General features: G+C 42.4%; 4 protein-coding genes across 4 annotated transcripts in view; 2 read left to right on the forward strand and 2 right to left on the reverse strand.

Moving 5' to 3' along the window:
• Positions 1–4,945: 4,945 nt before the first annotated feature.
• LOC133131566 (adhesion G protein-coupled receptor G3-like) lies at positions 4,946–25,057 on the forward strand (the record flags this gene model as incomplete). Its single annotated transcript, XM_061246941.1, has 10 exons — positions 4,946–5,011; positions 5,942–6,061; positions 7,070–7,109; positions 8,169–8,269; positions 10,639–10,772; positions 13,341–13,609; positions 13,999–14,089; positions 16,712–16,992; positions 19,087–19,212; positions 24,957–25,057. Coding segments are annotated over 10 exons (1,329 nt in total), but the record flags the coding sequence as incomplete, so codon positions are not given.
• On the reverse strand, positions 22,285–33,688 carry LOC133130072 (docking protein 4-like). Its single transcript, XM_061244317.1, has 5 exons — positions 33,585–33,688; positions 32,534–32,653; positions 30,149–30,287; positions 28,996–29,113; positions 22,285–25,745 (listed from the first exon to the last, which is right to left on the reverse strand). Exons 3-5 carry the CDS (start codon positions 30,284–30,286, stop codon positions 25,633–25,635), a joined length of 369 nt encoding a protein of 122 aa, XP_061100301.1. The 5' UTR covers position 30,287; positions 32,534–32,653; positions 33,585–33,688; the 3' UTR covers positions 22,285–25,632.
• Positions 33,689–57,697: 24,009 nt separating this feature from the next.
• On the forward strand, positions 57,698–68,045 carry LOC133131567 (adhesion G protein-coupled receptor G3-like). The gene is made up of 5 exons (XM_061246942.1): positions 57,698–57,858; positions 59,122–59,390; positions 60,196–60,286; positions 62,868–63,148; positions 66,756–68,045. The coding sequence occupies exons 1-5, from the start codon at positions 57,698–57,700 to the stop codon at positions 66,902–66,904; spliced, it is 951 nt and encodes a 316-aa protein (XP_061102926.1). The 3' UTR covers positions 66,905–68,045.
• Positions 68,046–70,147: 2,102 nt separating this feature from the next.
• LOC133130071 (docking protein 4-like) overlaps positions 70,148–72,089 on the reverse strand; it is a 13,422-nt gene continuing 11,480 nt past the window's right edge. The window contains exon 4 of the mRNA XM_061244315.1: positions 70,148–72,089. This exon is cut by the window's right edge and continues 1,517 nt beyond it. The gene's annotated coding sequence lies outside the window, so the exon portion shown is untranslated.

Raw genomic sequence — 72,089 nt, forward strand, 5'->3', positions numbered from 1 at the left:
AAAATGGGGACGGCCATGGGGAAGACAACAGGGACGAAAATGGGGACGATAACAGGGACGACCATGGGGACGACAACAGGGACGGCGGTGGGGACGATAACAGGGATGGCAGTGGGGACGGGGAAGAGGACGGGGACGACAATACGGACAATGATGAAAACTGAAGAATCAAGTGAGTTTATTTTTATTTTCATTTTGACCTACCATGAGCTGTGTTGTGCAAAATGTGTTCAATTACTTGTTAACTATCCAGCTGTACAGTATAATGAGTGCAAAGAAAAACAGGAACTTAATGTAACATAAAAACATAACATTTTATATTCAGAGCATTTAAATGTCCCAATTTGCTCAATTTACCATACAGACTAATACAATATTTTTGTTGTGAAGCTGATCAATGTATCTTCTCTGTGTTTACTTACATTGTAAGTCGCTAAATGATGCAATGTAACATTTAGTTTCCCCACTGTTCTAGCATCCCCTTCAGCCTTCTGTAAGACTTTTGATCAACCTTTGAAAACTTGCAGTGAAGAAAGGATAAATGAGTTATTTTATTGCTATGAAAATGGAAAAAGTAACTCTGAAAAAATATATTTAGACAATGTTGAGAGGTGAGTTTACGTACAAGCTAATTTTTTTCCTTACTATAGCTCTGACTGAGTCTGACTGCTGATTATTACTGTTGAAAATCTTTCTCAATTCTAGGTACTATTGAATTTAGGATCAGAATCACAGCGTCTAGTTTATATGCAATTTTGAGATGTAATCCTTTCAGTTTACTGAAATCCTATCCAAAAAAGTTTTTAAACACTGGGCTCTGATGATTGTATTAGTTTGGATACTGGCTTACGATCTCACATTAGCTTTTTATGTCTCCTTGTGACAGTGTAATTGGCTGCATAGTCAAAGGGAAGACTCCGATGTCAAACATCCAGCATTTCAGAGGTTCAGTGGCAAAACACCAGCGAAAGAATTTTACTGATCATCAGCGTGGTATCCCCTCAATGCAAGTGAGTACAGGGCTTTATCCTCTTTGCTCTTGCCATCACTCTGATTCAAGTCATTATTGGCCTCATCTTTCCAGAACTCTGCTGGCCCTTTTAGGTACTTCTTAGCAAACTGTTTGAATCGTGCTACGTAGCCTCTGTAAATCTGTTAAATCAGGGGTGTCAAACTGAATCCCTAAGGGGCCGCAGTATCTACTGGTTTTTGAGGTTTCCTTTCAAGTAACTGTCAATTAAGGCCTCCAGAACAAGGAGTGTCAATTCTATAGCCAATCAATGACTTAAATGCACCACAGGTTCTGCGAACAACCCGAAAACCAGCAGACACTGCCGGTGTTAAATGAAGTCTTCTGCAGAGAGTAGTCACCGACATATCCACGCCTGTCTTCTGAAGAGTGTTTCTGATCTATCAGACAGGTGTTTGTTTTTATTAATTATACTGAGAATTCTTCAGTCATCAACTGTAGAGGTCTTCCATGGCCAACCAGCTCCTTTGAAATTACTGAGCTCACCAGTGCTCTCTTTCTTCTTAATGATGTTCCAAACTGTTTATTTGCTGGAAGAAGGTTGCTCCAAACATAACCGAGAACTTGCCACAGTTCTTATGCAGACTTTGGCTCTCTCACTTTCTTTTAGCCATCCAGATAATCCCAGACTGCCATGATACATTTTTTCACTGAAAAGTGGTCTATTGCTTAACATGTTACTTTTCTTTATTTAATGAAATACAAATGCAATCTCTGTAACATTCAATTAAATTCAACTTTATTTACATCGCACATTTTGCAATGCATTGATAATTCCCTACAAATTACTCCCTGTTAATTCACATGGGCCTGTTTCACAGGCTCAGGCTATTAATTAAGTTTATTGCGACTTTGGAAAGTTGATTCCCAATGAATTGCCAAATCTAAATGAGCATTATGTGCAAGCTAGTTTACTTTTGTAAACTAAGAACACTAGTCCCCAGAGTATTAACTAACAAAACAGATTTACAAAGAGCTCAGGCTCAATCAAATCAAAGACCTGTGGGCTGAACTCAAGAAGACAGTTGAATTGTCAATTCTTTATTAAATGTGGGGGGATCTAGGCCAGGCTCTGTCCGGCCTCCTCTTAGCTCCGGTCCAGGCTCCGTCTCCAGCCCTTCCGCCACTGTCCTTTAGACAGGACAGTCCATGATTACTCAGGGTTTTTCGCTCACTGTTTCATCCAGAGGTTGTAGCGAGCCACTTATCCTCCTGTGTCTCTCCCTCCTTCTCTAGTTTTCCTCTGTTTAAGAGCACTCCACTTTGGGCATTCTTAATTAACAGAATGCAGCTCACCTGTTGCTGCTTGCTCAGGCTGTTAACAGGTAATTAGGGAAATACCTGCCCTCAATTAGCTTCCCCAGTAGCCTGCGTTAGGGGAACGGTCTCTGACCGTGCTGCTGAAGGTGGCTCTGCTGCCTATCCCACTCTGCCAAAGGCACCGGGGTGCCACAATATGAATTTACATTTAATTTAAATTCACAAATGAATTTTTCTGTCAAAAAGTGAAACTTTAATATATTCTAGATTCATTACACATAAAGTCAAATATTTCAAGCCTTTTTTTGTTTTATTCTTGAATCTCAGTAACTCAAAATATTTCAATATTACATAAGACCAATCAAAAAAAGGGAAAGGGCTGGCTGTATCAAAGCATATTCATGGAAAGTTGACTGGAAGGGAAAAGTGTGGTAGGAAAAGGTGCACAAGCAACAGGGATGACCGCAGCCTTGAGAGGATTTTCAAGCAAAACTGATTGAAGAACTTGGGGGAACTTCACAAGGAGTGGACTGAGGCTGGAGTCAATGCATCAAGAGCCACTATGGCACAGGCCTGTCCAGGAAATGGGCTACAAGTGTCGCATTTCTAGTGTCAAGCCACTCCAGAACCAGAGACAACTTCAGAAGCATCTTAAAATCCTTTTTTGATCTTATGTAATATTCTAATATTTTGAGAGACTGGATTTTCACGAGCTGTAAACATAATCCATCCATCCATCCATCCATTATCTTAACCTGCTCATCCTGAACAGGGTCGCAGGGAGGCTGGAGCCTATCCCAGCATACATTGGGCGAAAGGCAGGAATACACTCTGGACAGGTCACCAGTCCATCACAGGGCACACACACCATTCACTCATACACTCATACACTCATACCTATGGGCAATTTAGACTCTCCAATCAGCCTAACCTGCATGTCTTTGGACTGTGGGAGGAAACCGGAGTACCCGGAGGAAACCCACGCAAACACGGGGAGAACATGCAAACTCCGCACAGAGAGGCCCCGGCCGACCGGGATTCGAACCCAGAACCTCCTTGCTGTAAGGCGGCAGTGCTACCCACTGCGCCATCCATGCCGCCTAAGCCATGATCATCAAGATTAATTTAAAGAACGGCTTGAAATATTTCACTTTATGTGTAATGAATCTAGAATAGTTTCACTTTTGGAATTAAATTACGGAAAGAAATGAACTTTTCCACGATATTCAAATTTTTTGAGATGCATCTGTATATTTTTTTAATGTATATTTTGTGCATTGCCATTCAGGGGTGCCAGTACTTCTGGAGGCCATTCCAGTGCAGTCTGTGCTTATTTGGACAGTGATACATTTGTTGTTGTTTTCTCTCTACACTCCAGCAAACAAACAGCTGAAATAAAACAATCACTATGTGGTTAAAGTTGGACACATTAATACAAACTGAAATAAAGTCATCATATGCAATATTTTGCAATCAATGATTTCTTGAAGTCTGCCACTCATAGACATCACCAGATACACGGTAACTTCCCTGGTGATCTGCTGCCAGGCCTGTATTGCAGCCATTTTCAGCTCCTGCATGTTTTGGGGACTATTTGCCTTCAGTCTGGTCTTCAGCAAGTGAAATGCATGTGAGGTCAGGTGATTGACTTGGCCAGTCAAGAACATTCAAAGGATTCTTCTGTCATCCACTACATTGTTGTCTAGCAGGTCATTTGCCATTGCTGAGCTCACCAGTGCGTTATTGCTTCTTAACATTGTACCAAACTTATGATTTTTCAGCCTAATGATGTTTCTCATGTAGAGACAACAACAACAGACCCCAAATGCAGATGGCACTCCTCGAATCAACTCCATACCTTTTCTTGGCTCTTTTATCCTTGAACTAATGATGAAACTTAACACCTGTCCAAGAAACATTTGAGCAGTCCCCTATTACTTTTCGTCCCCTAAAATTGGGGGGACTATGTATAACAATAGCAGCAATTTGTACACAGTATGGATGTAAAAAACCCTAAGTAAAGTTTTAACAGGTCAACTGTTTATTTGACTACACAGCAAAAACAACAAAAATGTGTCACTGTCCAAATACTTATGGACTGCACTGTATAGGGAGCAGACAAAATGGCAGACAGGTGAGCGTCATGTGACAGTCAGAAATGCTCGATTTTTAAATGGGAGGCAAATTTGTGCGCATAACTGGTGCTGTATGTTTGCTTCCGTGTGCTGGAGAGCGAGAGAGAGAGAGAAGGCCAAGTGAGCTGTCGTTTGTGTTCACATACAATCAGTGAGCACTTTATTAGGTATTTATTAGACTTATTTTTTAGATTTCTACTACTGTAGCCTATGCACTTAGAGTTATGATCCCTTGTGTGGTCAGAGATTCTCTTCTGTATATCACTGTTGTAATGTGTGATGTTTTTGTGTTACTCTCACCTTCCTGTCAGCTATGACCAGAGTGTATGTCAGTGAGTGTATGACTTGTTAAGCTCAGGGTATTAAAATGAAAATGCAAATACGTGACGATCATGAATATGATATGGCTAATAAATATTATAAAGGAGAATGCAAAGTTGCTACGGCATGCGCTCTATTTCAGGGGAATAATAAGGAAACAGATGATGTTCATGTGCAAATTCCTCAAGAAGCCCTCCGTGCAGCCATTGGGAGCGATGATGAAGTTAACTCTGCCATTATCTGGTTTAAAAGAGGCCTGTTCCCGGTAAAGTACAAAATACCTCCCCCATGTGCCTGAAAATATGTATTGATTTACAGGTGCAACTGCAGCAAAAATACTTACATTGCTCACCCATCATTATTTTACTCATTAGATTTGTATACTTGCCTTACTTTGAAAATGCATGGAGTAATTTGTTTTTTATTAAACATATTCATTTTCGTTATTTATTAAACATAAAATAGCCTAAGATTGCTTGCTATAACTGGCTAGTCGATTGCTAGCCACACACAAACTTTATTTAAATTGTCCGACCATAAACCAAGTGAACGCGTACCAGTCGGTAACTGCAGTAAAACTTTGTTCCAAGTTGCAGATTTGGGGTTTTACTCGGTGCAGTTATTCAGCTAACTCAGTAATCCTGCTTTATGATACAGGCCCCAGGAATGTCTATGGCTGATGTTGGACAGATTCCATCTATATACAAACCACAGTCGTAGAGCACTAGCAGCTGTGGATATTTATGTAGCCATCTAAACCAGGGTTTCAGTCAATCCATAATTTTTCAATATTAAAAAAATGACATATTTTACACTTTGTCATGATGGCATTTTGGAGCAATATTGATTCAACATGTTTGCGTTCTCAAATTGCACTAGATTTCCAATGGAACTCACCACAGATGTTCCACAAAAACTGAACAAAATGAAGAATAGACACTTTAAATGTGTGAGGTCATTCTGATATAGGCATTACTCTTGGTTATTAGGTCACGCGATCAACATAAAACTGCTAATTTACCATTTAAATCTCCAGGTGGATTGCATGAGTGAATCTCTTCAGGAAATGTGCAGCCATGATAATGTGTACAAATGAAAGCCACCCTAGTTAGAAAAGTAGGCAAATGTCATGTCATGTTGTTGTTGTTGATGTGTTTCCTCTGTGTAATTGTAATCTGACTGCTCCCGGTGTCAGGTACACGAGGCGAACAGCTCGCTCCTGAATGATCGCGTTTTAGCCATTGAATTGGGCAAGGCGGTTTCCGGCCTCACAAGAAAAGTCAACATCACTTTTTTCCACCAAAATTCATCATTGGTAAGTAGCAACATTGTAAGCATGTTGCTTTTGCAGGAACCCTTGATTATTTGTTTCTTTTACAAGCAAAACTCATTGTTATTCTGTCAGAATCCAGAACAATAGACGACCAGCAAACAGATATGTCAGGGATAATCCAATACATGGTTGATTTAGCAAGCTAAGGGTTGATAACACACGGGCAGTCCAGACAAAAGGAGAATCCAAAATCTCAAACCAATGAGCCAAACAGAGTCCAAACACAATGGGTCAAATCAGAACAAAAGAGAAATAACACTGAAGAATATGGTCGGGACACATAACAATCTGCCAACAAAAGACAGAAACAAAGGTTAAATAAACAAGCACAAAAACGAGAAACAGGTGGAATCAATGACAGGAGACAGGAAGTACATATAAGGAGTGAAAAGGCAGAGACATGAAACGAGACACAGGTGAAATTAATGAATGAAAAGAACAACCGGGAAACAGACTATGGTGTGCACAGAGGGTAACAATACACAGAGACGCTAAGAACTAAGACAAAACTTAGGCAATGAAGAACCTGACATATTCGTGGTACTGAATATCAGACCTTACGAGTATACAGTATAATGAGATCATATGTAATTGTTATGTATTCAAATACTTTTATGTGCTCGGTTGATCTTGCTTGGTGCATTGAACCAACCAAGAGGACCAGAAGGTAAAGTTTGCACTTTTTGAGAGTATTTTGTTGGTTCCAGTACACCAGGCAAGCCCAGTAAAACGTAGAAAATCTAAAACAATTTTATACGTATTTGAACCCAGGTCTGCAAAGAATTTTAAGCATTTTATTACCTCTGATCATGTCCATTTCTAGAACCTATTGAACACATATTCCTCTGGTCAAGATACCATCTTGAGTAAACTTTCAAATATCTATATTCAATTCAGTTTCAGCTGCTTTGAACATAGATTGCTCATAAAAACAAACAAAACAGAGCAAAAACTACAACAATAAAATTCATGAAATTATCTCCATTCCAGGAAAATGCTTCATGTACTTTCTTGGATAGGGGGAAAGATGGTAAGTCTGTTCTTTTCATCGATATGAATTACTGTGGTGAACAGTGTGAGAGAATAAACTGCATTTAGTGACAGCAAGATGTTTTATTTAAGATTTTATGAGGCTTTGCAGAGGGTTGCAGGGCCCATAGAGTCAGATCTTACGGTTTGTGTGGTGGGTTCTGCACCTCAGCATTGTGGTGGAGGTGTTGAAGCATGGGACCCAAGATTTTACTAAATGTGATGACTCCCTGTTAATTAATTAAGAGCACTGTCATAGGGAAAATGCCCTTTTTAACATTGCACAGGTGAGCATCGTCTGATGAAACAGTAAAATAACGATAGCTATACTTGAGTTTAATTTTCGTATTTATTTGCAAAGAATTAACAGAAAGTGAGCGAGCTTACCGGTTCTCTGATTTGAATCAGATATAGTATATATCTGATATAGAAGAGTGTATAGTATAGTGTGTCTTATACACACTTTTCCACAAGGGCGGAGACAAAAACAAGGAAGCCATGATGCTGACAACCTAGGATTATTATTATTTAGTCTCCAGATAAACTCCAACCTTGCCCTTGCTGTAAGACCGGAATGTGCTAGCTACCCCATTCTAGGAAAAGCAGACATTAAAGTCAAATGCTGTCTATGAGAGACAGAGAAAGACTCATAGTTAGCACTTAATTCAGAAAGTGGTATAATAGTAATAAGCATTAAAAATAAAAGGTTATTTTTAATCATCTGATTGTCTTTGTTAACACACATTGTCAATTAAGAATCAATTACCCTTACAACTGGATGGCTGTCTATTTCACAGGCTCAGGCTATGACTTAAGTTAATTATTATATTAAAGTTGCAATTAGTATTTACTCATTATTAGTAATAACTAGGTTGACAGTTGGTCAACAGAAATAACTAGTTGTAACTGTATTCATGTTCATGAACATGAAATTTGTATACAAGTAGCACCACAAAATGGCTGCTTTGAAAATTCCAATTCTCTTGTTTAAAGGACTAATTGAAGTAGTCACTCTCTACACAATGTGGGCCTTGCTGATGGATAACTGTCTGTTTCACAGGCTCAAACCCAATCTGGAACTCATCTGGATGTAGCACTGAGCTAGTGGAAGGGGGGATTGTGTGCTCCTGCGATCACCTGTCCTTTTTCGCTGTTCTACTGGTGAGAGAGCAGCCTTCACCTGTTTAGAGAGAGCTTCTCTAGGTGGGGCCAGCTGGGCAGGGGGAGCTGGCACCTCCAAAGCCAGACCTGGTGGTATAGACGTGTCCAGCCTATCTGTGGGTCAGAGCGATTCTGCTCCTGCATACTCCAACCTGCAGTTAAACTCTCCCTCTGCTTCTGCACCACTGCAATGACAAGACTGGCCTGGTTTATGGCTAAGGGGGAGTATGTATGTCCCATTTGTCACCTCCCTTGTCAACTCCTCCCTGTCTTCCGGCTGTTTTCCGGCATCCTCCAAGAGGGCCCACATCACTCCGCTGCTAAAAAAGCCTACTCTGGATCCCTCCATCATCCAGAACTACCGCCCGGTATCTCTTCTTCCTTTCCTTTCTAAAACTATAGAACGAGCCGCTTCTACTCAACTTTCTTCTTTCTTTTCTAACAACAACCTGCTAGACCCCCATCAGTCTGGCTTCAGATCGGGCCACTCGACAGAGACTGCGCTCCTCTCCGTCAGTGAGTCACTCCATGCCGCACGAGCAGCCTCCCTCTCCTCTGTCCTCATTCTTCTAGATCTCTCTGCTGCCTTCGAAACTGTGGATCACTCCATCCTCCTGTCCGCCCTGTCAGCAACGGGCATCTGTGGCACAGCCCTGGACTGGATTGAGTCCTACCTCTCTGGTCGCTCCTTCCAGGTTGCCTGGACTGGTTCGGTATCGACACCTCGGCCCCTCGCCACAGGAGTTCCCCAGGGCTCAGTCCAAGGCCCGCTTCTTTTTTCTCTTTACACTCGCTCCCTTGGCCCTGTGATCACTGCACATGGGCTATCCTACCACTGCTACGCGGACGATACCCAACTCTTCGTCTCGTTCCCGCCGTCTGATACGCAGGTTTCAGCCCGTATCTCTGCCTGCCTGAGGGACATCCAGAGCTGGATGGACAACCACCATCAAAAGCTCAACCCAGGCAAGAATGAAATGATATTCATCCCTGCTAAAATCTCTCCTCATCTGGATCTCTCCATTTCCCTCGGGGATACCACACTCACGCCGTCACCCAGTGCAAGGAACCTCGGCGTGGTGATGGACAGCAGACTGTCCCTCTCCAAGAACATTGTGGCGGTGACCCGGTCATGCAGGTTCTTCCTATACAACATACGGAGAATCCGCCCCTTTCTCACCCCCTACTCGACCCAGCTCCTGGTCCAAGCGATGGTTCTGTCCCGCTTGGACTACTGCAATTCCCTCTTGGCTGGCCTCCCAGCGTCTGCCATCAGACCCCTCCAACTCATCCAGAATGCAGCAGCTCGTCTGGCCTTCAACCTTCCCAAATACTCACACGTCACCCCCCTGCTTACTGGCTGCCTGTCATGGCTCGCATCAAATTCAAAACATTGGTGCTAGCCTTCCAAGCAGTTAAAGGGTCTTCCCCAGCTTATCTACAAAAAATCATCAGACCCTACACCCCTGCCAGACCTCTTCGTTCAGCCTCCACAGGCCGCTTGGCACCTCCCCCTCTCCGAACCTCCACATCACGCTCACGACTACTGTCTGTTCTGGCTCCACAGTGGTGGAACGAACTCTCCATTGAGGTCAGAACTGTAGAATCTCTCCCCACCTTCAAGCGCAAGCTGAAGACACACCTCTTCAAGTAGCACCTCTCCCCATCCCTCCCTACCTCCCTGTGAACCTTAATTGTTGTCTCTGTGACTTGCTTTGTGTATCGGTATTTTTAGTTGGCTAGGTAAGCAGTGTTTGGATAGTTAACTTTGGTCACTTTTGCTCTGTTTGTTTGTTTCTTTGTTCTCAAAAAAAAAAAAAAAAAAAAAAAAGGCCCTCGTCCTTATCTTTGTTGTACAGGTAGCAGTTGAAATTGTACTTCCCTCTAGGGTCTTTCAGCGAACTTATCCCTGGTTATGGGTATGCACTTTGTTGTACGTCACTCTGGATAAGAGCGTCTGCCAAATGCCAATAATGTAATGTAATGTAATGTATGGCAGAAACTATATGGGTTCACCCATGCCCAAAACATCTCTCTCTAGTGAAACCCATTAGAAGCAATGTTAAATATAACTCCCATTTATATGTTTATATTTGTTCAGCCTTAAGCATTTAACTGCACTAAATCAGAGACTATATTATTTATGTTATTTAGACAACACAAATTACACATTTCACTTCATATACATTATGTGCAAACCTACAGTCCTAATTCCGCAAATAATTGAACTAAACATATACTGAATCTGAGGCTGGAATAAAAGCCAGCATATACACGGTTTGAGACCACTGCTCCAGCGACTCTGATTCTGAGTGTGTGTGTGTGTGTGTGTGCATGCATGCATGCAGAGTCCAGTCTATGAAAACGAGGCAGGTAATGGTACCCAGGTGTCCGGACTGCTGAGCTCCTACTCCATCTGGCTCCTCACCCTGCTGTCCCGGATCGGGTGTGGGGTGTCTGTGTGCTGTCTCGCTTTGGTCATCGCCTTCCATGCAATATACAGGTGGGCATGGTTGAAAGAAAGACCAAATATGACTATAGGTGTGTTCTCATTTGAATGCTTTATGGTTTTCAATGAGCCCTTTCCGTCTCAAGATTGCTATATGGTACTCAAATGTGTCAAGTTGACCTTATACGTACCATTTCAACCAATCAAAATTACTGCTATACTATTGTTTTGAGCCCCTATTAAAACCCTACTAAATATTCTCAACCAAAGCCAACATCCCGTTGGATTTGGGTGGAGCCACTTTATGTTGGGCTTGAGACTGAATGGGTTCACCTTTATTTAGCCGCCCAAGTCAAAAGCAGTACAATGGGAATTTAGTTCAGGACGAGTGCCATCTCTGCTGTAAAATCCAGCTATGCCAGCTAGACCAACTTGGCAACTAAGCTTGTCTAGCTGGGTATGAACTGGTCAACCAGCATGGCCAGGCTGGTCATAAAGGTGGTCTAGCTGGGTATGAGCTGGTCAGGCAGCTAGTGCTGGTAGTATGTCTGAGCTGGTAGCCGGTCAACCAGCTAAAAACTGTTTCAGAACATAGCTTGAGCTGGTCAAACCATGTCATGGTGGGAGTTGCTCTTAACTGATGAACCAGCTAAACCATGTCAAGCTGGGAGCTTGTCTGAACAGGTCAACCAGCTACCAGCTGTTGTTTTGACTCCTGCCTTTGCTGGCTGTTTTCACATGACTAGAAGTGTGTCATGTCTGGGGGGGACAGAGGAACCAGAAGCAGACACAGGGGTGTGGAAAAATGGCAGGTATAATGGCAGATGAAGGGGCAGACAGAGCGTAATCAAAAACAGGCAAAGTTCCAAAACCGGGAGGTCAGTCCAAATCAGGCAGGGGTCCAAAAGTGTGATCCAATGAGAAGAGTCAAAAGGGCAGGCAGGGGTCAAACAAGAAATCCAGAAACAAAACAAAAGAAACAGAATGCCACTAGGGCAAGGACTCGGGAACAAGGGGACCAGAACTGGGGGGAAGAAATCAAGGGCTCCGGACTCGAAAACAGGACAAACTAGCAAGGTGCGAGTGAGAAGGACAGGTATAAATACACAGGGGCATGGGAGTGAGGGCGGTCTAACAAATAAACATCAGGTGAGACACATGAAAGGGTAATAGCACAATAATGAGGGGGAAATGAAAATGCAGACTGGATTCACAAGGACACACATGTAATACAAATGGCTCCGGACTAGGGAGTAGACAACTGCACAGAATCAGGAGATGTAGACATACGGAGAGACAGGTGCGAACACTTTGCTGAAACTAACCAAGTAATCAGTGATAGAATAGGGAGGCGGAGTTACAGAACAGAATTGAAACTGGAGATGTGTTAGTAAGTTAGTTACATGATTTAAATTACAAATACCCAAAACTAGTGAATGTTAGTTTGTTAGTTTGATGAACAAATTAGTGTGTTAGTATAATTAGTACTGTTCAAATTCTATGTCAGTTGGGATTAGTATATTTGTGCCATCTACAAACATGAAATGGTGAGAAAGCAGGAAGTAAGGAATGCAAGATTAGAAGGAAGGTTGAAGCCCGGAACTACCGTAAACACCCAAATAGTGGAAAACGCAGACAGGGGAGTGACTCGGGCTCGTAAATATTCAGACTCAGACATCACAGGGGAAGACGAGTGCAAAGACTAATGAATATAAACAGAACACCAGACATGAATAGGAAAAATAATAAATACAAAAATAACAATAATAAACAATGATAAACTAACAGACAGAACTCAGGAACATAACAATGTGATTGTTCATATTTGCTCTTGGGTTTGATCCAAAATACTAATGTAACCATGGTCTACTGTCTAGTCTTGTCTACTATCTGGAAAATGCTCATAACAATGTAATGAGCACCCCACTCCTCATTTGTCTCCACTGGCTGCCTTTTGCCGCACGCATCCACTGTTGTTGTACATCGCTCTGGATAAGAGCGTCTGTCAAATGGTTCCCTCATTACAAACACCAGGTGGTTGAGCTGCATGTCTTCCGTCCTCGTTCCTGGTGGAATGACTTGCCTACCACTGTCTGGACAGCAGAATCCCTCCCCATATTTTGACAGACTAAAAACACACCTTTTCAGACTATACCGTAATCCTCCCTCCTGATTTCTTCCCCTGCGTTCCGATATCCCTCTTCTCTAACCCTAACCCTGAAAAAAAAAAATTGCACTGATGATGACTATTGTCTTTTTGTTTAGAACAGCTCTTTCGCTATTTATGGGTTTGGTGCTTTTAACTTGTGTAGTAACTTTAACTTTATGCAATGGTAAGTCACTTTGGACTAAAAGTGTCTGCCAAATGACAAAAATGTAAATGTAAATAAATGAAGCATGCATTTTTCAGTTCCTCCTTAAGCTCTTTGTTCAAATGCAGATGAAGCTTCTGTTCCTGCACTTCTTCTTCTTATTGGAAGGTGCAGTTGGTTCCATTCCCTGATGTCACTGTTTGGTACACCACTTCATAACGTGTTCTCTCTCGCTCTCTCTCTCCCTTGCCCTCTCTTTCTTTTTCCTCCCATGTCTCTCTCGTTCTCTCTCCCTCCCTCTCTCCCTTAGGTGGCATAATTCTGAGCATTCTCTCAGTATCCACATCCACCTTTGTGTGGCACTGCTGAGCCTGAATCTTTCCTTCCTCGCCAACGACAGCATGACCTCCCTAAACAACCACGGAGTCTGTATCTTCATCGCCGCGGCGACGCACTACTCCCTCCTCTGCACCATCACCTGGTTCGCCATAGAGGGCTTTCACCTCTACTGGCTCGTAATCCGTGTCTTCAATGTCTACATCAAGAGATACCTGCTCAAACTGGCTCTGGTGGGCTGGGGTGAGTACCTACATCAAGAGATACCTGCTCAAGCTGGCTCTGGTGGGCTGGGGTGAGTACCTACATCAAGAGATACCTGCTCAAGCTGGCTCTAGTGGGCTGGGGTGAGTACCTACATCAGGAGATACCTGCTCAGGGTGGCTTTGGTGGGCTGGGGTGAGCCTGGGGCTTCCGGAAAGTCTCTGTCAGTCCGACACTGCTGAGGGTTTGATCAAATCGAGTTTAACCCTTTGAGGTGTGAGATGACAAATATGTCGTTAAAATGTTTGACTGAATGTTCTAATGCTGAGGTAACAGTCACTGCTGGTAATTGAGCGCCATTGAAAATATGTGTGTGGGCCTTTAATGCATTAATAACTGACTCCACATCTCTCTCCCCCTTCCCTAAGGGTTACCTGCAGTGGCTGTCATATCGATCCTAAGCTGCGGAAAGTATGGGAAGTACAACATTTACCAGCTTGAGGGTGGCGCAGTAACAATGTGAGTGATCAGTCTCCAGTGGGCTGGAGCACTTTTGGCTTGGTTGTTATAATTTATTATAAAGTATTATTATTTATTATAATTTATTTTACCTCTTATTCTACTGTAAATGCATGTTACAAATAAATGCAAATCTAAGTAAGGAAAAACATTGTCAAGTAAAAAAATTAACATTGAGACGGGTGCGTGGGGGTTGGACCCAAAATGCACGACTCAGAAACAATGGTTAGATAAAGTCCCGTCAGGGCTTTATTCGGGACGAATCCCAGGAGCGTAGTCAAAACAAGCAAAGTCCATACACGTAGATCCAGCCAAACAAACACTAAACAAACGGTGCCGAGGGAAGAGGCAAACTCGTAGTCGGTAGACGTGCAGGAAGGTCCTGTAGCAGGAGAGCCGTCAGCGGGGCAGAAGTACAGGCAGAGTCGTAGTCGAGGGCGATGCGGAAGTCGAAACCATGAAACAATCAGCGAGGCAAAGGTACAAAAACGGTAGGCGAAGACGTGGTCAAAAAACAAACGATTGTCAACGAAACAGAAATCAATAAACAATAGTCGGTAAAACAGGCTTGGATCTTAACGTGAATCAATCAGTAATAATGCTCAAGTAGTAGTAGTTGCGTAGTAAACTAGAGGCAGACAATTTCGCAGTGAACAGTAGCGCGACTGGGATATAAATGCAGGTGTAGACAGGTGTAGACAATTAGTTAGAGCGTAGCAAGGAAATGGAAAACAGGTGCGATGGATGACAAGTTTAACAAGGTAATTAGTAATCGTTAGTAATAAACCTATCCTGCCCTAGCATTAGTAAATTAGTAAATGACATGCACAAGAAACGTAAGGTGACATGAACACATGATTAGTGTGTTAGTTTCTACCCAATCCTGATCTAGCGTTAGTAGTTTTAGTAAATAGACAAATGGAAACAATTAGGGAGTGAATGACAGAAAGAGAGAGAGAAAAGGCGGAACGCAAGGTTTGCGGAAAGTAAAAGTGTATGTTTAAACAGTAACCAGTCTCCGTAACAATAAACCTAAATCAAAACATAACACAAAACGAAACTAAGACGATAACCACTCAACATAACAAGGTAATATAATCGTAACGAAACATAACTAGACATGACGAGAAAATAAATCGTAACAAGAAATAAACTAAACAACATGACGAACCTAGACTAACATAATACATGAAAAGGCAATACGTGACTAAGACAAAATGAATAAACATAAAACATAGCAAGACAGACCTGAAACATGACAAACATTTTATAATGTCCAAGTTGTCAGGTTCTGTGTTTTTCATTGTCTAGTCCTTTGTCTATGTGCTTAGTGTTTCCATGTTTTGGTACCCTCTGTGCACACCGCAGTCACCCTGTCAGTTCATTAACTCAATGTTATTTGTTTCACCTGCATTTCCTTCCTGATTGTTTCCCACATCTGATTGCCATTCCCTCTTGTTACCTGTCTTATAAAAACCCTTCTGTTTGTATGTCTCATCGCCAGATTGTTATGTGTTCATTCCATACTCTCCACAGGTTATCCCTGATTGATACCCGGTTTGACCTGTTTTGTTTTCGACTTCCACATTCTGCTTATTTCGTCTGTCTAGTTTTGAACCGCTATGTATCGACCTGTTTTTGTTTTTCGATTTTGTTCTTTGGATTCTGTTTCTGTCTGATTTGTCCGCTTGTTATCCCAACCTGTGACCACAACCCCATTTTGGATTATCCTTGTTGTTCCTGTTTGCCGGAGCATTGACCCTTTTTCTTGACACTTTATAACAAACTGCCTATTCCCTGCAATTCCCATTTTCTGACTATTGAACCCTGCCTGTCTGAACTGCCTTTATTTAAATAAAGACTTTTAAAAAGATCTACTCCCTAGTCTCGCTTCTGGGTCTGGTGTTCTACAAACCTGATACAAGTTGCCAAATACACAAGGGAGATGTAGCATTTACAACGCAGTAGATGACAGAAATGTGCCTCTAGGACAAATTCTCAAAAGTCCAAAATAAATAAAGGGTGAAGCTAGGAAATCACTTAAAATGGATAGGTAATTTCATAAATATTGAAAAAAGAAACAGAATTTTAACAAAGCACAGAATAGTCTTAGCTTGAGCCTGCCATGGTTAGCTATATATAAACTTTAAGTTACTGCTTTTCTGTCTCTCCAGGTGTTACCTGACTAACACTGTTCTATATCTCTACAGGTGTTACCTGACTAACACCGTTCTATGTCTCTCCAGGTGTTACCTGTTCTATGTCTCTCCAGGTGTTACCTGACTAACACTGTTCTATGTCTCTACAGGTGTTACCTGACTAACACTGTTCTATGTCTCTCCAGGTGTTACCTGACTAACACTGTTCTATGTCTCTCCAGGTGTTACCTGACTAACACTGTTCTATGTTTCTCCAGGTGTTACCTGACTAACACTGTGCTATGTCTCTCCAGGTGTTACCTGTTCGATGTCTCTCCAGGTGTTACCTGATGAACACTGGTCTATGTCTCTACAGGTGTCACCTGAATAACACTGTTCTATGTCTCTCCAGGTGTTACCTGAATAACACTGCTCTATGTCTCTCCAGGTGTTACCTGACTAACACTGTTCTATGTCTCTCCAGGTGTTACCTGCCTGAATCGGTACTGCTCAGCATCACCTTCAGCTTCTTCGCCCTGGTGGTCCTGCTGAACCTGCTGGTGTTTGTGGCAGTGACTGTGCATGTTGTGCGTGCGCGGAGGCTAAGCCCCGCCCAGCAGGAGCGGCACATCACCCGGAAGGACATATTCAGCCTGATGGGGGTCTCCTGGCTTCTGGGGCTGTCCTGGGGGGTGCTGCTCTTCCCGGTCAGCCCTCTGAAGGAAGTCATCTTCTACATATTCTGCATCCTTAACTCCCTCCATGGTAAATACAGGCCGTCCCACACAGGCCCAGGGTTGCCTGTTCCACAAAGCAGGATTACCGAGTTAGCTGCATAACTGCACAAAGTAAAAACCTGGAACAGCTGTTTTTGACTTCAGTCCATGTTCCGGATTTGGAACGGGTTTTGCTCAGTGCCATTATCCAGCAGACTGGATATTCTTGCTTTGATGAACAGTGAACAGGCCCCGGGACAAACCAAAAATTCACCACAAGAGCCTAGGCTTAAATCTAGACAACTGCATAGGTATGGAAGGGTTGAGCCTAGCCTGTGTCATTAGCTTGTTTTGACTTGTCTACTGTGGAAGGAAACAGATGGTTTCTTCCAGTGGGTGGGTTTAACCTGGCCGGGCTATCTATGGTTACCTTCAAACTGGCTCCTCCCAGTGACATGACAGGTACTTATAGGTTGTAAGTTACCAGTAAAAGGTCATCCAATTAAACGCTAGCTCTTCCATGGTACTGCATGATCTGAAGCAGGGGTACCCAACTAGAGCAGGGCAGCCCAGCCCTGCTCCTGGAGATCTACGGTTCAAAAGGTTTCACTCCAAACCTAACAAAGCACACCTCATTCAACAGCTAGTGCAAAGCTGCCCAACCCTGTTCCTGGATATCTACCATCCTGTAGGTTTTCACTCCAAAACTAACAAAGCACACCTCATTCAACAGCTAGAACAGGGGTGCCCAACCCTGTTCCTGGAGATCTACCGTCCTATAGGTTTTCACTCCAACCCCAACCCTGTGCTTTGTTAGTGGGTTGGTTTGTTACCACTAGCCTGGATTATGGGAAAAATGTGCTATCACTCAAGAAGCACATTTCATGCTTTCACACTTAAAAAATGATAAAAATCTTGCTGGAGGTCCCTTTTGAAGACAGTATTTGATGTCAGTGCAGGTGAGAAGTCGTTTCTGATTCTTAGCTGTTCGGCTGACGACAGTGATTTATTCAGCCGAACTCGCAGCATAACTTTGCCTGAAAAGGCTATTTCTTCCAATTAAAATCCGATCGAATCTTCAGGGGTAAGTTCAGTTAGCAGAACGAGAGGGCACAAATGGAAATTGGCAAAGGATAAATTCCACACTGATATTAGTAAGTATTTTCTTCACACAGCGATTGGTCTCTGTGTGGAATAGCTTGCCAGGACGTTTAGTGGAGGCAGAAACACTGGGGGTTTTCAAGACCAGGCTTGATATGGTGCTAGATACTATTTAGCTTTAAGGCAAACTAAGCAGAAGGTACACTTAGTAGGAAAAGGCAAGCATTGCTGGGCTGAATGGCCTGTTATGTTAAACTGCAAATCTAGGAGCACAATTCCAACATAGCAATCAGTCCTAACGTTCAATTCTGTATTGCACTTTTTAGAGAAGACGCTTAACAGAGTAACGAATAGAAGAGGAACAGACAAAATGGCAGACACGTGAGCTTTGTGTGATGGTCAGAGATGCTCGGACACTCAATTTTTAAACGGGAGGCAAATTTGTGCGCTTAACCGGTGCTGTATGTCCGTGTTTTTGAGAGCACTTTATTCGGTATTTATTAGACTTTATTAGACTTCTACTGCTGTAGCCTATCCACTTAGAATTATGATGCCTTGTATGTTCAGAGATGCTCTTCTGCATACCGCTGTTGTAATGTGTGGTTATTTGTGTTACTGTCACCTTCCTGTCAGCTTTGACCTGGCCATTCTCCTCTGATGTCTCTCATTAAGATGTTTCTTCAGAACTGCTGGTCACTGGATTTTTGTTTTGTTTTTTGCACCATTCTTTGCAAACTCTACAGACTGGTGTGTGTGAAAGTCCCAGGAGATCAGCAGCTTCTGAGATACTCAAACCACCCTGTCTGCCACCAACAATCATTCCACAGTCACTTAGATCACATTTTTTCCCAATTTCCCAATTGGATTATGTGAACATTAACTGAAGCTTCTGAACCGTATCTACATGAATGTATGCACTGCACTGCTGCCACACAATTGGCCCATTAGATAATCACATGAATAAGTAGGTGTAATAAAGTAAAAATGTTCCTAATAAAGTGCTGGGTGAGTGTATGCTCCCTTTGTCTCCCTCCCCTCACAGGTGTCTTTGTGTGCGTGCGCTATTTCACTCTCCACCACCGGCCGAAGGAATCCCCCGGGACCATGCTGTCAACAGTAACCACCACCACAGACAGCGTCGCAAGTGCCTCCGTCAACAATAGGGAACGTACCGAAAATATATACAACTGAAATATAACTATCCAGACTTAAAAGTTACTCAAATGATAGACTTACTAAGCAAATTTCAACTGGAATTTTTCAGTTATCCTTGGGTTTGGGAGCTCTCGGCAACATTAGTCTGTACTCCCTCATATTCCAAGATTGAAATTGGTCCCGTTTCACAGACACAGATTAGGCATAGAGTCTCAATACAAAATATACTTCAGTCCAGGACAATCTGTGTCTGTCAAACCGACTCATTTTCCTGCAGCGGTAATAAGCTTAAAACAATAGTTTCAGAACGATAGAAATACATTGGCAGAAATTTAAATTAAGAGCATTAGGGGTCAGTTTCACAAACACACATTAAGCCAAGTCCTAGACTAAATTCAGATTTTAGATACTAAGATTAATCTGTGTCTGTCTGTTGAAGGAAGTGTTTGTTGTGTGATTTAGAAGAGGTTGAGATCCAATTCATATTTTATGACCATGATTTAAGGGTTAATCATTTTGTGTACTAAATATCAGTAAGCTTCAATATAATATGTTCACTAACAAACCTTTCTAGGCAGCCCAGTTTCCAAATATCTATGTCAATGTATATTTCAATGTCTATTGTATTCACTTTGCATAAAAACATCATATGTCAAATTTCCTAACTGGAATTTTGGTCTTTTGTTATAATTAAGATGATTTATGTTCTTTTTGTTTCCTTTTTCTTACAGTTATTTTGTTTTAGATTTTTCCGTTGAATAAAAAACAGAATATTTAACAGTTTTCCCCTTAAAGGTACAATAGGTAAGATTTTTGTGTTAAAACATTGTTACAAGACCATTGTAAATCCCTTCCTATCATTGAAAAGTCTCACCGACATGTTGACTCACCCTCTGCCAGTGGTTATAGTCCTTAAGTTTGGATTTAAAATATGCAGTTGATGGGCCAGCACTCTGTCCCAAAACATTGTATAGCTGTACAATAATTCAAGATCAGTGCTACAAATTGGTTCTAATTGGCAAAGCCAATGGCGTTTCAACGTCGGCGCATTACACAGAGAAGGGGTGGGATAAACAGTGTTGTGGTTTGAGTGTTTGTTGCTGAATGAATGGTAATTCCAAATGCTGCCTAGGTTCACACAATGAGATGAAACCAGACCACTGATATAAAATTCATTGTTTTTATTTTTATTTTTTCTTGAATTTGTAAAACTGCAAAATGTTGTACCACAAACATTACAGGACACACATGGCGTTTCAGAACAGAATTCATGCAAGGTGGTCTCCAGGGCAACATGCTCAGAGCAGAACTAGGGTCAGATCGTCAGTGCTATTGGCCAGTTGTGTTTCTGCCTCTACTGGGTTCAGTTCTCATGCCATTCGGTGCCTCTCACCCTATAACAGCTGGAAAAATAAAACAAAATCAAACATTTTCCTTCTCCTTGTTCTCCTATTTTTCTTGGACAAGGTTTCTTTTATGTCACGGGCAGTATAAGTGGTGGAGGGGGCTGATTCCATAAATAGCAGTAGCACTGGCACCTTGAAAATGAATGTGATTCGTTGAGGGGAAATACCATGAACAATTAAACAGTTAAACAAATAAACTGTGAGAATGGACTTCATTTTTTCTATTATTTTTATGCTCATATGGGATTCTCAAACCATTTAACATTTCAGCTTTTTTGAGCGGTGCTTTCATTGTTCTCATTTGTAAAACTGCTTAGAAATTACCAAGACAGATCCTGTAGGTCAGAGGTCATACTAATGACTTGCATATGGTATTCTTAAGATAACAGTTACATGTGGAGTCTATCACTGTATGCCTTTGGTGATCAAGTAAGCCTACTGAAATCAAAATGTACATTTCAAGCAGTTCTAACACTTAATAAAGCATTTACCCTCTTTTCACTAATGTTGAGCGTTTGTTCTATTTCGCAAAATGGATACCCCATTTTGCTTTAAAATTCAGAGAAACGAACCCCTATTTCAAATCATGTATGTGACAATAATGTAATGGGATATAGAGTGCACATAACCCCATCTGTATGACAAGAGCACTGGTTTGGACAGACCTGTTCAGTGCCAAACAAACCTCTCGATGCTGCAGCAACATTTTAATGTGATAATTGTATTCTAATATTATTACGATGTGTTGTGTAACAGGCTCATCTACGGAGAGTGCTCAAATGGCGATATAGTGCAGAGATGCTAAAAACGGTGACACTAAAAAACAGGTCGTAGATACACAAAGACAGCAAATGCTGAAAATGTCCTTTGTCCAAACCATCAAAGATTAACATGGACGGTAAGCTCCCCCCATGAAATCCTTGTTTCAGACCTGCATACCAAACTGAACTGGAGAACGTGCATAGAGAAACAAACATAAGTCCAATGTTTTTATTTCAACCGAAGGTCAATTTTACAATCAAGTTTAAAGACAAATGGACAAAAGTTCACGTGAAAATGTTACTGTACTTCAACACCGCGTCGACAAAACCACAGTGCTTAGATAAAAGCTGTGATGTCACTTCCTGGTGTTACACGTTCAGACTTCCCACCAGAAACAAAGCTTATTGGTCCCTTTATTGGAGTAAAACAGACCCACGCAGTCACATTCATGTACCTCATCTCTGAACCAATCTCTAAAAACTCTTCCCCACCCAGAAATGTCAAAAGGAGTATCAAACCTCAAAGTGAATGGGTCACCGTCTGCTCTTTCTGCTCTAGCTGCACTGAGATACGACGAGAGGTTGTGAGCAACAACACAAAAACTATTGTCTTAAGGCAGAAATTCAAGTTTGAGGCGAGAGAGAAAAGATAACCCATCGATGAGTCACCAGCAGTGAGGTCAGGGGAGATCACCAGCGTGCCCGTGGGGGGATGTCAATGAAATATCCACTACGGAACCTTCCGGGCCTTCTGCCAGAACATGCAGAACAACTCTCCTTCAGAAAAACACACCAGTAGCCCCGTTCCTGAACACGACCACATTCAATGTAGCTGCGTCTTTTTTCAGAACAGCTTCAGACCGCATCTACTCAACCGAAATAAGTCCCCCCCCCCACACACACCCCCACACCCCCAAAGGCCTGCTTCACACGCTCAGCAACAGACACTTCTGGATAAACAATATAACATCTGGCATCGTTTCCCCACCATTACACAACGTGTGCAGCTTTTCATGGCATACATAAAGGACAGAAATCTAATCTTCCCTTCCCAAAAGTCTCTCTCTCTCACACACACACCGTGTGAAATAAATATTTGGGCCCGATGGGAACCAACAATATAACAATATAACAGATTATATAGCTGTACATGACACTAAAGGAAGAGATATGTTCAACAAAAGCTTAGCCCTTCTTAAAGTTAACATGGAATAAATTATACATACACGTGTGGTCTTTATTAGATTCCAGCATTGTATAACTAGCCTTAGACATAAAGGTGTTCCACTCTAGCAGACCTTGCTGAACACAAGCCAAACCTATCCACAGCTGCAGTAATCCAGGACAAACCAACAGTCCCACTTTAGCAATGTAACCCCGCATGTGCTCATGGACTTATGTGCCCAAAACGGTCCCTTCATCCCTTTTACTCTATGTGCAATCACATAAAACGTTAATATGTCAGCAGGAACTGTCCCTCAAAAAAAAGAGATCAGCCCTGTCCATCAATCAGAAATAACTTCCCACTAGTCATTCAGTAATACCCTCCCAGTAACCATTCAGTAATACCCTTACCAGTCATTCAGTAACACCTTCCCACTAGTCATTCAGTAACACCCTCCCACTAGTCATTCAGTAATACCCTCCCACTAGTCATTCAGTAATAACCTCTCAATAGTCATTTAGTAATACCCCTACCGGTCATTCAGTAATACCCTCCCACCACTCATTCAGTGATACCCCCCCACTAGTATTTCAGTAATAACCTCTCAATAGTCATTCAGAAATACCCCTACCAGTAATTCAGTAACACCCTTCCAATCGTCATTCAGTGATACCCCCCGATAGTCATTCAGTAATAACCTCTCAATAGTCATTTAGTAATACCCCTACCAGTAATTCAGTAACACCCTTCCAATAGTCATTCAGTAACACCCTTCTCAATAGTCATTCAGTAATACCCTTACCAGTCATTCAGTCTTATGCAGGGTGCAAGTAATTCGGGAATGTCAACTTTATCGGCAAAACCGCCGTTCGTCTAGCTTTCGTTTGAAGAGCTTATATTCCGCACCTCATCCAGACTGCTTCCAATAGTCATTCAGTAACACCCTTCCAATAGTCATTCAGTAATACCCTCCAAATATTCATTCAGTCATACCCCCCATTGGGAGGGTGCTCAGTAATATCCTCCCAATAGTCACAATGATACCATCACAATAATCATTCAGTAATATCCCTCACTAGCCAGTCAGTAATACCCTCCCACAACCTATCACCCTATACAATACTAAAGCACAATATATAAACTTTCGATACAGAAAATGAATTCCAGTTTGGTGAAGGCAAGCTAGGGTTAACGAGCGGAAAAGATGTGGGCAGTGCATTATGGGACGTGATGTTCATGACCAGCGGTTGCGGTCCTGGGCAGGTAAGATCACTCTCTGCCAGAGTGGAACACCTTCCCTAGCCCTAAAGAAATTATTTGGTGTGAAGGTCGTCCTAGAGGTCGTGCTCGACAGGCGGGACAGAAATGAAGGGGAAGGTTTCATTGCCCTACCTCGCGACCTTGGGGAATTCCGCCGACCACAGCTCGCTCCGTGCCTATCGCTCACACTCAGAAAACAACCTCTCAGATAGAAGAACTATTTTCTCCTGAGTTGTCTAAAACAGATTGTTTAAAGTCATCACTCTAAGTGCAAAAGTTACTTCAAGACCACGCGGGTCTGTAACCGAGATTACTGTCAGAACAAAAACATCATGGAGCAAAATAAGAAATAAACACCCACAAATAAGTTATTATAATCATTATCATCTTCATCATCATCACCACCATCACATTAGTTTTAGGAAAGGAAACGTATGAACATTTAGGAACACAAAGTCCTAAGATACATGATGTTTTATTCAGATGTGGGTTCTTTTGTAAAGGATAAATTAAGACATCTGAAGTTTCACTCGTTCTCATCTGTCTCTTCCGGTCCTGGCCTGGTTTCTTTCCCAGATCTTTCACAGACAGCGGGGAAGAGGATTCAACATTCCCAAAAAAAGAGGCAGACTCAAGAAACCACACCCACCTCTCCCACCAGTGAACTTTGCCATTACTAAATGAAGAAGACCTCTGATTGGATGAATGAAAAACAAGACGTAAACATCTCTGGAAAGTCATGCCTGTGGTCCGACCAATGGCTGCTCTCCTCTCTGCAAATGATGTACAAACTCAGTGCCGGTCATTCTGATTGCCCCGAGCAGAATTCAGAATTGAGGTGAGGACAGAGATTTGTCCAAGTTGCTCCGTCAGCTACAAAAAATGAGAGAGGGATGGAAGAGAAAGAAAACGACAGACTTTCGTCTTCTTTTCCGGGAATGGCTACTGAAGCTCTGTCTTCCTCAAGCACTGAGACTTGCTGTGCGATTATGGGGAATTGTGCATTTATTTTCAATGGAGAGACAGAACCCTCTTAGCTTACAGACTTTTGTGTGTGTCGAAGGGATTCAAGCGAGCTACAAGCCACACTGTAATCATGCTGCAGAACCGTGTGGGCTTTGGTTTGTCCAGCGACAGGTTTTTCTTGTGTGCTGAAGACTTGCAGCGGGGTGCGACTCTGTCTCCGGACCCTCGACGGGACTCGGCTCACACGAGGAGGTGGAGAAGTCCGTCCGGGTCGGCCTGGCAACCCTAAAGGGACCATGACGACCAAAGCAAAACCAGTCCGGGGGTAATCAAACCACAGGAGGCATCGCAAGGGAACCTTCCTCCTTTCCCCCACACAAACACACACACACACACACGTTTGCCATGACGTTCCTCTCTGACGGGGCATGCACAAGAGAGATTCACACAGATAAGGGTCACGAATAAACAAAAGCGTCTGGATACGTGGCCAATGCGACTACGCCACGTCAGCTTCCAGCTCCAGACCTCTCCATCTTCAGGACTTCCTGTATGCTCCTCCCTGGGGCTTGCTGGGAGTTGTAGTCTTGCTGGGAGATGTGGCGGCTGCATGGCCTGGCTCCTCCCGTCTTTCGAGAAGGGGGGGGGCATTCCCTCAGACCCTGCCCCCCACTGCCTGGCATCCTTCCAGCCCCTCACTGGCCCAAGAGGGGGTGGTGCTTTTGGGGTAGAGTGGGGTGGGGTTGTGGTAGGGTAGGTAAGGCAGGAAGGTGAAATGAAGTCCTGTGCTCCAGTGGAGAGGAGAGGGTGAGAGACGAGGTGGTAAGGAAGAGGGCCCACAGCGCCCCTCACTGGCTGGGGTAGGAGGGGTAGTGTCAGGGGGGGTGCCGGCTGTGACGGAGGGGAACGGTGCTGTGGCGTTCTGTGGGCAGGCGTGTGGGCAGCAGGTCTGACTCAGGGTCCGTCTGCGAACCGCCGAACAGGTCACCTGAGAGAGAGAGAGAGAGAGAGAGAGAGAGAGAGGGTCACAAGCTCAACCTTTTAAAGGTGTGATGTCACAAACATGTGATCCGAATGTTCTTAATTGAACATTCTAATGCTGAAAGCAGTGGAGTTCTAGAACACAGACTTGAAAATTCCATAGAACCTACACTTCGAATGTTTAAAACCCTGGGTGCAAGCCCTCACTGCACCACAGGGCAACTCTCACTGGAAATTCTCAAATTAACCTTCAGACATTACACACCCCGGCCAGATCTCTCAATTCCACAATTCTGAGGTAAATCCCCTCCCCATATCTTTGGCCATGTTCTGATGCAGACTGAAGATCTGTCACTACAGACTCCATCTCAGTTCCCCTCCCATCCCCACCTTATATCACTCCCTCCTTTCACACTCATTTAGTTTATGGAACTTTTATGGTTTTAGATTAGATTTTTATGGCTTTATGTTTCTGTTCTTAGTGCATGTTACGGATGTAATCTGCAAATTAGTATCTTGGCTGTTGGTTAGCGTAGTTAGCAAGTAATATTGCTTTAGTGCTGTTGCCCCACTACTCTCTGTTAGCCAGGTTTTGTACTCCTGCTCATATTAATTAGGTCAATACTCTGATGTTTCTCCTATATTGCCATTCACTCTGGATAAGAGCTTCTGCCCAATGAATGTAATATAATAAAGACACAGCGGGAGAAGAAGATAGAAATTGCATACACTGTAGCTGTAGAAAGAATGTACAGAACTCTAAAACTAAGGGTTCTAGAACTAACTAACTGATGTGCAGTCACTGGAGTGTTTTGATTGGCTTAACCTTTCAGGGTGTGAGATCACAAACATGCTGATGTCACAATCGCTACTGGTGGCTGAAAGCCATGGAGTTCTAGAACACTGCATTCTGGGGAAAAAACATTCCAAAAACACTACAATTCAAAAATAAGATGCACCAAAGCACTTTATTCATAAGGGGGTTTGTGATTCATACTGTGTGTCTCAGTGCTTTTGCAACACAGGTTTACTTCATGCAGGTGGTCAAGAAACGGGCTTCAGGCAAATAAAGCACATTTGAATATGGATTTGAATCTGAAGGGAGGATTATTATCAGCCCTCATTTATCAAACGTGAGCCGAACTAAAAATTGCCCCTAAATTCTTCAGAATTGCATTTCCACAAATAATGTGGGATTTATTAAAGTTTTCGGATGTCAGTTTTTTCGTAGGAGCCGAAAGAACACGAATGGTCTCAGATGTTGGTATTGTGCACAGAAATGAAAGCACACGGTTGTTTTGTTATTTTATTATTCCATTAATTCATATTTTATTTTGATTTAGAGTGGCTAAATTATTTGAATATACTGGATATTATAATTATTCATATCATATAAAAACGCAACAGGATCCAACATTAAAATGGGTGATGTTTAATTCCGGTAATCCTGATTAATTAATGCTAAGTGGAGTTCTATAAATTCTAAATTCTATAAATTCCATAAGCATTAGACGCTATTTATATTACATTTAGATTTACATTTCTTTAATAGAAGATTAATACATGCCTTATTCATATTCATATTCAAAGACGGAGCTGATTTCTTGAGTCGGTTTCGACTGGCCAGACACCTCCTTCTCAGATTGTGCAACACACTGGAGCCAGAACAGATGAGTGCTTTCCGTCCTCAGCTTCTTGCAGACTTGCACAGGACAGTGAAAATATATCGCTCCTCGATAATCCCAGACAGTAACCATTTCTTCTACCTGTTCCACAGTGTGTGGAACTCAAGACAGAGATGACAAAAACAGGAATGTCTCTGATGTGTCGGAAATTGCAGCAGGTTGGATGCTGCTCCAAATTTTACACTGTTTTTATTCCAGTCCTATGTGGCACACACATAGTTTATGTAGCCTATATGTTGACTAATCACCAATACTTAGATGTTAGTTTGGATGAGAAGAAGGAAGCCTGCACACTCCTTACACCTTTATTGTAGACAACGTTTCGATCCCAGTGGATCTTCATCAGGTTTGGCACATCGCTTTATGTTTCTCTACCAGGACAATCAGCTTAGTTTCCTCGTCTGTTTTATAATAACGACGAGTTCAAGTTCAAGTTTTTATAAGATGTCCTCAATAAGTTTTATATATATTTTCATGTGCACAAAGAGAAGTTACAAAGTCGCTGTAGCGCACAGTCATATAATAATAAAAATAAATCAGGCCATGTGTAGGCTACACAGTACTTTTTCTCTGCCATCTCTTTAAATTGCCTTAAATTGAATTCTGTGGTCCTTATAAGGTATTTTAGGGGTGTCAATTTCTGCTAATCACAAATTTTGTGCACGCGCCTTTGATTTAGGATTACTTGGTATTGATCATCAAACACGTGGATGTCAGGGTTGGAGGTAGTACTGTTTGTGGCCATCAGGGGGCTTATTACTTTCACCTGGTGGTCATTAGTGCTTACGTGATGTCTACCTCCTGAAGGTATTTAAAGCCCGCATTTCCCCTCAGTCTTCGCTTCGGTGTCACTGTTCGCTCTGCCACCTAAAGCCGGTATTTGGCACATGGTAGACTCAAAGCTACGAGTCAGGTATTGTGCTGGTTCGCTCGTATTCTAAAAAAAGGTAAGGAAGGGGTCTGCGTGCTAAGTGTGTTTACACTGCGACCGCCTTCCTTTTGGTTCTTCTGTTCTTTGTTTCTCTTTATTTTCGGCTCGTGTGAGTCCGTGGGTGAGGGACGTTGTCACCGGTATTTTGTATTTTGATTTGTGTTATTTCGGAGCTGCGTCTCCTGTATTTTATTTTTGTTCGCCCAGTCTTTTATACTGGGTTGTACTTTTATTTTGGGTTTTCCCCGGTCCGGGAGAGAAGTGCTAGCATTTACGCACTCATTTTTGGTTTGTGATTTTCGCCCTAGTTTTGTAGGGTAGTTTTATTTTCAGAGCCGTTATTTGGGGCTCTTCCTTTCATTTGTGCGGAGTTGTCTCCGTGTTTCAGAACTGTCTCCCCTACCCCCCGGGGTCTTAGTGGCGGCCACGTTTGTGTGTCCCCTTGGTCGCACCTGGCTCTCCGCACCTCCTCAACCTTACAGTGGATCCAAAAAAAAGCTGTGTCTACGCGTCTTTCATGAATCTGGAGAACGTTGTTAGTTTGTTTCAGATCACTCATACATTTGCACACGGATTTGCGAAAATACTGATAAATGAGGCCTGGCGTGTGTGAGTAAGGTGCTCTGTGATTGGCTGGGTACCGTTGGCGCTGTCCAGTCCGGCGGGCGTGCCCGTGATGTGGTGCCAGAAGGCACTGCGGGGCAGGATGGCCGTGGGGGTGCAGGGGTACGAACCCGCCTCCGAGCCTTTCGACAGCAACTGTGCAGGAGAGCGGACATGTTATCATCATCATCATCATCACCATCATGTGTCTGAGTGTGTGTGTGTGGTAACAGTGAGTATGTGTGTATGAGGGAACAGTGAGTGTGTGTGTGTGTGTAACAGCGTGTGTGCCAGTGTATGTGTGTCTAACAGTGTGTGTGAGTGTATGTGTGTGTGTGGTAACAGTGTGTGTGTATCTGCGCTACAGTGAGTGTGTGTAACAATGTGTGTGTGTGTGAGAGTGTGTGTGTGTGTGTGAGTGTGTGTGAGTGAGTGTGTGTGAGAGTGTGTGTGTGTATGAGTGTGTGTATGTGTGTGTGTGAGAATGAGTGTGTGTGTGAGTGTGTGAGTGAGGGTGTGTGTGTGTGTGAGTGAGTGTGTGTGTGAGTGTGAGAGTGAGGGTGTGTGTGTGTGAGTGAGTGAGTGAGTGAGTGAGTGAGTGAGTGAGTGAGTGAGTGAGTGAGTGAGTGAGTGAGTGAGTGTATGTGTGTGTGTGAGAGAATGAGTGAGTGTGTGTGTGTGTGGTAACAGTGTGTGTATCTGCGCTACAGTGAGTTTGTGTAAGAGTGTGTGTGTGTGTGAGAGTGCGTTTGTGTGTGTGTGTGTGTGTGTGTGAGTGTGTGAGAGAGTGAGTGAGTGTTGTGTGTGTGTAAGAGTGTGTGTATGTGTGTGTGTGTGAGAGTGAGTGTTGTGTGTGTTGTGTGTGTGTGTGTGTGTGTAAGCGTGTGTGTGTATGTGTGTGTGTGAGAGTGAGTGAGTGTTGTGTGTGTTGTGTGTGTGTGTGTGTGTGTGTAAGTGTGTGTGTGTGTGTGTATGTATGTGTGTGTGTGAGAGTGAGTGAGTGTTGTGTGTGTGTGTGTGTGTGTGTAAGAGTGTGTGTGTATGTGTGTGTGAGTGAGTGAGTGAGTGAGTGAGTGAGTGAGTGAGTGAGTGAGTGAGTGAGTGAGTGAGTGAGTGAGTGAGTGAGTGAGTGAGTGAGTGAGTGTGAGAGTGAGTGAGTGAGTGTTGTGTGTGTGTGTGTGTGTGTCTCACCCTGCTGTTCTTCTCCAGCTCCAGCAGGGCTCTCTTGTGCTGCTCAGCGATGGCGAGTGTGGCAGAGTGGACCCTCTGGTAGATCTGCTCTCCCTCCCGCGTCTGGAAGGTGTACAGCCCCTCCCCACTGTCACACATCCTGTTGAGACATGTTCACACGGTTACACACACACACACACACCCACTGTTACACACACACACTGTTACACACATAAGCACACACTCATTGTTACACACACACACACACTCACTGTTACACACACTCACACACACCCACTGTTACACACATAAACACACACTCACTCACATATACATACACACAAACACTCACACACACTCACATACACACCAAATAACAGGCCTTCCCCACTGTCACACATCCTGTAGAGACATGTACACACTGTTACCACACACACACACACACACACACACACACACACACACACTAACAGACACCCAAACATGCATACATACTCTACACACACATTCATACTCTGAAACATGCATGTACACACTGTTAGACACACACACAGACTGTCACTGGGAGGCATTGATGTTCTGCTGACAGATTACTGTCACATTAACACCACTGGATAAAACAAATAAATCTGTGTCAGCAGCCATGAGAATTGCTCCACGGATCCACATTAGTGTTCATCGTTAAGATCATAATTGAGATGACACAGGTACTGTGTGCTCGCAGACAGAATTACAAGCCTTCAAACCCCGTTAAAAAAAACATAAGTCTCGGCACGTGACGAACGTGACATTTTTTGGAGCCCCGCGGAGTGCTTCTGCCATTTCCCGTAACTGTAAAAAGCGGTGAAGATGAGCACGTCGACAAAGGCTGCTTCGCGGCAATGCACCGGTACAACCATGAGAGGGCGGCATATCCCACCTTTAAACCCAGCGAGGCAGGCACATCTCGTTTTCTCTGTTGTTTGAGGCAGAGCCTGCCAAGTGGAGTGAGTCACAGTTTCTTTCTTTTCAATCAGCGAGGATGAAACCACAGGAGATGAGATAAGAACCTGACCCTTTGAGGAGTAGGTTTTCTCACAATCCTTTTTTTTATTTTATTTTTACATTCTAGAACGCCACTGCTTTAAATTGACCAGCTGTGATTGTAACATCAGCATTAGAATGTTCCGCGAAGTACATCCTAATATCATATTTGTGACCTCACACCTCAAAGGAAGGGTTAAATCTGTCTAATCTAATCATGTAATCTGGCGGACGGATCTGTCCTTGGAGCTGGGACGTGGCTGAGATCGAGCTGGCCCGCATACTGCTGTGTGTCTGAGTTATACACACTGTGTGAGGGCTGCAGTACCAGCACCGGGCAGAGGAGGGCACCCTCTCTTCATTACACCCCCACATAGGTAAAGTACGTCTGCAACTGATACAACACTGCACTGGAAATTTAGTTTCTACATCAGCATTCACACTGTCCTCTCTCTGAGCCCCCCCTCTCTCTCCCCCCTCTCTCTTTCTCTCTCCCTCTCTCTTCCCCCTCTCTCTTTCTCACTCTCTCTCCCCCCTTGCCCCACCGCCCAACTCTCTCTCTCCCTCTCTCTCTCTCTTTCTCCCCGTCTTTCTCTCTCACTCTCTCTACCCCCTTACTCCCCCCCCTTTCTGCCAAAGCATCAATACAACAAACAGAGAATAAACATATGAACAGAGTACAAATATTTGTTAGCTTGTGTAATTTCATTTAGCTCTCTGCCTCTCTCTCTGTCTCACCCCCATCACTCTCCCTCCCCCTCTCTCTCACCCCCTCCCTCCACCCTCCCAAACGCACCCTCCCACCCCCTGCCTCCCTCCCCCTCCCCCATGCTCTCTCTCCCTCCCCGTCCCTCTCACCCCCTCCCTCCACCCTCCCCAATGCACCCTCCCAGAGTCAACTCTTCATAACCATATGTACAGTCATAAAGTCTCAAAGCATTCAGTGCTACACCACCAGGACTCTCTTCTGTCCCTAGTGGAATGACTGTGTGCTCGGTGATTGTTTGTGTTTTGTGTTGGAAGTAAATCGGTGAATGGTGTAGGAATTACAGCCCCCCCAATTTCAAAAATAATTGGATAAATTAACAATCATAGATTAACTAGTGATTTTTTGCATTTCCTTTGCATGCCATGACCTGTTGTCCGTAACCTATCAACATCATCAGAGTCTGGATATCTTATTTTCAGGCTGTCCTACAAGCGATAGTAAAGTTATTTGCATATAAATGGATCCCTATGGGAATTGGGGGTTGGGACGAAATTCAGCTGTAAATTATGCTGATACAGTACAAACACACACAAACACACACACACACACTCCATACCATAGATACTGTATATACACGCACACACACACACACACACACACACACACACACACACCTGTGTGCTCACACTGCACCCCCGCTGCCAGCAGGTCCGGCTCCCCCAGGCTGATGTCATTGAGGCGGGTCCCCAGGCACTCAATTGACAGGGTCTTGAACCACTCCTCTGCCTCCAGCTCTGTGAGGAAACAGGAAGTGAGAATGTGGCTCCTCCCACTGTATGACATCATGTGTTTGAGCAGTAATTACTGACCTGAAGCACCACACACACACTTTGCTAAGTAAGACAAAAATATTGCCAATGAAGTGAGACAGTTTGAGTTTTTAAGATTTGCCAAAGGGCCAAGATAATTTCACTTGTTAAGCAAACAGTAACTTAAAAGAAGGCAAACATTTTCTACTTGAGGAGAGAGATATGATTTTAAGTTTCATCACAAGACTAAAACCCTTTGATAATGTTTATTCGATAGGAACAAACACATTTAAAAACAGATTACTGTAGAACAAAATCCAATGCAATGCACCACAGAATTGATGGCTTATGCTCATTTCCAATGCTTGTCCCAAGAATGGCTTTTCAAACACACGCATATACAACACAAAATCGAAATCATAATATACACTTGTGTTCAAATAAATAGCAGTGCGTTAAAAAAAGTTCATAAAGTGCAAATATTTGAATTGCTTTGAGTTGAATATTTCAAATGTAGTAGACACATGACACATTCAATTCCAAATCAAAGCATTAGCAAATTCTTTTACAGGAAGCAAAGAAAAGGAATATTAATCTGTTCAAAAAAATGGCAGTGTCGACATTTTTCTCTACAAACTCAAACTGTATAAACAGAAGACATTTTTCAAGATTAACTCATATTTAGTTGCATAACCGTTTTTGATAACAATGCATCGAGTCAACCAACTTCTGGCATCTAGAAACAAGCATTTCAGCCCAGGAACGTACTACATTCCACAGTTCCTGTGAATTTTGTTTATTTTTTCATGCTCAGTTGACATTACTGTGGAATTGCCAATTTCGTTTTGCAGTCCGGCAAAATGGCAAGAAATCTTACAGTTACAATCACAGAAGCAATTCCACAAGCGCTACTCACAAGCTATGTGCTATCCAAGCAGACTTGGGTGAAAATAAGTGATTGTTTTAGATTCAAAAACTTTTTCTGCACTTCACTACGCACAAACTATGCCATTGGCTGGCTCAATCGTACAAGGCTATATTAATCGAGAGCAGAAAAGTTTTTGAAACCAAAGCAATTACGTAGCTAGTTAACCCACATTTAGCCTACTGTGCACGTTGTTTTCATTATTCCATGAAGTAATTATGTATTACTTTACCGGCGTATACAAACGGCGTATAAATGTTTTTTCACTCCTTCGCGTCTCTTTGTAACATTATTCCTCCACGGCAATTTGTCTTCAATTCGTATTTTCAAAACTACGTAGTTCGCTAGTAACTTTTAGGCCTATTGTTATGAAATTTCCACTTTTGCTTCGTGCCTTCTACTCAACTTAAACGGTCATTCAACTCCGTAGCATATGAGCCAACTAAACATGTTTTTTTGCGTAATTTTTGTGAAAAACATTCATTTTTTCTGTATTTGGAATTTAAGTGGTAGCCTACCATTCAGCTAACTCGCAGATTTTAAGGCCTGCACCTATAAATGTAACGATCAATGTCACTATTATTTTTCCCTACATGGCAAGAAACGAGGCTAATGTTGCGGAGTTAACATTTTTTAAAGCGTTGTTATTCGAGGCAAAACACCACACATTCTAAAAAGCAAAAATGGCCACAACTAGAAAGGCAATTACGTATTTAACACACATTTAGTCTACTGTGTCTACGATTTATTCACTACAGTAATTCTGTATTACTTTACGGACGTATAAAAATCTCACTCAGTCGATTATGAAATAAAATCTCCTACCCGCTAAACCGACTGTCACACCTTCAGCACTGTGTTCTGCTGTTAACACTTTAATCGTGTGGATTTGGAATTTAAACGGTAGCCTACCATTTGGCTAACACGCGCACCATTTTAAGGCCTGCTCATATTTCCAACCGTTACAAATTACATAAGCTATAAATGTAGCGATGGACGTCGATAGAATTTTTCCTACATGGCAACATTACAAACAAAATAGGCTAACACAAATTCTGAAAAGCAATTACGTTGTTAATCCACATTTGGCCTAACCTTACTGTGCGCGTCGTTTTAATAATTCCCTAAAGTAATTCTGTATTTTAAGGCCTGCTCATATTTCCAACCGTTACAAATGACATGTAGGCTATGCTATAACGTTACATGTAAACGAACAACGTCGATATCATTTTCCCTACATTCCAAGAAACTACGATGCCAGACAATATTTCATACACCGTTATGTTATTAGACGCAAAATACCACAAATTCTGAAAATCATATACGACCCCAAATAGAAAATGTCTGAGAATTATAACCTGCGCAATAAAAAGGCTAGCTACACTCATTTAAACGATTTCCAAGTAATTCGGCTGCTTGATCTTAGTAGCCTACAACGTGTCTGAAGCAATTGTTAAATTGCAACGATAGATAGCGGTTATGAAGTATAGCTTCTTTAAGTTAAGTTGCTATGAAAGATACAATGTACTGCCAAAATGAAGAAAACGTCTTTGGAATCGTACAACCGCGCCGTGTGCATCCCGCATTTGCGCATTGACATGCGTCTTTTTTTGTGGGGGGGTTTACAATTAATTCGTCAGTGACTTCTCATTTATTATTATTTATTTTATTTTTCAGTCTTGGATATTAGCCACATGTTTATTAAGCGCCTGACCTACCGTATATATAAAAAACACATTGTTTGGTTACTGTATGTATGTAATGTGCCTTTATGCAGACCATCTTGCGCGGTTGGCGCAAACTAACAGTATTCGATTATTTAATAAAGTCGAATTTGGCTGGTAAAAAAAAAGCATTGTTTTCTTTCCTCCACTGAAGTCACACGATGAAAAAGCAAGAGACACGGAGAGCCTTACGTTCTGCGGATCTCCTTGCTGCTGTCCCCCAAAATCTGAAAGAGTCCGTCCAGGATTTCTGGCAGGTAGTCCAGGAGGTTGATATCAGGGACCGACTCCAGCACCAGGATCTGAAAGAGCGAACCGACCACCAGTCAGAAATTCCTCATGTTCCTCATGTCCTAATATCCAAAAACCATAGAACGAAAGAGAAAGAGACTGTATTTTATTTTTCTCATCACTGTAAACATCTTGCAACTTGACAGTACCGCCGTTCATAAATCCAACCAGCAACCAAAATGCGTGGAAGTGATTATATTGTATGAGCAACCCTACGGATTTTGACAAATATTGCAGACGGTAAAGACTTAAAAGATTCCGGTAGTTACACGATTGACAGCACATGGTAGCTCCATCCTCTAAGGCAGTGGTCTCAAACTGCGTGCACGGGCTGTGTGTATGCTGTTTTTTATTCCAGCCTCATATCTTCAGTATATAATTAGTTCAATTATTTGCCGAATTAGGGCTGCATGGTTGCACATAACGTGCAGTATATAAAGGGAAATGTGTCACGTGTGTTGTCAAAATAGTGACTGTTGCTCATATTCTGAGCTTTAATGCAGTTAAATGCATAGGGCTGAATGTGTCATTTGAATCAATTAAGGCAGCCATCTTTAAGAAGACTGGTACGATAACAATCACCGCAAACCACCATCTTATGTATTATAGCATTTACTTCTTTGTACAGAGTGAATGCTATAAACCGGGGATGTCAAACTGAATTCCCAGAGGGGCAGCCTGCAGACACTGCGGCCCTCCAGGACTGGAGTCAAACCTGCAGGCACTGTGGCCCTCCAGAACTGGAGTTAAACCTGCAGGCACTGGGGCCCTCCAGAACTGGAGTTAAACCTGCAGGCACTGGCAGTCTTAAAATGTAGGGGTCTTCCGCTCACCCAGGATATGATGAACTGGCGAGCGTACTGGTTATTGGAGTAGATCCTCTCACGCAGCAAGGGGACAAAGGCCACCAGGTCAAACTTGTTGCTCTCTGTCACAATGTCCTGTGAAGGAGGGAGAGAGAGAGAGAGATGGCATCATCAACATCTTCAGGGTACATCTCAAGGAGCCTGACATTAACACAATTAGCAGAGAATGAACAGTAAACTGGACTAAGAGGCCAATGGTGAAGCAGCCAATGAAGAGGAAACTGTTAGTGTTTCCCGACAGAGAGCACCCCAGCCTGAAGATTTGTTTAAAGTCTTTGTTGGTGTTTCTTGGGTGTCGGAAACCATGGAAGTGTCACAGAAGGGTGCAGATTTGGTTACAGTCATATAGAATAGCAGGCAAGAGAAAGACTTGCATGTATAAAACTAATGTGATAAAGCACGGGACGGGGGGGGGGATTAATTTGCCTTTTCTTTTGGGGGGGGGTTCTTTGTCTCCTTTAAAACACAAAACTGTTGTGTGTTCTTCTTGCAGGGCATCTACTCCTATCCTTACAAGCTGAAGATTTACATAAAATGTTGTCACTCGGGTCTCACATGTACTGTAATAAGATCACACAACAATCAGCATATGCCATATGTACAACGCCAGCCCAATGAATAGCAAGGTTTGCGGTCCTGCCCTGCCGTCCGGGCCTGGCGTACATAGTGTTCATGATGTGGCGTATCATCAGTGATTCATCGTGACAGTGCAGTTATTGTGCATATCCTCGAGTTTATGAAGGTTCCCGACCATGACCATGCACAGACATTTCCATTAATTTCCTTTTATTGCATAAAAAAACTTTTGAAAGCAGAAAACAGACTAACAAAGAGGACTACTCAGTTTTTATTCTTTGTTATCTCTCCTCAACTCTCACTAAAGCATGAAAGTGACTTGATTCTTTAGTTACTTAGGCCAGTGGCAGGCCAGTCCTGGGTTCTGTGTATGCTAGTTTTTGATACAGTATTGATCTTGATCAATTGGACAGGGGTCCCCCAGAACAAATGCTCACAATATGCTTAACCAAATTCATTGTTAATAATGGCAAATCACAACACCATGGGATTACATAATTCCCAAAACAGTTACGATGACAGAGCTGAGGCAGTATTGATGACATCAGCAAAGAGAAAAGGCCTGTAGCCTCTGCCTAAACCTGTCTTTTGTTTTTATCTTTGTACAAACACTGGAGCGTTTCAACATTACATTCTAGGTCAATACTCTATGATGTGTAAACACAGGGACAAGATCACAGGTTCACTCCGAGTACCCAGTCATCTCTACTTTGGCTGAAGAAAAGGCAACGGTTGACATGACCCGATTGGACCCGAGTTCCCACCCCGATTGGTCAGTAGATTAAAAAAGCCCCTTAGCCTGGTTATCTACTCTTTCACACAACCACTGACAAGACCTGATTGCATCAAGATCCCATGCACCAATTTGCTGGTTGATTCAAAAAGCCCCCTTAAGCAGAGCTATCTATCCTTTCATGTGACAATTGACGCAAACTGATTGGATCGAGTTCCCAAACAGCCTGTTATCTGCCTGCCCGCAATCCTGCCTTTTAATGTGCTTTCTCAATGTGTTGTTTACAAGAACAAAATGTATTTCTTGTGATCTGTACATTTTGGTTGATACAAAGATTTCCTTTAAGTTGTGTATTAAAATTACCAGCCAACAGATGACCTGAAGTGTTTAAAACATGTATTAGACCCAGGTCTGGTCACCACACTGTGCAGCAGAAGCCTTTGCTGTTACCAGAACATGGACTCCACCCTGTTCATTGCTTTCATTATGTCACGGTGACCCAGCTCAGTGCACAACCTCACGCTCTACACAGCAGCAGTCTGCAGGGACGACAGTCATTTGTGGGCCCTCTCCCTGATGACAACATGTCATTCTGAATCCCTGGTAAAGCTGAACATGAATAAAATGCGTCTCCTTTTCTGACATTACTTACAAAACAGAGCTGCTGAGGTATCGTGCTGTGACCAGTGGTTTCCCATCCCTGTACCCAACAATCTACCATCATGTAGGTCTTTACTCCAACCCTAACAAAGCACACCTCATTTAACAGCTAGAGCAGTGCTGCACAACCCTGTTCCTCGAGATCTAACAACCTGTAGGTTTTCACTCCAATCCTTACAAAGCACCCCTCATTCTCAGATCTCCTGGAGATGCCAATCAGTAGAATCCAGTGGGTGAAATTAGGGTGAAAATAAAAACCCACAGGATGGCAGATCTCCAGGAGCAGGGAGGGGAACCGCTGCGTTCGACCCCTCTCTGCCCTTCCCCGGTGTGCGGAGACTGCGTGAGGGAACCTTGCTCAGCCCATCGAAGAGGACATTGAAGTGGGGGAGCACCGCGCCCCAAGCCACCTTCACGATGTTGTACAGCGCCTCGCAGGCGTAGTAACGCAGGCGGCTGTCCGATGTGTAATGCAGACAGAGACATGGATGTTTCTTTGTGGCAGCAGTGTAGGTAAACAACGCTACTGTGCATCAGTTGGTGAGTAACGTTACTCTACGTGTCAGTAGTGTAGGTGAGAACTGTAACTGTTTGCGTGAGTAGTGTAGGTCAGTATTGTAACTTTGCGTCAGTAGTGTGGGTGATGTTTCATTGTGACAGCAGCATAGGTAAACAACATTACTGTGCATCAGTTCGTGAGTAAAGTTGCTCAAGTGTAGGTCAGTAGTGTGGGTGACTAATGTTTATGCGTGTGTCAGTACTGTGGTGATTAATGGTACTTTGTGTCAGTAGTGTTGGTCAGTGCTGTCAATGGGCATCAGTGGTGACCGTAAGTCAGGGGTGCACATGTCCGGTCCTCAAGGGCAGGTCTGCAGGTTTTTGTTCCAGCCAATTGCCTTGTTTTTAATTTGCTGACAGTTCTATAAATTACCCTGGTTCAAGCCTGTACTTGAGCACAGTAAAACCATTATGATGCACTGGCAGTCTGCAGCTGTAGCTGGTACTCATACACATGTCAGATAAGATATGATTGAGTCAATTAAATAATTAAGACCAGAAGTTGCCCTTGTTGCGCACCCCTGCTGTAAGTGCCCTTTCCTACCTTCCCCAGGGCGATGGAGCAGGCAGCCAGGGCGATGAGCCCCCCCTTGCGGCTGTGGGCGTGCTGGGACAGAGCAAACTCAGAGGCCAGGATCTGGATGATATGTCGTATCTGGGTGGAATTATTCTGGGCAACAAACTCCTTCACAAGCCTGGAAACACACACTCACACACACACACACACACACACACACACCGTTTACTACAGAAGTAAGAAGTTAGCCCAGTGGTCCTCACTCCAGGTCCAGGAGCGCAACAGGGATTGTGGGTTTTTGTTTTCGTCTTACTATCAGCAACCAATTCAGCAACCAGTTCAACAATTCAGATCCAAGCCATAATGTGCAAGCCAATGTCCTCAGGACCAAAACCGTGTTTCACAGCACAGCAGGGGAGCTGGTGCCCCGCTTGTATGTTTGCTGAACCAATCCACAACCTTTGTGCTCAAACTAATTCCAACCTTTGTGGATTATTTTGTGATATTCTGTCTCTCAATGTTAAAATGTACCTATGATTAAAATTTAACACAGTTCCATTCTTTGTAAGTGGGCAAACCTACAAAATCAGCAAGGGATCAAACAATTATTACTCCCACTGTACGCTGGTCAGCCAGTGAACAGCTGGTTGACCAGCTAAAAGTGTTGAAAACACATCTTAAACCAGCTTGTCCAGTTTAGGCTGTTTTACGCTGGTATTTTCAGCAAGGCAAGCATATCCACTGCTGCACAAACCACCAGAATTGCTTTTTTGCATTGCTGTCCTCCAGATGATCCACACAGTTAATATGCTGATGGAAACCACAGGTGCCTGATTGAGCCGTTTGATTATCCACAGGGACCTCATGCTCCCTGGGTAACTCGGAACAGCTCTTTTGACTTAAATCCAATTTCAGGTTTTATGAGGGTTCTGGGTTTTACTCAGTGCAGTTATCCAGGCGTAATGTACCATTCAGGAGACCCAAGTGCAGACCAGGGGATATTCAGAAATTGTTGTTTATTTACAGTCCGATATCAAAAGCCAGCAATCCAGTATAAGCAATTCTAAAATCGAGATGCTACAGAATAGTAATTAAACTGTCCAAGGTCAAAAATCCAGATGTTCAGAAAGGCAAAGTTCCAAAGGTGCAGGGCAAGAGCAAAGTGAAAAGAATAACATAATAAATAATAATAATCCATCCATCCATCCATTATCTTAACCCGCTTATCCTGAACAGGGTCGCAGGGGGGCTGGAGCCTATCCCAGCATACATTGGGCGAAAGGCAGGAATACACCCTGGACAGGTCGCCAGTCCATCACAGGGCGCACACACACCATTCACTCACACCTATAGACTCTCCAATCAGCCTAACATGCATGTCTTTGGACTGTGGGAGGAAACCGGAGTACCCGGAGGAAACCCACGCAGGCACAGGGAGAACATGCAAACTCCGCACAGAGAGGCCCCGGCCGACGGGGATTCAAACCCAGGACCTCCTTGCTGTGAGGCGGCAGTGCTACCCACTGCACCATCCGTGCCGCCTAATAATAATAATAATAATAATAATAATAATAATAATAATAATAATAATAAGATAAAAAATTAAAAAAATGTATGGAATATAGATCAACATTCTGACAAAGATACCTACTGAGACTGGGGCATAAATACACTGGGGGATAAGACAAACTTGGCGAGGCATGGGAGTGAGAATGATCTAACAAATAAACATCAGGTGAGAAACATGAAAGGGCAATAACGAGGGATATACGAAGACGCGGACTGGATTAACAAAGACACACATATAATACACACGGCTCCGGACTAGGGAGTAGACAATTGCTCAAAGTTAAGGAACATATAATTCAGCAAATACTTCGCTGAATTATATTAATTAAGGCAAGGCAATTTAGAGATAGGACAGAGAGGCGGAGTTATAGAGCCGTATGGAAATAGATAAAGTGAGTCTATTAGTTAGATGATTAAATTTTAATTACCCAAAACTAGTGACAATTAGTTAGACAGAAAAATACTGTGTTAATATAATTAGTACTGTACAAAGTCTATGTTAGTCATTAGTAGATTAGTGCTATCTACAAACCTGAATGGAGGAAAAGCAGGAAGTAAGAGAAAACGGGACTAAGAAGGAATCGTGGGAAACCAGAAAATTCCGAAACCACCCGAATAGTGAACTACATAAAGACGCAAACATCACAGGGGAAGATAAGTGCAATGAATATGAATGTAAACAGAAAACCGGACATGATAATGAAAAATAATAAATTTACAAAAAATACAATACTCACTAACAGACAACGCTCTGACAGTTGGTAACACCAGGTGACTGAAATTACTGAGTTAGTTGGATAACAGTGCTGATTAAAACCCAGAACAGCTTTTTATTTTTTTTACTTCAATCTATTTTCTCGGGTTCTGGGTTTTACTCAGTGCAGTTATCCAGGTGAGGGACTATAAAACAGGGACTATGATGCAGCATTTCCTGCTTGTGTTTCAGCCTTATGGGAGAATAAACCTGGGGTGCACCTGGGTGCACTGTTGTGTGCTCTCAGGAGTAAAGGTGCAGGGGATGCAGACACACCAACTCTGTCAGGGGGGTATTTCACCTGGGTAACTCCACTGAGTAAATCCTGGTCAGCTCTTTTTTTCACTTCATTTTCTACTTCAGGAGGGGGCCTGTTTTTTTTCACTAAATTCACTCTTATCTCTCTTTAGATACTCCAGAATGGTGAGTTGTTGGTTTAAGTAGTATTATTTTCCTCTTTTACTTTCTTTTTTCTCCCTTCTTTTCTTTAGACATTTTTCTTTTCTTTTAGCTTTTGCTTTTTGTGTGTCTTCCTGACAGTATTGGCAGCGAAGTCAAATGGAAGTGTTTAAAGTTGGTTTGCAATGTCCGTTCAGTGGCAACACATATTCAACACTACATGAAACAGGTGAGTAAGGACAGAGAGAGATGTATTGTACTATACGCTCACTGAGCATTTTATTTGGAACTGGATAGGGCCTCCCTTTGATCTCAAAACAGCGTCAATTCTTCATGGCATGGATTCCTCAAGATTCCTTTGAGATTCTGTTCCATGTTGACATGGTTGCCTCATGCAATTTCTGCAGAACTGTCAGAGATGTTGCGAATTCTACCACATCCCAAAGGTGTTCTATTGGATTCAGATCCGGTGACCGGGATGGCCACTGAACAATTTGTCATGTTTAGGAAACAAGTTTGAGACATTTTTTGCTTTGTGACATGGCGCATTATCATGCTGGCAGTAGGCATAAGAAGATGGGTACATTGTGGCCATGAGGTGATGCACATGGTCAGGAACAATACTCAAATAGGCTGTGGCATTCAAGCGATGATTGATTGGCATTAACAGGCCCAAAGTGTGCTTGTGCCCACTACAGCCCAGGCTTTCTGTTCTTGGAGTGGAACCTGATACTTCTCTTATTAAAAACGCATTTCAGCTTACAGAATTTCTGCTTCCTGAATGTTTTTTGTTTTTCGCACCATTCCCTGCAAACTCTAGAGACTGTTCTCTAAAATCCCGAGATCAGCAGTTTCTCAGATACTCAAACCACCCTGTCTGGCACCAACAATCATTCCATGGTCAAAGTCACTTAGATGACATTTTATCAGAAAAACATCTGAACCTCTTGACCACATCTGCATGCTTTTATATCTTTAATTTCAATGTAGTCATATATTTTTAAATCTCAATGCCATATTAACTATATATGTTCTTGTAGCTTTCAACCAGACAGACTACTTATTTCTTAACCCTGTGCACTGTCCGTTATATCATATGGAAGGCACCGGCAATACATCAACTAGGGAACAGACAAAATGACAAAGGGCAAAATAAAAAATACCCAAAATATCTATTTTTCTGTGTGGTATGAAAAAAAAATTTGACTTCAGAAAATCTCCAGCTTGTGTAACGCAGAAGGTAACGGGCGCTCAAACTCCACCCTTGAACGCAGAGACTCGTTTATGGCCAGCCACCCATCCAGGCGATCACATGACACTCCCAAAATATACAGTAATGTTAGCATACAAATATCATGGAGCCTCGCCTGAGCGATATAACAGACAGCTCTAACTTCGCCAGATTATGGCTCCGCCATCAACGTCAGCAATTGCCATCAGCCATCAACATTCTACTGGCTCCACGGCAGCCATCACCATCATCAATAAATCTAACAGCCTACTGTTGTGCTTTGCTTGCTCACTTTACATTGGATGTTGACAGCTTTCATGTTTTCACTCATTAGATTAACAACGAGGGGTCCAGGAGGGCAACTGAAGAATCAAGTGAGTTTATTTTTATTTTTATTTTGACCTACCATGAGCTGTGTTGTGCAAAATGTGTTCAATTACTTGTTAACTATCCAGCTGTACAGTATAATGAGTGCAAAGAAAATCAGGAACTTAATGGAACATAAAAACATAACATTTTAGATTCAGAACATTTAAATGTCCCAATTTGCTCAATTTACCATACAGACTAATACAATATTTTTGTTGTGAAGCAGATCAATGTCAATGTCAATGTCTTCTCTGTGTTTACTTGCATTGTAAGTCGTTAAATGATGCAATGTAACATTTAGTTTCCCCACTGTTCTAGCATCCTCTTCAGCCTTCTGTAAGACTTTTGATCAACCTTTGAAAACTTGCAGTGAAGAAAGGATAAATGGATTATTTTATTGCTCTAAAAACAGAAAAATTAACTCTGAAAATATAAATTTAGAGAATGTTGAGAGGTGAGTTTACAAGCTTATTATTTTCCTTACTATAGTTCTGACTATAGTCAGAACTATAGTCTGACTGCTGATTATTACTGTTGAAAATCTTTCCTAATGTCCAACGTGTCATCGACATTGTGTCTCAATTCTAGGTACTATTGAATTTAGGATCAGAATCACAGCGTCTAGTTTATATGCAATTTTGAGATGTAATCCTTTCAGTTTACTGAAATCCTATCCAAAAAAGTTTTTAAACACTGGGCTCTGATGATTGCATTAGTTTGGATACTGGCTTACGATCTCACATTAGCTTTTTATGTCTCCTTGTGACAGTGTAATTGGCTGCAAAGTCAAAGGGAAGACTCCGATGTCAAACATCCAGCATTTCAGAGGTTCAGTGGCAAAACACCAGGGAAAGAATTTAACTGATCTTCAGTGTGGTATCCCCTCACTGCAAGTGAGTACAGGGCTTTATCCTCTTTGCTCTTGCCATCACTCTGATTCAAGTCATTATTGGCCTCATCTTTCCAGAACTGCTGGCTCTTTTAGGTACTTCTTAGCAAACTGTTTGAATCGTGCTACGTAGCCTCTGTTAAATCAGGGGTGTCAAACTGAATCCCTAAGGGGCCGCAGTATCTGCAGATTTTTGAGGTTTCCTTTCAATCAACTGTCAATTAAGGCCTCCAGAACAAGGAGTGTCAATTCTTTAGCCAATCAATGACTTAAATGCACCACAGGTTCTGAGAACAACCCAAAAACCAGCAGACACTGCTGGTATTAAATTAAGTCTTCTGCAGAGAGTAGTCACCGACATATCCACGCCTGTCTTCTGAAGAGTGTTTTAATTAATTATGCTGAGAATTCTTCAGTCATCAACTGTAGAGGTCTTCCCTGGCCAACCAGCTCCTTTGAAATTACTGAGCTCACCAGTGCTCTCTTTCTTCTTAATGATGTTCCAAACTGTTTATTTGCTGGAAGAATCAGCTGGTAGGTTGCTCCAAACATAACTGAGAACTTGCCACAGTTCTTATGCAGACTTTGGCTCTCTCACTTTCTTTTAGCCATCCAGATAATCCCAGACTGCCATGATACATTTTTTCACTGAAAAGTGGTCTATTGCTTAATATGTTACTTTTCTTTATTTAATGAAATACAAATGCAATCTCTGTAACATTCAATTAAATTTAACTTTACTTATATCGCACATTTTGCAATGCATTGATAATTCCCTACAAATTACTCCCTGTTAATTCACATGGGCACTGGATGATCTGTTTCACAGGCTCAGGCTATTAAGTTTATTGTGACTTTAGAAAGTTGATTCCCAATGAATTGCCTAATCTAAATGAGCATTATGTGCAAATAAATTCAAACTCGTTTACTTTTGTAAACTAAGAAAACTAGTCCCTAGTCCCCAGAGTATTAACTAACAAAACAGATTTACAAAGAGTTCAGGCTCAATCAAATCAAAGACCTGTGGACTGAACTCAAGAAGACAGTTGAATTGTCAATTCTTTATTAAATGTGGGGGGCATCTAGGCCAGGCTCTGTCCGGCCTTCTCTTAGCTCCGGTCCAGGCTCGGTCTCCAGCCCTTCCTCCACTGTCCTTTAGACAGGACAGTCCATGATTCCTCACTGTTTCATCCAGAGGTTGTAGAGAGCCACTTCTCCTCCTGTAATAATAATAATAATAATAATATACACCTTTTATTGAACCCCGTGGGGTAATTTGGCCTCTGCATTTGACTCATCCTAGTTATTAGGAGCAGTGGGCAGCCACAGTGCAGCACCCGGGGAGCAATGTGGGGTTAAGGGCCTGGCTCAAGGGCCCAATGGCTGTCCGGATCATTTATTGTGGCTTGACCGGGATTCGAACCACTGACGTTGTGGCTCCCAGTCATGTACCTTAACCACTACGCTACAAGCCACCCTCCTGTGTCTCTCCCTCCTTCTCTAGTTTTCCTCTGTTTAAGAGCACTCCACCTTGGGCATTCTTAATTAACAGAATGCAGCTCACCTGTTGCTGCTTGCTCAGGCTGTTAACAGGTAATTAGGGAAATACCTGCCCTCAATTAGCTTCCCCAGTAGCCTGCGTTGGGGGAACGGTCTCTGACCGTGCTGCTGAAGGTGGCTCTGCTGCCTATCCCACTCTGCCAGAGGCACCGGGGTGCCACAATATATCGACAGGTACATCTCAAAAATTTGAATATTGTGGAAAACCTCATTTTTTCCTGTCACTTCATTCAAAAAGTGAAACTTTCATATATTCTGGATTCATTACACATAAAGTTAAATATTTCAAGCCTTTTTTTGTTTTATTCTTGAATCTCAGTATCTCAAAATATTTCAATATTACGTAAGACCAATCAAAAAAAGGGAAGGGAAAGTGTGGTAGGAAAAGGTGCACAAGCAACAGGGATGACCACAGCCTTGAGAGGATTGTCAAGCAAAACTGATTGAAGAACTAGGGGGAACTTCACAAGGAGTGGACTGAGGCTGGAGTCAATGCATCAAGAGCCACCATGGCACAGGCCTGTCCAGGAAATGGGCTACAAGTGTCGCATTTCTAGTGTCAAGCCATTCCAGAACCAGAGACAACGTCAGAAGCGCCTTAAAATCCTTTTTTGATCTTATGTAATATTCAAATATTTTGAGATACTGGATTTTCACGAGCTGTAAGCCGTAATCATCAAGATTAATACAAAAAAAGGCTTGAAATATTTACGGAATTACGGAAAAAAAAATGAACGCTTCCACGATATTCAAATTTTTTGAGATGCATCTGTATATTTTTTAATGTATATTTTGTGCATTGCCATTCAGGGGTGCCAATACTTCTGGAGCCCATTCCAGTGCAGTCTTGCGTATTTGGACAGTGATACATTTTTTGTTGTTTTCTCTTTACACTCCAGCAGACAAACAGCTGAAATAAAACTATCACTATGTGGTTAAAGTTGGACACATTAATACAAACTGAAATAAATTATTATTATTATTTTGTTATTTTTATTTCCTAAAGTCTGCCACCCATAGACATCACCAAATACGTGGTATCTTCCCTGGTGATGTGCTGCCAGGCCTGTATTGCAGCCATTTTAAGCTCCTGCATGTTTTGGGGACTATTTGCCTTCAGTCTGGTCTTCAGCAAGTGAAATGCATGTGTCAGTTGGATTGAGGTCAGGTGATTGACTTGGCCAGTCAAGAACATTCCACTTTTTGGCCCACAGGGTCTAGGGTCCTCATCGCACTTGTCCGATGGTGTTCGATTTGCACTTTGTTGTACGTCACTCTGGATAAGAGCGTCTGCTAAATGCCTGTAATGTAATGTCATATAACCTATAGGAGAGGGTTCTTTATCTGTTGAACAGTTACAAATGGATGTTTCTTCACCATTCAAAGAATTATTCTGTCATCCACTACACTGTTGTCTACCAGGTCGTTTGCCATTGCTGAGCTCACCAGTGCGTTATTGCTTCAATGTACCAAACTTATGATTTTTCAGCCTTCTCAGTTTCTCATGTAGAGACAACAACAACAGACCCCAAATGCAGATGGCACTCCTCGAATCAACTCCATACCTTTTCTTGGCTCTTTTATCCTTGAACTAATGATGAAACTTAACACCTGTCCAAGAAACATTTGAGCAGTCCCCTATTACTTTTCGTCCCCTAAAATTGGGGGGACTATGTATAACAATAGCAGCAATTTGTACACAGTATGGATGTAAAAAACCCTAAGTAAAGTTTTAACAGGTCAACTGTTTGTTTGCGTACACAGCAAAAACAACAAAAATGTGTCACTGTCCAAATACTTATGGACTGCACTGTATAGGGAACAGACAAAATGGCAGACAGGTGAGCTTCGTGTGACAGTCAGAAATGCTCGGACACTCGATTTTTAAATGGGAGGCAAATTTGTGCGCATAACTGGTGCTGTATGTTTACTTCCGTGTGCTAGAGAGCGAGAGAGAGAGAAGGCCAAGGGAGCTGCCGTTTGTGTTCACATACACTCAGTGAGCAATTTATTAGGTATTTATTAGACTTATTTTTTAGATTTCTACTACTGTAGCCTATGCACTTAGAGTTATGATGTGTTGTGTGTTCAGAGATTCTCTTCTGCATATCACTATTGAAATGTGTGATGTTTTTGTGTTACGCTCACCTTCCTGTCTGCTTTGACTAGAATAACCAGTCTGATCATTCTCCTCTGGTATCTCTCATTAACAATGCGTTTCTGTCTGCATAACCTTTTTTTTTGTATGCAAACTCTAGAGTGAAAATCCCAGGAGATCAGCAGTTTCTGAAATACTCAAACCACCCTGTCTGCCACCAACAGTCATTCCATGGTCAAAGTCACTTAGATCAAATTTTGTCCCCATTCTGACCTCAATGTAAACATTAACTGAAGCTCCTGACCCGTATCTACATGATTGTATTGCACTGTTGCCACACAATTGGCTGATCAGATAATCGCATGAATAAGTACGTGTAACAAAATAAAAATGTTCCTAATAAAGTGGTCAGTGAGTGTATGACTTGTTAAGCTCAGGGTATTAAAAAGGAAATGCAAATATGTGACGATCATGAATATGATATGGCTAATAAATATTATAAAGGAGAATGCAAAGTTGCTACGGCATGCGCTCTATTTCAGGGGAATAAGAAGAAAACAGATGATGTTCACGTGCAAATTCCTCAAGAAGCCCTCCGTGCAGCCATTGGGAGCGATGATGAAGTTAACTCTGCCATTATTTGGTTTAAAAGAGGCCTGTTCCCGGTAAAGTACAAAATACCTCCCCCATGTGCCTGAAAATATGTATTGATTTACAGGTGCAACTGCAGCAAGAATACTTACATTGCTAACCCATCATTATTTTACTCATGAGATTTTTACGCTTGCCTTACTTTGTAAATGCAGTAATTCGTTATTTATTAAACATATTCATTTTCGTTATTTATTAAACATAAAATAGCCTAAGATTGCTTGCTATAACTAGCTAGTCGATTGCTAGCCACACACAAACTTTATTTAAATTGTCCGACCATAAACCAAGTGAACGCGTACCAGTCGGTAACTGCAGTAAAACTTTGTTCCAAGTTGCAGATTTGTGAGGGGTTTTACTTGGTGCAGTTATTCAGCTAACTCCGTAATCCTGCTTTATGATACAGGCCCCAGGAATGTCTATGGCTGATGTTGGACAGGTTTCATCTATATACAAATCACTCAGTCCTGGTTTGCATAGAGCACTGGCAGCTGTGGATATTTATGTAGCTGTCTAAACCACGGTTTCAGTTTCCTGTTATCCTTCTTAAGTTCTTAATAATATATCCTTAGGAGGTCCTTTCAAGGTTTAAAGTCTCAACGACTATGGGGAAGACAACAGGGACGATAAAGGGGACGACAACAGGGATGACAACAGGGACGAAAATGGGGACGACCATGGGGAAGACAACAGGGACGAAAATGGGAACTACCATGGGGAAGACAACAGGGACGCCCATGGGGACGACAACAGGGACGATAAAGGGGACGACAACAGGGATGACAACAAGGACGAAAATGGGGACGACCATGGGGAAGACAACAGGGACGAAAATGGGGACTACCATGGGGAAGACAACAGGGATGAAAATGGGGACGACAACAGGGATGACAATGGGGACGATAACAGGGACGGTAAAGGGGACGACAACAGGGATGACAACAGGGACGAAAATGGGGATGACCATGGGGAAGACAACTGGGACAAAAATGGGGACTACCATGGGGAAGACAACAGGGATGAAAATGGGGACGACAACAGGGACGACAATGGGGACGATAACAGGGACGACCATGAGGACGACAACAGGGACGAAAATGAGGACGACCATGGGGAAGACAACAGGGACGAAAATGGGGACGGCCATGGGGACGACAACAGGGACGATAAAGGGGACGACAACAGGGATGACAACAAGGACGAAAATGGGGACGACCATGGGGAAGACAACAGGGACGAAAATGGGGACGACAACAGGGATGACAACAAGGACGAAAATGGGGACGACTATGGGGAAGACAACAGGGATGAAAATGGGGACGACAACAGGGACGACAATGGGGACGATAACAGGGACGACCATGAGGACGACAACAGGGACGAAAATGAGGACGACCATGGGGAAGACAACAGGGACGAAAATGGGGACGGCCATGGGGACGACAACAGGGACGATAAAGGGGACGACAACAGGGATGACAACAAGGACGAAAATGGGGACGACCATGGGGAAGACAACAGGGACGAAAATGGGGACTACCATGGGGAAGACAACAGGGATGAAAATGGGGACGACAACAGGGACGATAACAGGGACGACCATGAGGACGACAACAGGGACGGTAAAGGGGACGACAACAGGGATGACAACAGGGACGAAAATGGGGATGACCATGGGGAAGACAACTGGGACAAAAATGGGGACTACCATGGGGAAGACAACAGGGATGAAAATGGGGACGACAACAGGGACGACAATGGGGACAATAACAGGGACGACCATGAGGACGACAACAGGGACGAAAATGAGGACGACCATGGGGAAGACAACAGGGACGAAAATGGGGACGGCCATGGGGACGACAACAGGGACGGTAATGGGGACAACAGGGACGGCGGTGGGGACGGGGAAGAGGACAGGGACGACAATACGGACAATGATGGAAACTGAAGAATCAAGTGAGTTTATTTTTATTTTCATTTTGACATACCATGAGCTGTGTTGTGCAAAATGTGTTCAATTACTTGTTAACTATCCAGCTGTACAGTATAATGAGTGCAAAGAAAAACAGGAACTTAATGTAACATAAAAACATAACATTTTATATTCAGAGCATTTAAATGTCCCAATTTGCTCAATTTACCATACAGACTAATACAATATTTTTGTTGTGAAGCTGATCAATGTATCTTCTCTGTGTTTACTTACATTTTTAGTCGCTAAATGATGCAATGTAACATTTAGTTTCCCCACTGTTCTAGCATCCTCTTCAGCCTTCTGTAAGACTTTTGATCAACCTTTGAAAACTTGCAGTGAAGAAAGGATAAATGAGTTATTTAATTGCTATAAAAACGGAAAAAGTACCTCTGAAAAAATATATTTAGACAATGTTGAGAGGTGAGTTTACGTACAAGCTAATTATTTTCCTTACTATAGTTCTGACTGAGTCTGACTGCTGATTATTACTGTTGAAAATCTTTCCTAATGTCCAACGTGTCATCAACATTGTTCTAGGTACTATTGAATTTAGGATCAGAATCACAGTGTCTAGTTTATATGCAATTTTGAGATGTAATCCTTTCAGTTTACTGAAATCCTATCCAAAAATGTTTTTAAACACTGGGCTCTGATGATTGTATTAGTTTGGATACTGACTTACGATCTCACATTAGCTTTTTATGTCTCCTTGTGACAGTGTAATTGGCTGCATAGTCAAAGGGAAGACTCCGATGTCAAACATCCAGCATTTCAGAGGTTCAGTGGCAAAACACCAGCGAAAGAATTTAACTGATCATCAGCATGGTATCCTCTCAATGCAAGTGAGTACAGGGCTTTATCCTCTTTGCTGTTGCCATCACTCTGATTCAAGTCATTATTGGCCTCATCTTTCCAGAACTCTGCTGGCCCTTTTAGGTACTTCTTAGCAAACTGTTTGAATCGTGCTACGTAGCCTCTGTAAATCTGTTAAATCAGGGGTGTCAAACTGAATCCCTAAGGGGCCGCAGTATCTGCTGGTTTTTGAGGTTTCCTTTCAAGCAACTGTCAATTAAGGCCTCCAGAACAAGGAGTGTCAATTCTTTAGCCAATCAATGACTTAAATGCACCACAGGTTCTGCGAACAACCCGAAAACCAGCAGACACTGCCGGTGTCTTCTGCAGAGAGTAGTCAACGACATATCCACGCCTGTCTTCTGAAGAGTGTTTCTGATCTATCAGACAGGTGTTTGTTTTAATTAATTATGCTGAGAATTCTTCAGTCATCAACTGTAGAGGTCTTCCCTGGCCAACCAGCTCCTTTGAAATTACTGAGCTCACCGGTGCTCTCTTTCTCCTTAATGATGTTCCAAACTGTTTATTTGCTGGAAGAATCAGCTGGTAGGTTGCTCCAAACATAACCGAGAACTTGCCACAGTTCTTATGCAGACTTTGGCTCTCTCACTTTCTTTTAGCCATCCAGATAATCCCAGACTGCCATGATACATTTTTTCACTGAAAAGTGGTCTATTGCTTAATATGTTACTTTTCTTTATTTAATGAAATACAAATGCAATCTCTGTAACATTCAATTAAATTTAACTTTACTTATATCGCACATTTTGCAATGCATTGATAATTCCCTACAAATTACTCCCTGTTAATTCACATGGGCACTGGATGATCTGTTTCACAGGCTCAGGCTATTAATTAAGTTTATTGCGACTTTGGAAAGTTGATTCCCAATGAATTGCGAAATCTAAATGAGCATTATGTGCAAATAAATTCAAGCTAGTTTACTTTTGTAAACTAAGAACACTAGTCCCCAGAGTATTAACTAACAAAACAGATTTACAAAGAGCTCAGGCTCAATCAAATCAAAGACCTGTGGGCTGAACTCAAGAAGACAGTTGAATTGTCAATTCTTTATTAAATGTGGGGGGCATCTAGGCCAGGCTCTGTCCGGCCTTCTCTTAGCTCCGGTCCAGGCTCGGCCTCCGGCCCTTCCACCACTGTCCTTTAGACAGGACAGTCCATGATTACTCAGGGTTTTTCGCTCACTGTTTCATCCAGAGGTTGTAGCGAGCCACTTATCCTCCTGTGTCTCTCCCTCCTTCTCTAGTTTAAGAGCACTCCACCTTGGGCATTCTTAATTAACAGAATGCAGCTCACCTGTTGCTGCTTGCTCAGGCTGTTAACAGGTAATACGGGAAATACCTGCCCTCAATTAGCTTCCCCAGTAGCCTGCGTTAGGGGAACTGTCTCTGAACGTGCTGCTGAAGGTAGCTCTGCTGCCTATCCCACTCTGCCAAAGGCACCGGGGTGCCACAATATGAATTTTAATTTAATTTAAATTCACAAATGAATTTTTCTGTCAAAAAGTGACACTTTCATATATTCTAGATTCATTACACATAAAGTCAAATGTTGGAGCCATTATTCCTAGAAGGAAACCTTTATGTTTTGTGTGTTACTTACCTTTGGCTGTGGAAAGGAAAAGAGCTTGATTAGTGTCATTTGATATGTTGTCTTTCAGTTGTTGAAGCCTAGCCCATAGTATATGGTAGTTTTCTCATGTTATGCCACCCACTGGTCAGGTATGGCTACTGCACTTAGAGGTGTGCACCCCTTGGGTCAAGGGTTAAAGGTAAGATGGCTGCCACCAGTCAGTGTGACACATGTGAACAGTGAATGAAAGCATGGAAGCAGGCCTCTCGGCAAGATAAGGTTTTCAAGTGTTATACAAAGGCTACTGGAGCATAGATCAAGCATTATATTTTATTATATTTGACATCATTTAGAAGGCAGTTTAAAAGATTAGTTTAGTTTTGTGTATCAACTCATCTACCATCCATAACCCGGTGCTGACCACGCCTGAAGCAACAAATGGTGAGTCAAACAAACATATTGAAGCCCTGCCAAAACCTGCTTGTTGTAAATAAATGAAGATGAAAATTGAACTTAAAGTTGAAAGCAAACACTGGCAATGTCACAAACAAAGGCACAAACATCAAATATTTCAAGCCTTTTTTTGTTTTATTCTTGATTCTCAGCATCTCAAAATATTTCAATATTACATAAGACCAATCAAAAAAAGGGAAAGGGCTGGCTGTACCAAAGCATATTCATGGAAAGTTGACTGGAAGGGAAAAGTGTGGTAGGAAAAGGTGCACAAGCAACAGGGATGACCGCAGCCTTGAGAGGATTGTCAAGCAAAACTGATTGAAGAACTAGGGGGAACTTCACAAGGAGTTGACTGAGGCTGGAGTCAATGCATCAAGAGCCACTATGGCACAGGCCTGTCCAGGAAATGGGCTACAAGTGTCGCATTTCTAGTGTCAAGCCACTCCAGAACCAGAGACCAGAGACTTCAGAAGCATCTTAAAATCCTTTTTTGATCTTATGTAATATTCTAATATTTTGAGAGACTGGATTTTCACGAGCTGTAAGCCATAATCATCAAGATTAATTTAAAGAAAGGCTTGAAATATTTCACTTCATGTGTAATGAATCTGGAATATATGAAAGTTTCACTTTTTGAATTAAATTACGGAAAGAAATGAACTTTTCCACGATATTCAAATTTTTTGAGATGCATCTATATATATTTTTTAATGTATATTTTGTGCATTGCCATTCAGGGGTGCCAGTACTTCTGGAGCCCATTCCAGTGCAGTCTGTGCGTATTTGGACAGTGATACATTTTTTGTTGTTTTCTCTCTACACTCCAGCAAACAAACAGCTGAAATAAAACAATCACTATGTGGTTAAAGTTGGACACATTAATACAAACTGAAATAAAGTCATCATGCAATATTTTGCAATCAATGATTTCTTGAAGTCTGCCACTCATAGACATCACCAGATACACGGTGTCTTCCCTGGTGATGTGCTGCCAGGCCTGTATTGCAGCCATTGCACTGCATGTTTTTTGGGGACTATTTGCCTTCAGTCTGGTCTTCAGCAAGTGAAATGCATGTGTCAGTTGGATTGAGGTCAGGTGATTGACTTGGCCAGTCAAGAACATTCCACAGGGTCTAGGGTCCTCATCGCACTTGTCCGATGATGTTCGATTTGCACTTTGTTGTACGTCACTCTGGATAAGAGCGTCTGCTAAATGCCTGTAGTATAATGTCATATAACCTATAGGAGAGTGTTCTTTATCTGTTGAACAGTTACAAATGGATGTTTCTTCACCATTCAAAGGATTCTTCTGTCATCCACTACATTGTTGTCGAGCAGGTCATTTGCCATTGCTGAGCTCACCAGTGCGTTATTGCTTCTTAACAATGTACCAAACTTATGATTTTTCAGCCTAATGATGTTTCTCATGTAGAGACAACAACAACAAATGCAGATGGCCCTCCTCGAATCAACTCCAAACCTTTTCTTGGCTCTTTTATTCTTGAACTAATGATGAAACTTAACACCTGTCCAAGAAACATTTGAGCAGTCCCCTATTACTTTTCGTCCCCTAAAATTGGGGGGACTATGTATAACAATAGCAGCAATTTGTACACTGTTCACCCAGTATGGATGTAAAAAACCCTAAGTAAAGTTTTAACAGGTCAACTGTTTGACTACACAGCAAAAACAACAAAAATGTGTCACTGTCCAAATACTTATGGACTGCACTGTATAAGGAACAGACAAAATGGCAGACAGGTGAGCGTCATGTGACAGTCAGAAATGCTCGATTTTTAAATGGGAGGCACATTTGTGCGCATAACTGGTGCTGTATGTTTACTTCCGTGTGCTGGAGAGCGAGAGAGAGAGAAGGCCAAGTGAGCTGTTGTTTGTGTTCACATACACTCAGTGAGCACTTTATTAGGTATTTATTAGACTTATTTTTTAGATTTCTACTACTGTAGCCTATGCACTTAGAGTTATGATCCCTTGTGTGGTCAGAGATTCTCTTCTGCATATCACTGTTGTAATGTGTGATGTTTTTGTGTTACTCTCACCTTCCTGTCAGCTTTGACCAGAGTGTATGTCAGTGAGTGTATGACTTGTTAAGCTCAGGGTATTAAAATGGAAATGCAAATATGTGACGATCATGAATATGATATGGCTAATAAATAAATATTATGAAGTAGAATGCAAAGTTGCTACGGCATGCGCTCTATTTCAGGGGAATAAGAAGGAAACAGATGATGTTCTTGTGCAAATTCCTCAAGAAGCCCTCCGTGCAGCCATTGGGAGTGATGATGAAGTTAACTCTGCCATTATCTGGTTTAAAGCAGGCCTGTTCCCGGTAAAGTACAAAATACCTCCCCCATGTGCCTGAAAATATGTATTGATTTACAGGTGCAACTGCAGCAAGAATACTTACATTGCTAACCCATCACTATTTTACTCATTAGATTTTTACACTTGCCTTATTTTGTAAATGCATGGAGTAATTTGTTATTTATTAAACATATTCATTTTCGTTATTTATTCAACATAAAATAGGCAAAGATTGCTTGCTATAACTAGCTAGTCGATTGCTAGCCACACACAAACTTTATTTAAATTGTCCGACCTTAAACCATGTGAACGCGTACCAGTTGGTAACTGCAGTAAAACTTTGTTCCAAGTTGCAGATTTGTGAGGGGTTTTACTCAGTGCAGTTATTCAGCTAACTCCGTAATCCTGCTTTATGATACAGGCCCCAGGAATGTCTATGGCTGATGTTGGACAGATTCCATCTATATACAAACCACTGAGTCCTGGTTTGCATAGAGCACTGACACCTGTGGATATTTATGTAGCCGTCTAAACTAGGGTTTCAGTTTCCTGTTATCCTTCTTAAGTTCTTAATAATATATCCTTAGGGTTTTTTTAAAGGTTTAAAATGTCAATCCATAATTTTTTAATATAAAAAAAGACACATTTTACACTTTGTCATGATGGCATTTTGTAGCAATATTGATTCAACAAGTTTGCGTTCTCAAATTGTATTAGATTTCCAATGGAACTCACCACAGATGTTCCACAAAAACTGAACAAAATGAAGAATAGACACTGTAAAGGTGTGAGGTCATTCTGATATAGGCATTACTCTTGGTTATTAGGTCATGCGATCAACATAAAACCGCTAATTTACCATTTAAATCTCCAGGTGGATTGCGTGAGTGAATCTCTTCAGGGAATGTGCAGCCATGATAATGTGTACAAATGAAAGCCACCCTAGTTAGAAAAGTAGGCTCATGTCATGTTGTTGTTGTTGATGTGTTTCCTCTGTGTAATTGTAATCTGACTGTTCCCGGTGTCAGGTACACGAGGCAAACAGCTCGCTCCTGAATGATCGCGTCTTAGCCATTGAATTGGGCAAGGCAGTTTCTGGCCTCACAAGAAGAGTCAACATCACTTTTTTCCACCAAAATTCATCATTGGTAAGTAGCAACATTGTAAGCATGTTGCTTTTGCAGGAACCCTTGAATATGTGTTTCTTTTACAAGCAAAACTCATTGTTATTCTGTCAGAATCCAGAACAATAGACTACCAGCAAACAGATATGTCAGGGATAATCCAATACATGGTTGATGTAGCAAGCTAAGGGTTGATAACACACGGGCAATCCAGACAAAAGGAGAATCCAAAATCTAAAACCAATGAGCCAAACAGAGTCCAAACACAATGGGTCAAATCAGAACAAAAGAGAAATAACACTGAAGAATATGTGCGTGCGCGTGTGCATGCATGCAGAGTCCAGTCTATGAAAACGAGGCAGGTAATGGTACCCAGGTGTCCGGACTGCTGAGCTCCTACTCCATCTGGCTCCTCACCCTGCTGTCCCGGATCGGGTGTGGGGTGTCTGTGTGCTGTCTCGCTTTGGTCATCACCTTCCATGCAATATACAGGTGGGCATGGCCGAAAATGCATCCAAAAAAAGAAAGACCAAATATGACTGTAGGTGTGTTCTCATTTGAATGCTTTATACTGTACTGTGGTTTTCAATTAGCCATTTCCGTCTCAAGATTGCTATATGGCACTCAAATGTGTCAAGTTGACCTTATACGTACCTTTTCAACCAATCAAAATTACTGCTATACTATTGTTTTGAGCCCCTATTAAAACCCTACAAAATATTCTCAACCAAAGCCAACATCCCGTTGGATTTGGGTGGAGCCACTTGAGACTGAATGGGTTCATTTGTTTTGCCACATTTATTTAGCCGCCCAAGTCAAAAGCAGTACAGGACAAGTGCCATCTCTGCTGTAAAATCCAGCTATGCCAGCTAGACCAGCTTGGCAACTAAGCTTGTCTAGCTGGGTATGAACTGGTCAACCAGCATGGCCAGGCTGGTCATAAAGGTGGTCTAGCTGGGTATGAGCTGGTCAGGCAGCTAGTGCTAGTAGTATGTCTGAGCTGGTAGCCGGTCAACCAGCTAAAAACTGTTTCAGAACATAGCTTGAGCTGGTCAAACCATGTCATGGTGGGAGTTGCTCTTAACTCATGAACCAGCTAAACCATGTCAAGCTAAAAACACACCTTTTCAGACTATACCGTAATCCTCCCTCCTGATTTCCTCCCGTGCTTTCCGATATCCCTCTTCTCTAACCCTAACCCTGAAAAAAAAAAATTGCACTGATGATGACTATTGTCTTTTTGTTTAGAACAGCTCTTTCGCTATTTATGGGTTTGGTGCTTTTAACTTGTGTAGTAACTTTAACTTTATGCAATGGTAAGTCACTTTGGACTAAAAGTGTCTGCCAAATGACAAAAACGTAAATGTAAATAAATGAAGCATGCATTTTTCAGTTCCTCCTTAAGCTTTTTGTTCAAATGCAGATTACATTCATACATTTAAACATGTAGATGAAGAGGGTGGCTAGCACAGTCTTACAGCAAGGGCAAGGTTGGAGTTTATCTGGAGACTAAATAATAATAATACTAGGTTGTCAGCATCATGTCTTCCTTGTTTTTGTCTCTGCCCTTGTGGAAAAGTGTGTATAAGACACACTATACTATACACTCTTCTATATCAGACATATACTATATCTGATTCACTGTTTGGTACACCACTTCATAACGTGTTCTCTCTCGCTCTCTCTCTCCCTTGCCCTCTCTTTCTTTTTCCTCCCATGTCTCTCTCGTTCTCTCTCCCTCCCTCTCTCCCATAGGTGGCATAATTCTGAGCATTCTCTCAGTATCCACATCCACCTTTGTGTGGCGCTGCTGGGCCTGAACCTTTCCTTCCTCGCCAACGACAGCATGACCTCCCTAAACAACCACGGAGTCTGTATCTTCATCGCCGCGGCGACACACTACTCCCTCCTCTGCACCATCACCTGGTTCGCCATAGAGGGCTTTCACCTCTACTGGCTCGTAATCCGTGTCTTCAACGTCTACATCAGGAGATACCTGCTCAAACTGGCTCTGGTGGGCTGGGGTGAGTATCTACATCAAGAGATACCTGCTCAAGCTGGCTCTGGTGGGCTGGGGTGAGTACCTACATCAGGAGATACCTGCTCAAACTGGCTCTGGTGGGCTGGGGTGAGTATCTACATCAAGAGATACCTGCTCAAGCTGCCTCTGGTGGGCTGGGGTGAGTACTTACATCAAGAGATACCTGCTCAAGCTGGCTCTGGTGGGCTGGGGTGAGTACCTACATCAAGAGATACCTGCTTAAGCTGGCTCTGGTGGGCTGGGGTGAGTACCTACATCAAGAGATACCTGCTCAAGCTGGCTCTGGTGGGCTGGGGTGAGTACCTACATCAAGAGATACCTGCTCAAGCTGGCTCTGGTGGGCTGGGGTGAGTACCTACATCAGGAGATACCTGCTCAAGCTGGCTCTGGTGGGCTGGGGTGAGTACCTACATCAGGAGATACCTGCTCAAGCTGGCTCTGGTGGGCTGGGGTGAGTACCTACATCAAGAGATACCTGCTCAAGCTGGCTCTGGTGGGCTGGGGTGAGTACCTACATCAGGAGATACCTGCTCAGGCTGGCTTTGGTGGGCTGGGGCGAGCCTGGGGCTTCTGGAAAGTTTCTGTCAGTCCGACACTGCTGAGGGTTTGATCAAATCGAGTTTAACCCTTTGAGGTGTGAGATGACGAGTATGTCGTTAAAATGTTTGACTGAATGTTCTAATGCTGAGGTCACAGTCACTGCTGGTAATTGAGCGCCATTGAAAATATGTGTGTGGGCCTTTAATGCACTAATAACTGACTCCACATCTCTCTCCCCCTTCCCTAAGGGTTACCTGCAGTGGCTGTCATATCGATCCTAAGCTGCGGAAAGTATGGGAAGTACAACATTTACCAGCTTGAGGGTGGCGCAGTAACAATGTGAGTGATCAGTCTCCAGTGGGCTGGAGCACTTTTGGCTTGGTTGTTATAATTTATTATAAAGTATTATTATTTATTATTATTTATTTTACCTCTTATTCTACTGTAAATGCATGTTACAAATAAATGCAAATCTAAGTCAGGAAAAACATTGTCAAGTAAAAAACTTAACATTTTATAATATCCAAGTTGTCAGGTTCTGTGTTTTTCATTGTCTAGTCCTTTGTCTATGTGCTTAGTGTTTCCATGTTTTGGTACCCTCTGTGCACACCGCAGTCACCCTGTCAGTTCATTCATTCCATGTTATTTGTTTCACCTGCATTTCACTTCCTGATTGTTTCCCACACCTGATTGCCATTCCCTCTTGTTACCTGTCTTATAAAAACCCTTCTGTTTGTATGTCTCATCGCCAGATTGTTATGTGTTCATTCCATACTCTCCACAGGTTATCCCTGATTGATACCCGGTTTGACCTGTTTTGTTTTCGACTTCCACATTCTGCTTATTTCGTCTGTCTAGTTCTGAACCGCTGTGTATCGACCTGTTTTTGTTTTTCGAGTTTGGTCTTTGGATTCTGTTTCTGTCTGATTTGTCCGCTTGTTATCAACCCTAAGCCTGTGACCACAACCCCATTTTGGATTATCCTTGTTGTTCCTGCTTGCCGGAGCATTGACCCTTTTTCTGGACACTTTATAACAAACTGCCTATTTCCTGCAATTCCCATTTTCTGACTATTGAACCCTGCCTGTCTGAACTGCCTTTATTTAAATAAAGACTTTTAAAAAGATCAACTCCTTAGTCTCGCTTCTGGGTCTGGTGTTCTACAAACCTGATACAAGTTGCCAAATGCACAAGGGAGATGTAGCATTTACAACGCAGTAGATGACAGAAATGTGCCTCTAGGACAAATTCTCAAAAGTCCAAAATAAATAAAGGGTGAAGCTAGGAAATCACTTAAAATGGATAGGTAATTTCATAAATATTGAAAAAAGAAACAGAATTTTAACAAAGCACAGAATAGTCTTAGCTTGAGTCTGCCATGGTTAGCCATATATAAACTTTAAGTTACTGCTTTTCTGTCTCTCCAGGTGTTACCTGACTAACACTGTTCTATATCTCTACAGGTGTTACCTGACTAACACTGTTCTATGTCTCTCCAGGTGTTACCTGTTCTATGTCTCTCCAGGTGTTACCTGACTAACACTGTTCTATGTCTCTCCAGGTGTTACCGGACTAACACTGTTCTATATCTCTACAGGTGTTACCTGACTAACACTGTTCTATGTCTCTCCAGGTGTTACCTGACTAACACTGTTCTATATCTCGACAGGTGTTACCTGACTAACAGTGTTCTATGTCTCTCCAGGTGTTACCTGACTAACACTGTCCTATGTCTCTCCAGGTGTTACCTGACTAACACTGTTCTATATCTCGACAGGTGTTACCTGACTAACACTGTTCTATGTCTCTCCAGGTGTTACCTGACTAACACTGTGCTATGTCTCTCCAGGTGTTACCTGTTCTATGTCTCTCCAGGTGTTACCTGACTAACACTGTTCTATGTCTCTACAGGTGTTACCTGACTAACACTGTTCTATGTCTCTCCAGGTGTTACCTGACTAACACTGTCCTATGTCTCTCCAGGTGTTACCTGACTAACACTGTTCTATGTTTCTCCAGGTGTTACCGGACTAACACTGTTCTATATCTCTACAGGTGTTACCTGACTAACACTGTTCTATGTCTCTCCAGGTGTTACCTGACTAACACTGTTCTATATCTCGACAGGTGTTACCTGACTAACAGTGTTCTATGTCTCTCCAGGTGTTACCTGACTAACACTGTCCTATGTCTCTCCAGGTGTTACCTGACTAACACTGTTCTATATCTCGACAGGTGTTACCTGACTAACACTGTTCTATGTCTCTCCAGGTGTTACCTGACTAACACTGTGCTATGTCTCTCCAGGTGTTACCTGTTCTATGTCTCTCCAGGTGTTACCTGACAAACACTGTTCTATGTCTCTACAGGTGTTACCTGACTAACACTGTTCTATGTCTCTCCAGGTGTTACCTGACTAACACTGTCCTATGTCTCTCCAGGTGTTACCTGACTAACACTGTTCTATGTTTCTCCAGGTGTTACCTGACTAACACTGTTCTATGTTTCTCCAGGTGTTACCTGACTAACACTGTGCTATGTCTCTCCAGGTGTTACCTGTTCTATGTCTCTCCAGGTGTTACCTGATGAACACTGGTCTATGTCTCTACAGGTGTTACCTGACGAACACTGTTCTATATCTCAACAGGTGTTACCTGACTAACACTGTTCTATGTTTCTCCAGGTGTTACCTGTTATATGTCTCTCTGGTCGATATCTCTACAGGTGTTACCTGACTTACACTGTTCTATGTCTCTCCAGGTGTTACCTGACTGACACTGTTCTATGTCTTTCCAGGTGTTACCTGCTCTATGTCTCTCCAGGTGTTACCTGACTGACACTGTTCTATGTCTCTCCAGGTGTTACCTGCTCTATGTCTCTCCAGGTGTTACCTGACTAACACTGTTCTATGTCTCTCCAGGTGTTACCTGCCTGAATCGGTACTGCTCAGCATCACCTTCAGCTTCTTCGCCCTGGTGGTCCTGCTGAACCTGCTGGTGTTTGTGGCAGTGACTGTGCATGTTGTGCGTGCGCGGAGGCTAAGCCTCGCCCAGCAGGAGCGGCACATCACTCGGAAGGACATATTCAGCCTGATGGGGGTCTCCTGGCTTCTGGGGCTGTCCTGGGGGGTGCTGCTCTTCCCGGTCAGCCCTCTGAAGGAAGTCATCTTCTACATATTCTGCATCCTTAACTCCCTCCATGGTAAATACAGGCCGTCCCACACAAGCAGGCCCAGGGTTGCCTGTTCCACAAAGCAGGATTACCGAGTTAGCTACATAACTGCACAAAGTAAAAACCTGGAACAGCTGTTTTTTACTTCAGTCCATGTTCCGGATTTGGAACGGGTTTTGCTCAGTGCCATTATCCAGCAGACTGGGTATTCTTGCTTTGATGAACAGGCCCTGGGACAAACCAAAAATTCACCACAAGAGCCTAGGCTTAAATCTAGACAACTGCGTAGGTATGGAAGGGTTGAGCCTAGCCTGTGTCATTAGCTTGTTTTGACTTGTCGACTGTGGAAGGAAACAGATGGTTTCTTCCAGTGGGTGGGTTTAACCTGGCCGGGCTATCTATGGTTACCTTCAAACTGGCTCCTCCCAGTGACATGACAGGTACTTATAGGTTGTAAGTTACCAGTAAAAGGTAATCCAATTAAATGCTAGCTCTTCCATGGTACTGCATGATCTGAAGCAGGGGTACCCAACTAGAGCAGGGCAGCCCAGCCTTGCTCCTGGAGATCTACGGTTCAAAAGGTTTCACTCCAAACCTAACAAAGCACACCTCATTCAACAGCTAGAACAGGGGTGCCCAACCCTGTTCCTGGAGATCTACCGTCCTATAGGTTTTCACTCCAACCCCAACCCTGTGCTTTGTTAGTGGGTTGGTTTGTTACCACTAGCCTGGATTATGGGGAAAATGTGCTATCACTCAAGAAGCATATTTCATGCTTTCACGCTTAAAAAATGATAAAAATCTGGCTGGAGGTCCCTTTTGAAGACAGTATTTGATGTCAGTGCAGGTGAGAAGACTTTTCTGATTCTTAGCTGTTCGGCTGACGACAGTGATTTATTCAGCCGAACTCGCAGCATACCTCTGCCTGAACAGGCTATTTCTTCCAATTAAAATCTGATTGATTCTTCAGGGTAAGTTCCGTTAGCAGAACGAGAGGGCACAAATGGAAATTGGCAAAGGATAAATTCCACACTGATATTAGTAAGTATTTTCTTCACACAGCGATTGGTCTCTGTGTGGAATAGCTTGCCAGGACACTTAGTGGAGGCAGAAACACTGGGGGTTTTCAAGACCAGGCTTGATATGGTGCTAGATAGTATTTAGCTTTTAGGCAAACTAAGCAGTAGGTACAGTTAGTAGGAAAAGGCAAGCATTGCTGGGCTGAATGGCCTGTTATTTTAAACTGCAAATCTAGGAGCGCAATTCCAACATGGCAATCAGTCCTAACGTTCAATTCTGTATAGCACTTTTTAGAGAAGACGCTTAACAGAGTAACTAATAGAAGAGGAACAGACATGTTCAAAATGGCAGACACGTGAGCTTTGTGTGATGGTCAGAGATGCTTGGACACTCAATTTTTAAACAGGAGGCAAATTTGTGTGCTTAACTGGTGCTGTATGTCCGTGTCTTTGAGAGCACTTCAGGTATTTACAGTCAGGTCCATAAATATTGGGACATCGACACAATTCTCCTCTTTTTGGCTCTATACACCATCACAATGGATTTGAAATGATATCTTTTAACTGCAGATTTTCAGCTTTAATTTGAGGGTATTTACATCCAAATCAGGTGAACGGTGTAGGAATTACAACAGTTTGTATATGTGCATCCCACTTTTTAAGGGTCCAAAAGTAATGGGACAATTGGCTGCTCAGCTGTTCCATGGCCAGGTGTGTGTTATTCCCTCATTATCTCATTTACAAGGAGCAGATAAAAGGTCTAGAGTTCATTTAAAGTGTGCTATTTGCATTTGGAATCTGTTGCTGTCAACTCTCAATATGAGATCCAAAGAGCTGTCACTATCAGTGAAGCAAGCCATCATTAGGCTGAAAAATCAAAACAAACCCATCAGAGAGATAGCAAAAACATTAGGTGTGGCCAAATCAACTGTTTGGTACATTCTTAAAAAGAAAGAACGCACCGGTGAGCTCAGCAACACCAAAAGACCCGGAAAACCATGGAAAACAACTGTGGTGGATGACAGAATAATTATTTCCCTGGTGAAGAAAAACCCCTTCACAACAGTTGGCCAGATCAAGCACACTTTCCAGGAGGTAGGTGTATGTGTGTCAAAGTCAACAATCAAGAGAAGACTTCACCAGAGTGAATACAGAGGGTTCACCACAAGATGTAAACCATTGGTGAGCCTCAAAAACAGGAAGACCGTTTGCCAAACAACATCTAAAAAAGCCTTTACAGTTCTGGAACCACATCCTATGGACAGATGAGACAAAGATCAACTTGGACCAGAGTGATGGGAAGAGAAGAGCATGGAGAAGGAAAGGAACTGCTCATGATCCAAAACATACCACCTCATCAGTGAAGCATGGTGGTGGTAGTGTCATGGCGTGGGCATGTATGGCTGCCAATGGAACTGGTTCCCATGTATTTATTGATGATGTGACTACTGCCAAAAGCAGCAGGATGAATTCTGAAGTGTTTCGGGCAATATTATCTGCTCATATTCAGCCAAATGCTTCAGAACTCATTGGACGGTGCTTCACAGTGCAGATGGACAATGACCCGAAGCATACTGCGAAAGCAACCAAAGAGTTTTTTTAAGGCAAATAAGTGGAATGTTATGCAATGGCCAAGTCAATCACCCGACCTGAATCCGATTGAACATGCATTTCACTTGCTTAACACAAAACTGAAGGGAAAATGCCCCAAGAACAAGCAGGAACTGAAGACAGTTGCAGTAGAGGATGAAACCCAACGTCTGGTGATGTCTATGCATTCCAGACTTCAGGCTGTAATTGACTGCAAAGGATTTGCAACCAAGTATTAAAAAGTGAAAGTTTGATTTATGATTGTTAGTTTGTCCCATTACTTTTGGTCCCTTAAAAAGTGGGAGGCACATAAACAAACTGTTGTAATTCCAACACCATTCACCTGATTTGGATGTAAATACCCTCAATTTAAACCTGGAAGTCTGCAGTTAAAGCACATCTTGTTTGTTTCATTTCAAATTCATTGTGGTGGTGTATAGAGCCAAAAAGAATTGTGTCGATGTCCCAATATTTATGGACCTGACTGTATTAGACTTTATTAGACTTCTACTGCTGTAGCCTATCCACTAAGAATTATGATGCCTTGTATGTTCAGAGATGCTCTTCTGCATACCACTGTTGTAATGTGTGGTTATTTGTGTTACTGTCACCTTCCTGTCAGCTTTGACCTGGCCATTCTCCTCTGATGTCTCTCATTAAGATGTTTCTTCAGAACTGCTGGTCACTGGATTTTTGCTTTGTTTTTTGCACCATTCTTTGCAAACTCTACAGACTGGTGTGTGTGAAAATCCCAGGAGATCAGCAGCTTCTGAGATACTCAAACCACCCTGTCTGCCACCAACAATCATTCCACAGTCACTTAGATCACATTTTTTCCCCATTCTGATGGATTATGTGAACATTAACTGAAGCTTCTGAACCGTATCTACATGAATGTATGCACTGCACTGCTGCCACACAATTGGCCCATTAGATAATCACATGAATAAGTAGGTGTAATAAAGTAAAAATGTTCCTAATAAAGTGCTGGGTGAGTGTATGCTCCCTTTGTCTCCCTCCCCTCACAGGTGTCTTTGTGTGCGTGCGCTATTTCACTCTCCACCGCCGGCCGAAGGAATCCCCCGGGACCATGCTGTCAACAGTAACCACCACCACAGACAGCGTCGCAAGTGCCTCTGTCAACAATAGGGAACGTACCGAAAATATATACAACTGAAATATAACTATCCAGACTTAAAAGTTACTCAAATGATAGACGTACTAAGCAAATCTTAAACTGGAATTTTTCAGTTATCCTTGGGTTTGGGAGCTCTCGGCAACATTTGGGGAGTCTGTACTCTCTCATATTCCAAGATTGAAATTGGTCCCATTTCACAGACACAGATTAGGCATAGTCGTCAGCTGAATTCAATTTTGATTGGAGAGTCTCAATACAAAATATACTTCAGTCCAGGACAATCTGTGTCTGTCAAACCGACTCATTTTCCTGCAGCGGTAATAAGCTTAAAACAATATTGTTTCAGAACGATAGAAATACATTGGCAGAAATTTAAATTAAGAGCATTAGGGGCCAGTTTCACAGACACTCATTAAGCCAAGTCCTAGACGAAATTCACATTTAAAAAAAAAAAAAATTTTTTAGGCCTTTTTCAGCTTTATTGGACAGTATATAGTATAGAGAGACAGGGGAAGACATACGACAAATGTCGGACGGTCGGATTCGAACCGCCGACGTCGCGGCTCGCAATGAGCATGCAGTCAGTGCTCTACAGGCTGCGCCACCGAGACACCCACTAAATTCAGATTTTAGTCCAATACTGTCTGTTGAAGGAAGTGTTTGTTGTGTGATTTAGAGAGAGAATTCATATTTTATGACCATGATTTAAGGGTTAATCATTTTGTGTACTAAATATCAGTAAGCTTCAATATATGTTCACTAACAAACCTTTCTAGGCAGCCCAGTTTCCAAATATCTATGTCAATGTATATTTCAATGTCTATTGTATTCACTTTCCATAAAAACATCATATGTCAAATTTCCTAACTGGAATTTTGGTCTTTTGTTATAATTAAGATGATTTATGTTTTTTGTTTCCTTTTTCTCCAGTAAAAAGTTATTTTGTTCTAGATTTTCCGTTGAAAAAAAAAAACAGAATATTTAACAGTTTTCCCCTTAAAGGTACAATAGGTAAGATTTTTGTGTTAAAACATTGTTACAAGACCATTGTAAATCCCTTCCTTTCGTTGAAAAGTCTCACCGACATGTTGACTCACCCTCTGCCAGTGGTTATAGTCCTTAAGTTTGGATTTAAAATATGCAGTTGATGGGCCAGCACTCTGTCCCAAAACATTGATAGCTGTACAATAATTCAAGATCAGTGCTACAAATTGGTTCTAATTGGCAAAGCCAATGGCGTTTCAACGTCGGCGCATTACACAGAGAAGGGGTGGGATAAACAGTGTTGTGGTTTGAGTGTTTGTTGTTGAATGAATGGTAATTCCAAATGCTGCCTAGGTTCACACAATGAGATGAAACCAGACCACTGATATAAAATTCATTGTTTTTATTGTAAAATCATTTTGTCTTTTTTTTTTCTTGAATTTGTAAAACTGCAAAATGTTGTACCACAAACATTACAGGACACACATGGCGTTTCAGAACAGAATTCATGCAAGGTGGTCTCCACGGCAACATGCTCAGAGCAGAACTACGGTCAGATCGTCAGTGCTATTGGCCAGTTGTGTTTTTGCCTCTACTGGGTTCAGTTCTCATGCCATACGGTGCCTCTCACCCTATAAAAGCTGGAAAAATAAAACAAAAACAAACATTTTCCTTCTCCTTGTTCTCCTATTTTTCTCGGACAAGGTTTCTTTTATGTCATGGGTAGTATAAGTGGTGGAGGGGGCTGATTCCATAAATAGCAGTAGCACTGGCACCTTGAAAATGAATGTGATTTGTTGAGGGGAAATACCATGAACAATTAAACAGTTAAACAAATAAACTGTGAGGATGGACTTTATTTTTTCAATTATTTTTATGCTCATATGGGATTCTCAAACCATTTAACATTTCAGCTTTTTTGAGCGGTGCTTTCATTGTTCTCATTTGTAAAAACTGCTTAGAAATTACCAAGACAGATCCTGTAGGTCAGAGGTCATACTAATGACTTGCATATGGTATTCTCAAGATAACAGTTACATGTGGAGTCTATCACTGTATGCCTTTGGTGATCAAGTAAGCCTACTGAAATCAAAATGTACATTTCATGCAGTTCTAACACTTAATAAAGCATTTACCCTCTTTTCACTAATGTTGAGCGTTTGTTCTATTTCGCAAAATGGATACCCCTGAAACTAACCCCTATTTCAAATCATGTATGTGACAATAATGTAACGGGATATAGAGTGCACATAACCCCATCTGTATAACAAGAGCACTGGTTTGGACAGACCTGTTCAGTGCCAAACAAACAACATTTTAATGTGATAATTGTATTCTTATATTTTTACGATGTGTTGTGTAACAGGCTCATCTACGGAAAGAGTGCTCAAATGGCGATATAGTGCAGAGATGCTAAAAACGGTGACACTAAAAAACAGGTCGTAGATACACAAAGACAGCAAATGCTGAAAATGTCCTTTGTCCAAACCATCAAAGATTAACATGGACGGTAAGCTCCCCCCATGAAACCCTTGTTTCAGACCTGCATACCAAACTGAACTGGAGAACGTGCATAGAGAAACAAACATAAGTCCAATGTTTTTATTTCAACCTAAGGTCAATTTTACAATCAAGTTTAAAGACAAATGGACAAAAGTTCACGTGAAAGTGTTACTGTACTTCAACACCGCGTCGACAAAACCACAGTGCTTAGATAAAAGCCGTGACTTCCTGGTGTTACACGTTCAGACTTCCCACCAGAAACAAAGCTTATTGGTCCCTTTATTGGAGTAAAACAGACCCACGCAGTCACATTCATGTACCTCATCTCTGAACCAATCTCTAAAAACTCTTCCCCACCCAGAAATGTCAAAAGGAGTATCAAACCTCAAAGTGAATGGGTCACCGTCTGCTCTTTCTGCTCTGGCTGCACTGAGATACGACGAGAGGTTATGAGCAACAACACAAAAACTATTGTCTTAAGGCAGAAATTCAAGTTTGAGGCGAGAGACAAAAGATAACCCATCGATGAGTCACCAGCAGTGAGGTCAGGGGAGATCACCAGCGTGCCCGTGGGGGGATGTCAATGAAATATCCACTACGGAACCTTCCGGGCCTTCTGCCAGAACATGCAGAACAACTCTCCTTCAGAAAAACACACCAGTAGCCCCGTTCCTGAACACGACCACATTCAATGTAGCTGCGTCTTTTTTCAGAACAGCTTCAGACCGCATCTACTCAACCGAAATAAGCCCCCCCCCCCCCCACACACACACCCCCACACCCCCAAAGGCCTGCTTCACACACTCAGCAACAGACACTTCTGGATAAACAATATAACATCTGGCATCGTTTCCCCACCATTACACAACGTGTGCAGCTTTTCATGGCATACATAAAGGACAGAAATCTAATCTTCCCTTCCCAAAAGTCTCTCTCTCTCACACACACACCGTGTGAAATAAATATTTGGGCCCGATGGGCACCAACAATATAACAATATAACAGATTATATAGCTGTACATGACACTAAAGGAAGAGATATGTTCAACAAAAGCTTAGCCCTTCTTAAAGTTAACATGGAATAAATTATACATACACGTGTGGTCTTTATTAGATTCCAGCATTGTATAACTAGCCTTAGACATAAAGGTGTTCCACTCTAGCAGACCTTGCTGAACACAAGCCAAACCTATCCACAGCTGCAGTAATCCAGGACAAACCAACAGTCCCACTTTAGCAATGTAACCCCGCATGTGCTCATGGACTTATGTGCCCAAAACGGTCCCTTCATCCCTTTTACTCTATGTGCAATCACATAAAACGTTAATATGTCAGCAGGAACTGTCCCTCAAAAAAAAAGAGATCAGCCCTGTCCATCAATCAGAAATAACTTCCCACTAGTCATTCAGTAATACCCTCCCAGTAACCATTCAGTAATACCCTTACCAGTCATTCAGTAACACCTTCCCACTAGTCATTCAGTAACACCCTCCCACTAGTCATTCAGTAATACCCTCCCACTAGTCATTCAGTAATAACCTCTCAATAGTCATTTAGTAATACCCCTACCGGTCATTCAGTAATACCCTCCCACCACTCATTCAGTGATACCCCCCCACTAGTATTTCAGTAATAACCTCAATAGTCATTCAGAAATACCCCTACCAGTAATTCAGTAACACCCTTCCAATCGTCATTCAGTGATACCCCCCGATAGTCATTCAGTAATAACCTCTCAATAGTCATTTAGTAATACCCCTACCAGTAATTCAGTAACACCCTTCCAATAGTCATTCAGTAACACCCTTCTCAATAGTCATTCAGTAATACCCTTACCAGTCATTCAGTCTTATGCAGGGTGCGAGTAATTCGGGAATGTCAACTTTATCGGCAAAACCGCCGTTCATCTAGCTTTCGTTTGAAGAGCTTATATTCCGCACCTCATCCAGACTGCTTCCAATAGTCATTCAGTAACACCCTTCCAATAGTCATTCAGTAATACCCTCCAAATATTCATTCAGTCATACCCCCCCATTGGGAGGGTGCTCAGTAATATCCTCCCAATAGTCACAATGATACCATCACAATAATCATTCAGTAATATCCCTCACTAGCCAGTCAGTAATACCCTCCCACAACCTATCACCCTATACAATACTAAAGCACAATATATAAACTTTCGATACAGAAAATGAATTCCAGTTTGGTGAAGGCAAGCTAGGGTTAACGAGCGGAAAAGATGTGGGCAGTGCATTATGGGACGTGATGTTCATGACCAGCGGTTGCGGTCCTGGGCAGGTAAGATCACTCTCTGCCAGAGTGGAACACCTTCCCTAGCCCTAAAGAAATTATTTGGTGTGAAGGTCGTCCTAGAGGTCGTGCTCGACAGGCGGGACAGAAATGAAGGGGAAGGTTTCATTGCCCTACCTCGCGACCTTGGGGAATTCCGCCGACCACAGCTCGCTCCGTGCCTATCGCTCACACTCAGAAAACAACCTCTCAGATAGAAGAACTATTTTCTCCTGAGTTGTCTAAAACAGATTGTTTAAAGTCATCACTCTAAGTGCAAAAGTTACTTCAAGACCACGCGGGTCTGTAACCGAGATTACTGTCAGAACAAAAACATCATGGAGCAAAATAAGAAATAAACACCCACAAATAAGTTATTATAATCATTATCATCTTCATCATCATCACCACCATCACATTAGTTTTAGGAAAGGAAACGTATGAACAT

This window comes from Conger conger, chromosome 6, assembly GCF_963514075.1.
Source record: "Conger conger chromosome 6, fConCon1.1, whole genome shotgun sequence".
NCBI lineage: Eukaryota > Metazoa > Chordata > Actinopteri > Anguilliformes > Congridae > Conger > Conger conger.

Excerpts from the sequence above, each read along its gene's own strand:
- LOC133130072 (XM_061244317.1), bottom strand. The coding sequence starts at position 30,286 with ATGTGTGACAGTGGGGAGGGGCTGTACACCTTCCAGACGCGGGAGGGA. Across the intron at positions 29,114-30,148 it reads AGCTGGAGAAGAACAGCAGG|TTGCTGTCGAAAGGCTCGGA; the intron begins GTGAGACACACA and ends TCTCCTGCACAG. Across the intron at positions 25,746-28,995 it reads CGGACTGGACAGCGCCAACG|GTGACCTGTTCGGCGGTTCG; the intron begins GTACCCAGCCAA and ends TCTCTCTCTCAG.
- LOC133131567 (XM_061246942.1), top strand. The coding sequence starts at position 57,698 with ATGCAGAGTCCAGTCTATGAAAACGAGGCAGGTAATGGTACCCAGGTG. Across the intron at positions 57,859-59,121 it reads ACCTTCCATGCAATATACAG|GTGGCATAATTCTGAGCATT; the intron begins GTGGGCATGGCC and ends TCTCTCCCATAG. Across the intron at positions 63,149-66,755 it reads CATCCTTAACTCCCTCCATG|GTGTCTTTGTGTGCGTGCGC; the intron begins GTAAATACAGGC and ends CTCCCCTCACAG.